General features: G+C 46.4%; 3 protein-coding genes and 1 long non-coding RNA gene across 4 annotated transcripts in view; 3 read left to right on the plus strand and 1 right to left on the minus strand.

Moving 5' to 3' along the window:
- Nucleotides 1-295, plus strand: part of btbd2a (BTB (POZ) domain containing 2a) — a 9,984-nt gene extending 9,689 nt beyond the window's left edge. Inside the window, exon 9 of the mRNA XM_084459165.1 lies at nucleotides 1-295. This exon is cut by the window's left edge and continues 71 nt beyond it. Within this exon, the coding sequence (XP_084315291.1) occupies nucleotides 1-91 (91 nt within the window). The 3' untranslated portion in view covers nucleotides 92-295.
- A 1,411-nt stretch (nucleotides 296-1,706) lies between these two features.
- On the minus strand, nucleotides 1,707-9,868 carry LOC311326274. The gene is made up of 4 exons (XR_014631045.1): nucleotides 9,796-9,868; nucleotides 8,144-8,318; nucleotides 2,906-3,096; nucleotides 1,707-2,472 (listed from the first exon to the last, which is right to left on the minus strand). It is a non-coding gene; the product is annotated as an uncharacterized lncRNA (long non-coding RNA).
- A 5,279-nt stretch (nucleotides 9,869-15,147) lies between these two features.
- On the plus strand, nucleotides 15,148-40,065 carry LOC311326285 (cyclic AMP-responsive element-binding protein 3-like protein 3-A). Its single transcript, XM_084459158.1, has 11 exons — nucleotides 15,148-15,166; nucleotides 17,585-17,637; nucleotides 18,820-18,933; nucleotides 21,426-21,669; nucleotides 23,211-23,344; nucleotides 25,603-25,713; nucleotides 28,506-28,612; nucleotides 28,976-29,044; nucleotides 29,962-30,046; nucleotides 36,175-36,271; nucleotides 39,166-40,065. Exons 2-11 carry the CDS (start codon nucleotides 17,617-17,619, stop codon nucleotides 39,489-39,491), a joined length of 1,308 nt encoding a protein of 435 aa, XP_084315284.1. The 5' UTR covers nucleotides 15,148-15,166; nucleotides 17,585-17,616; the 3' UTR covers nucleotides 39,492-40,065.
- A 24,056-nt stretch (nucleotides 40,066-64,121) lies between these two features.
- rxfp3.2b (relaxin family peptide receptor 3.2b) lies at nucleotides 64,122-66,622 on the plus strand (the record flags this gene model as incomplete). Its single annotated transcript, XM_084459090.1, has 2 exons — nucleotides 64,122-65,341; nucleotides 66,610-66,622. 2 exons carry the CDS (start codon nucleotides 64,122-64,124, stop codon nucleotides 66,620-66,622), a joined length of 1,233 nt encoding a protein of 410 aa, XP_084315216.1.
- Between the last annotated feature and the right edge of the window lie 5,467 nt (nucleotides 66,623-72,089).

Genomic DNA, 72,089 nt, shown 5'->3' on the forward strand with positions numbered 1-72,089 from the left:
GACCTGCTTCACCTTCTGCTACGCGGCCGGAAACAACAACGGCACCTCGGTGGAGGACGGGCAGATCCCAGAGGTCATCTTCTACACATAGGGCAACGACCTACGAACCCTCACCGCTGATCTGGGACAACCAATCGCAGAGGAGGGCTTGTCCGGCCTTGTCCGTATACTCTGAAAATATATACTTCCTATCCTTCTCTTATTAAGTAATCACTGATCTGACACGACTGGGTTGGTAACAGCTGCGTAGAGGAACACAGGCGTTCACCTATCCAATCGTGTTAGATCAGATGGGGGGTGGGGGGGGGCAGGCAGCATGTTGGGGATTTCCGATTGGACAGATCCTCCCCCGCCCACTATAAGAAGACATCAATGGAAAAAAAAAAAAAAGTTTCATCATCGAATAGCCATACTAGTTTACCACATCAACGTTGGGCTCGTACACGGTCACGAGAGGGAGCTCTTCTCTCGCTGAGCGGAACGGCTCCCCAAAGCTGCCTGTCAGGATGTGCTTAAGAGCGGATCCATTCCCATGCGTGTGTGTATATGAAGTGCAGAAGCAATGCAAGCCGTGCTGTCCTCCGCGGGGGGTGGGAGCCTGAATCCTGTCACCTTACTCTGTGCTAGAATCATTATGTATTTGCACTTACGCACTTTTGGAAGGACACGGGCAATCAAAACTATTGTGAGATTTGCAAAATTCTCTGTCTCTGAAAAAAAAAAACGAAAAAACGTGAACTTACTAAAATCTATGTAAAAAATGAACTTGTACTTGTCATGTTGTGACCCGGCATCGGGCTAAATTAAAATTTCTTTAATTGAATGTACAATTTCTTTCATCTATAAATGTCAGAAGGTGAATAATGGAATACCTACCTATGTGAATGAGGTCACTCATGCCAGTCTTTATGCTTCAGGAAGACAGACTGTACATAATACTGATAGAACTCAAATCCAAAGATGACTTTACACTGAGCAGCCAATGGATTGACGTCACTCAGAAAGCCATGTTGGATGTAATGGCTTGGTTGAGCGGCCCGATTGCTGAATCAGCTCACATGGTTTCAAATCTGGTCGACTAAACAGGTTTAAAAAGAAGATATAGATATTTTACTCATGGTCGCATGCTCACCTAACGGAAAGAAGACATGCACTTGAGGTAACTGCCAGGCAGCTGCCGAGGCAAAAATTGATTACCTGAGGTAGTCTGTCACTGACAGACTGACCAGTTGTCCTGAGGTAGTCTGTTACTAACAGACTGACCAGTTGTCCTGAAGTAGTGTCACCAACAGACTGACCGGTAGTCCTGAGGTACTGTCACTAACAGACTGATCACCTGTAACATGTAAAGCTGTGATATCGCAAGCTGGTCTGTGATGACATGTATTAGACAGGCAATTAATTGACTACACTAACCATCTGGCTAATGCACATTGTAAATAAAAATGTTAATTATATCACCTGGCCCCTTTGTGAGTTATATAAACTGTAAAAACAAACATTTATTACATGGTTGAACAGTACATGTGTACAGAACATTAGTGATGTTCAAAACCCCTGTATATACCTCACCCTTCAATAAACACAGCCTGCACATGCACTTGATATCCAGAATTTATTTGAATGTGGCGTAAATGCAAGTTAGCCCAGCAACCAGTTTTTAATATACATCTTTATTTTTTCAAGATGTGAGGCACCAGTGACAAGGTAAATAACAAGGAAAGAAGAAAAAGGTTACACAATATCTACAATAAAATAAAATAATGTAGAAAGCACATTGATATATTCCCCACAACAATCCATCCATACATTCAAATATCACTGGTCTTTCTATCACTGGTCTTTCTATCACTGGTCTTTCTATCACTGGTCTTTCTCTCACATTCTATCACTAATTCATCTGATACAATTAATTCACTTTGTATAGGAAATACAGGCTCATCTCAAACATTGTGGAAAGTTCATTATTTTCCATAGTTTAATTCAAAAAGAGAAACTTATTATAGATTCATTACACATGAAGCAAAATATTTCAAGGCTGAATGTCTCCATGCCACACGTCACAGTAATTTGTGCAAAAGGAGCCCCGACCAAGTATGGAAAGTAAGGTAAGTGAACAATCATTAAGATTAAATGAAAAAAGGTTTAAAATATCTCACTGTGTAATACTGTAGATATAGAATACATGAAAGTTTAACTTTTTGAATTACATTATGGAAAATAATGAACTTCAATACTCTACTGAACCACAATATTCTAATTTTTTGCAATGCACCAGTAAACTAATCCAAGAGCCGACTGATTGCTTGGAAACAGGCCCAGACCTGAGCTCCTGCCACGCTGTGACGCTGCCCTCGACCAGGGCTTCAGCTACTGGGTTTGGGGTGTGGATGGTCATTCTTCCCAGGTGAGACACGATGATGCACACCTGGAGGAGACTCCGCCCACAGTGGACATGGGGGGGCGCGCCATCTTGAGAAAGCAGAGCGGGGAACATTGTAATCGCAGTTCAGAGAGAAGAGAAAAGCAGATTGATGGGTCATCCAAGCCTCATCTGCTTTAATATGGTGAGTCCAGAACTAATCCTCTGTTAATGACATCGGCTGTAGATCAAGGAGGAAAAGACATGGTAGTCCACTGAGATAGGAAGAGAGTCTTGATGGCTAGAGAGTGTGTGTGTGTGTGTGTGTGTTTGTGTGTGAGTGTGTTGTGGGGTTAGGGGGGGTTAAATGCCGTGGACGTTGTCAGACTGAAGGCTCTCATCACTGGACAGTCAGGTCAAAGTGAAGAATGTTTAAAGTCATCATTCAGCCGCAGGCATTCTGGTCTGGAGAGACGCATGTTGGGGACACTTGGGGACGGCCTAGTCTGCTGAACAGAAGTAAACATCGACGGTCAGACTCACCAGACGCCGGCATCGACCAGCGGAATTCTTTCGGTGACGCACGGGGCGGCCATCACCGCCCAGGAGAAGCCCAGATGGCCAAGCGAACCAATCAGGTTGCTTAGAGGTCGATCAGGAACCCTGGACCCGTTGTTCACCGCCTGACGAAGGCCTGGTTGTTTTGGCTCAGCGAGTAGTACAGGGAGATGGCCCTGCGGGAGAGAGGGGTCAGGGGTCAATCCAGAAACATGCAGGGCCGTCCTCCTGACACTGGGGACATAAACATGACTGGTCACACTATTCAAACCACAATCATTAGCATTTGCTGAGAAGGCCTCAGGGTACGCGGCCAGAATCGCAGCACAGCTACTGTGTGCGTCCGCCAAGCGACTACAGTACATCTAGACGCTGGCTGTACAGAATCCAGTACAAGGTGTTGCTGTTCACCTTCAAAGCCATCCACGGACTAGCCCCCAGTTACAACCGTGACCTCATCCACCACCACACCTCCAGCCGGACCTTGAGATCGTCCGACCAGGGGCTCCTGACAGTGCCTCGGACGCGGCTAAAGACAAAGGGGGATGGGACTTTTGGAGCTGTGGCTCCTAGACTGTGGAACGCGCTCCCACAGGATCTGAGAGCTGCCGCGTCTGTGGACAGTTTTAAAGAGCAGCTAAAGACGCAGCTCTACAGACGAGCCTTCGAGCGCTCGGCCGTCTCTATCTGACGCACTCTCTCCTTTCAGCTGGCCTGTTCTCCCCTGGCACTGACCTCTTATGTCACTGTGTTTATGTGTTTTTTATCTTTAATGTATTCAGTTACACGTGTATGTAACTGATTTGACTGATGTTTTTAATGTTTCTACTGTAAAGCACTCTGCACTCGTGCTATGAAAGGAGCTATATAAATAAAATGTTACTTACTTACTGGCATGGCGATCAACGTTAGCTTACCTGGCTAACCTGACGCTTGTTGTGTTGCACTGAAAATGGTGACCCACGGTCGGCAAAATCAACCGAATGTCAAGAGCTGGACATGGTTGGATTCCTCTCAACCTACAGATTCGAACTATGTGCCTTTGAGCGGTTTGGAGTCAATTAGCATCGTTATAAGCACAGAGAATAACCGTGCATTGACAGTCATTCAGTTGGGGTGTGTGTGTGTTGGGGGTGTGTGTGTGTCTGATTGCATTAACCCCTGGAAGGAACTTGGAGCTACTAGACTGAACTAGAAACATAAGTATATTTTGGTTTCTCTACTGGCTAGTGCTAAGTCATCAGTGTTGTGGTGAAACTGCTTTGTTATTCAAGGTTATTGTGAGAGTTAGTTTCGGCCTGAGCTAGACTAATTGCCCTGTTGAGTGGGCTGTGGGAGTGGCCTGCTGAAGTGAGGATTTATAAACAGCACAGGGCCAAGTGTTCCCCAGATTGCATTAACCCCTGGTAGGAACTTGGAGCTACTAGACTGAACTAGAAACATAAGTATATTTTGGTTTCTCTACTGGCTAGTGCTAAGTCATCAGTGTTGTGGTGAAACTGCTTTGTTATTCAAGGTTATTGTGAGAGTTAGTTTCGGCCTGAGCTAGACTAATTGCCCTGTTGAGTGGGCTGTGGGAGTGGCCTACTCTCCTGGCAGACGATTAGCAATCAGCAGTGACAGGCCTTAAGCATTGACGGCTTAGACGGCGACAGCGGGAAGGAGACAGCTCCCTCCGGCGTGCGACCGAAGGCTAGGGCGGCCAAAGGCACCGGGCGACTTATTCAAGAGCGACTTTGTCAAGTAAGACTGTCAGGAAGGTAGTACATCTACATTTACCTCAGTACCTGTTTTGTTACCATTATGTGTTTGCATCCTATTCCTGTTGTGTTCCCTCTCCGGGGGTCACGCAGACACTGGGTCACCCCCAGACTCCGTAACCCCTCTAACCTCATCTATCCGACTGTCTCAACTCATAGAGAGCAAGTGGTGACAGGGGGACTTTGGAATTGCCAGTCGGCGGTGCCCAAAGCTGAGTTTATCTCAGGCTATGCATCCTTGCTCTCCCTCAGCTTCCTTGCTCTCACCGAGACATGGATCACACCAGAGAACACTGCCACACCCGCAGCCCTGTCAGATGTGTATTCTTTCTCCCACACTCCCAGAGCTGCGAGGCGAGGTGGTGGTACTGGCCTGCTCATTTCCCCAACATGGAAATACTCACTCGTCTCCATCCCACAGTTCTCCCCTCCCTCTTTTGAATTCCATGCTGTCTCTGTCATGTATCCAATCAAGCTCACCATTGCTGTTGTGTATCGCCCACCAGGTCCTCTTGGTGAATTCCTAGAGGAGCTCGATACACTAGTTTCGCACTTCCCAGATGATGGGTCCGCACTCATCCTTCTCGGGGACTTCAACATCCAGAGTGAGAAATTGGAACCTTTCCTCTCCTTCCTCTCCTCCTTCGATCTTCACCTCTCTTCTTCTCCTCCCACTCACAAAGCCGGCAACCAGCTGGATCTCATCTTCACTAGACACTGTTCCACCCCTAACCTCTCTGTCACTCCCCTCCATCTCTCTGACCACTATTTCATGTCCTACTCCCTCTCCATCCCCTCTTCCCCTGTAACTCCTCCTCCTACCCACATGGTTACCGCCCGTAGCCATCTCCGCTCGCTCTCCCCTACTGACCTTTCCTCTACTGTCACCTCCGCCCTCCCCGCCCCTGAATCCTTCTCTCTCCTACCCTCTGATACTGCCACTGATCTTCTCCTCTCTACTCTTTCCTCTTCTCTGGACAATCTCTGTCCCCTCACCTCCAGGCCTGCACGCCCAACTCCACCTGCCCCATGGTTGTCGGACTCAGTGCGTACTGATAGACGGAGCCTGAGAATAGCTGAGCGCAAATGGAGGAAAGGCAAGCTCCCAGAGGACCTTCTTAATTTCCAATCTCTTCTTTCCACATTCTCCTCCTCTCTGTCTGCTGCTAAAGCTGCTTTCTTCCGCTCTAAAATCTTAACCTCTGCTTCCAATCCTAAAAAACTCTTTGAAACCTTCTCTTCACTACTCCAGCCCCCACCTCCTACTCCCAACTCCTCCCTTCTCCCTGATGATTTCGCCAACTTCTTTGACAAGAAAGTTAACGATATCAGATCCTCTTTCCCCCCTCCCCCGGTCAACGCTCCATGCACGAAACTCACCCCCCCATCCCCACCCTCTCTCCACTCCCTGCTCCCCCCCTCCTCTCCACGCCCCACCTTATCCCACTTTTCTCCCCTCTCCCCCAACGAGGCCCTCAACCTTGTAACATCTAACCGCCCCACCACGTGCTCCCTAGACCCTGTTCCCTCGACTCTCCTTCAGTCTGTTGCACCCGAACTCCTTCCCTTCCTAACCCACCTCATCAACGCATCTCTTGTTTCAGGATGTTTTCCCTCTGCTTTCAAGACTGCCAGAGTCACCCCCTCCTAAAGAAACCATCTCTCGACCCATCTGATGTCAAAAACTACAGACCGGTTTCCCTTCTATCCTTTCTATCCAAAACACTTGAACGTGCTATCTTTAACCAACTGTCTTCGTACCTCCACCAGAACGACCTCCTAGATCCCCACCAATCCGGGTTCAAGGCTGGCCACTCGACAGAGACCGCCCTCCTTGCAGTAACAGAGTCACTCCATGCCGCTAGAGCGAACTCTCTCTCCTCTGTCCTGATACTCCTAGACCTGTCAGCAGCATTTGATACGGTAGACCACCAGATCCTCCTCTCCACCCTCGAGGAGAAAGGCATCGATGGCTCTGCACACTCCCTGTTTGCATCCTACCTGACGGGCCGCTCCTACCAGGTGACATGGAGAGGGTCGACGTCGGAATCGCGTAGTCTGACTACGGGGGTTCCACAAGGGTCTGTCCTGGGTCCTCTCCTGTTTTCCCTCTACACTACATCTCTGGGCTCTGTCATTCGCTCGCATGGCTTCTCCTATCACTGCTATGCCGATGACACCCAACTGGTTCTGTCATTTCCCCCTTCTGATACAGAAGTGGAGACACGCATAGCTGGGTGCTTGGCTGACATTTCGGAGTGGATGACGACACATCACCTCAAGCTCAATCTGGACAAGACTGAGCTGTTGTTCCTCCCGGGGAAGGGCTGTCCGCACCGGGACCTGGCCATCACCATTGAAGACACAGTGGTGACCCCGACTCGGACTGCGAGGAATCTGGGTGTGACCCTGGATGACCAACTGTCATTTTCCTCACATGTCACATCCGTCACACGTTCCTGCAGATTCATGCTCTACAACATCAGGAGGATTCGCCCTTTCCTCACTAATGAAATGGCGCAGGTACTCATCCAGGCCCTGGTCATCTCCCGCCTGGACTACTGCAACTCCCTCCTCGCGGGGGCACCGGCGTCAGCCATTAAACCTCTGGAACTTGTCCAGAAAGCTGCTGCTCGCCTGGTGTTCAACCACCCCAAGTTCTCCCACACAACTTCCCTTCTCCGTTCCCTACACTGGCTCCCTGTAGCGGCTCGCATCCAGTTTAAAACTCTGGCGCTAACCTACAGGGCAATGAAAGGAACAGCCCCCTCCTACCTCCAGGCCATGGTCAAACCCTACATCCCCTCCCGACCACTACGCTCTGCTACCTCAGGGCGACTGGTTGCCCCGTCACTCCGAGGCTCCTGCGGTCGATCGACACGGTCACGGCTCTTCTCTGTCCTGGCCCCGCAGTGGTGGAATGAGCTGCCCACTGATGTCAGGACAGCAGAGTCGCTGCCCATCTTTCGTCGCAGGCTCAAAACTCATCTCTTCAAGAAGTACTACAACAATCCTCCCACCTAAGCACTTATTATATTATATTGCACTGTACTTTAGATTGTGATTCTTGCACTTTGCTTCAGCACTAGATTATGCTCTTAGTCACTTGTTTGTTTTAGAAAGAAGATGCACTTGTGAGTTCTGGCAAGTAGTAGTACATTGGCTCTTCCTACGTTAAATGCAATTATTGTTAGTCGCTTTGGATAAAAGCGTCTGCTAAATGACTGTAATGTAATGTAATGTAATGTGTGTTGGGGGTGTGTGTGTTGGGGGTTAGAGGGGTTGAATTGCCGTGGACGTTGTCAGACTGAAGGCTCTCATCACTGGACAGTCAGGTCAAAGTGAAGAATGTTTAAAGTCATCATTCAGCCGCAGGCATTCTGGTCTGGAGAGACGCATGTTGGGGACACTTCGGGACAGCCTAGTCTGCTGAACAGAAGTAAACATCGACGGTCAGACTCACCAGACGCCGGCATCGACCACCGGAATTCTTCGTCCATCACCGCCCAGGAGACGCCCAGATGGCCAAGCGAATCGATCAGGTTGCTTAGAGGTCGATCAGGAACCCTGGACCCGTTGTTCACCGCCTGACGAAGGCCTGGTTGTTTTGGCTCAGCGAGTAGGACAGGGAGATGGCCCTGCGGGAGAGAGGGGTCAGGGGTCAGTCCAGAACCATGCAGGGCCGTCCTCCTGACACTGGGGACATAAACATGACTGGTTACACTATTCAAGTTGTGTCGAGTCGAGGAGTCGTTTAGCATCGTTATAAGCACAGAGAATAACCGCACATTGACAGTAATTCAGTTGGGGTGTGTGTGTGTGTTGGGTGTGTGTGTGTGTGTGTGTTGGGGGTAAAGGGGGTTGAATTGCCATGCACGTTGTCAGACTGAAGGCTCTCATCACTGGACAGTCAGGTCAAAGTGAAGAATGTTTAAAGTCATCATTCAGCTGCAGGCATTCTTTGTAAAGATCCAAATATCGCGATGTATTGCTTTAACGTGTATTTAATTCTGGTATCATTTTTCTGTGTCCCATGACTCCTCATACACAGTCGAGTTTAAGAGCATGACTATCTTTGCTACAATGCAGTCTACGTTTAGGCAACTGTAATGCTATAAAATAATGTAAAGTAAAGTAATATACACTCTAAAGAACTGTATAAGGTTAGCGGCAGATTTGACCACAGGACTGACCGGGTCCACGGATACACACGTTAAACCACCTACCTCAAAACCACGTGGGTCAACCACCTACCTCACAACCACGTGGGTCAACCACCTACCTCACAAAACCACGTGGGTCAACCACCTACCTCACAAAACCACGTGGGTCAACCACCTACCTCACAACCACGTGGGTCAACCACCTACCTCACAACCACGTGGGTCAACCACCTACCTCACAAAACCACGTGGGTCAACCACCTACCTCACAACCACGTGGGTCAACCACCTACCTCACAACCACGTGGGTCAACCACCTACCTCACAACCACGTGGGTCAACCACCTACCTCACAAAACCACGTGGGTCAACCACCTACCTCACAACCACGTGGGTCAACCACCTACCTCACAAAACCACGTGGGTCAACCACCTACCTCACAAAACCACGTGGGTCAACCACCTACCTCACAACCACGTGGGTCAACCACCTACCTCACAAAACCACGTGGGTCAACCACCTACCTCACAAAACCACGTGGGTCAACCACCTACCTCACAAAACCACGTGGGTCAACCACCTACCTCACAAAACCACGTGGGTCAACCACCTACCTCACAAAACCACGTGGGTCGGCTGGCAAAGCATGACTGTCCTCAAGTTTAAACCTAGCGAGCTAGATAAGGGACTAATAGGTATTCACTGACTAACTTTGACCAACTTTAACATGTCATTTCAACATGTCACAGAGTTTCTGGCAACAGTTGGATGTTAGGTTAACTATCATTAGCTAGCCAGGAGTTGAGGTCCCTCCAGCAATTTTCCGCACACACAATTTGCAAATTACAAATCTGCTGTGTTAACACGAACGGAAGGTGGACTATTCACACAGTTGGCACCATATGCATTTCTATCAATTGTAAATGACATCAGTATATTCATATTTCTCACCATGGTGACGGATGGTTCGAGATGTTCTTTGTAACGCGGTCGCAGAAAAAGAGATGAGGGTTTTTCTTCTTCTTTGGGTTTCCGGCCGGCTGCACGCAACAGCGTCATGCATCTTCTTCGTTTGGTTTCTGGCAGGCTAGACGCCGACGTGGCGTATTGCTGCCGTTCCCTGGCCAGACACGGTACTACACCCCTCCCAGACCCTCACACCCCAAGATGTAGGCCAGTAGCGAACATAAATCTTGCCACCGCCCTCCCCACCTCATACTGGTGACTCCCATGACCCAAAAGGACCCTCAGAGACACAACTGGCTCTCGTTCGGTGTTGTTTCGCCCATAGACATTATATATATATAATTATATTATATTAGTATTACTATTATATATATGGTTTCGCCGGTCTAGAGCGGAAGCGCGATGACGCATCGCATCATCATCCGGTCTGGACCGGAAGACGAACAGTTGTTGTAATGTTTTTACTGTAGGCTGCACATGGTGACGTTTCGAGTAGATAACATTCGCGATGGCATCACCAGGCATAACACCGACGAAAATTGGAAAAGAAGATGCGAGGAGAACTACCGGTTAAGGAAAAATAAAGCAAGCGGAAGTTGGAGGCGGGGTCTACAGGCTCGAGCCGGATGAGGGGGCGGGCTTAAGGCAGTGAAGTAAATAGATACCTAATAGAAAGAAAATATATATATATATATATATATATATATATATATATATATATTTATATATATAAATAGATAGGTTCTCCTCCCCGAGGAGAGACTGGTGACGCGAGGCTACTGCCCCCCACAGGCCGACGACATCAGGGTTCTTCTTCTCTTGGTTCTTCTTCTGTTGTTTAATTGGTTCTTCTTCTGTTGTTTAATGGCGACAGGGAAACAACTTATGGTGTGCATTACTGCCACCTACTGAAATGGAGTGGATCAGAACTCAGTGGGGAGTGGGGTGAACTCATGGATGTATTAATAGAACAACTAATAGGGTCAACTACACTTTCTTCTTCTTCTTCTCTCAATTTATTGGCGGATTATGCACCGACATTAAAGGTGCATACCGCCACCTACCATACCGGAGTGTGCAACATCACAGCAAATAAAACATCAGGTCATAGAAGGAAAGAGAGAAAGAGAGACACAGGTAAAAGAGAATACAGCTAAACCCGACGACCAATCCCTGTATCTGTAAGGAAAGTAAATAGAGCCCTACAGCATTCCCACAAATTCTCACCCAGCCCTAGAATCCCCTGCCTGACCCTCAACTCACAGATCTGACGACGGAGGACAACTCTCTCAGACTTGAATCTACCACACCTCGTAATCTACCACACCACCGCATGTCATAAGGACATGCTCCGATACACTGCCTCCTTAAACTCTACATCCTCTGAAATAGCCCTGTATTTTTTTTTTACGGAGAAAAGAACCCTCTATCCCACATGACCAGAATTCATACTCAACACCTCTTCGTAGGTAAACCTAATGTGTTCCCTTTCCAGCCCTCTCTTAAGCTCTTGCCTTTCCTGTGCATACCCAGGGCTCTCTATTATAACATGGCTTACTGTCTCTACCTTCAATCAATCAATCAATCAATCAATCAATCAAAGCTTTATTTGTATAGCGCATTTCATACCCAGAGAAAACACAATGCGCTTTCCAGAGAACAAGGGAGGTGGGCATACGACCCACCTCTACATATCCCCTCTCAACAAGGCGATCGAGCAAGCTCCAGGAGTATGTTTGTCTACGGTAGACTACCAGATAAGAGCATTTATAAAGCAATAAATTACATTAAATTATATTTTCAGAGTAAGAGAAGCTAAAAAACAACATAGGAGAGATATGGCAAATACTGGTGTGTGTTTGCTATGGCCCAGGCCTAAAGCCGGAAGTGGGCTGGTGTATGTCTGTGTGTACATGTGTGTGTATTAACTAAATGCTACGACATCCACAGCAGACACAGGGGTATCTATCGGACTCAGGGAGGTCTGCTGGTGACAGTGGGGCATCCACTGGACCTGGTTAGAAGATAGGAGGGAGAGAGAGAGGCAATCCACACCTTGTCCCTACAACACTCAACATTCCAGTGTCATGTTTCCCTACTAACTGCAAAGTGCCATTTGTGTGCCCAAATCTCATTCGTGAAATGATATCTTCTTCTTTCTTGCTCCTGCTAGTACTCTTCACCTCCCCTACATGCCTTTGGATGTTATAAAGATGCCTCCCTTTAGTATCCCCATCACACTGACCTTGCACTTCCCTTTAATTTCTGTCTTGGTGACACTTTTAACCTAAGCCTTGCGGTAAGTAGCCCAACTGTCACATCTACTTCTGATCTCTTAACCTTTTGCATATCTGTCTGCCAACTAATTCCCCTCCACCCCAATGTGCGCTGGAATCCAAATGAACTTCACTATTGCTCCTATGCTCTCACGGAGAAGCTCCCAGCTATGCAGGTAGACCACGACTCATTGGCCTGGATCACAGACGACCTCACAGGCAGGCCTCGGTATGTCCGTCTGCAGGGCTGCCTGTCCGGCGTTGTGATTAGCAACACAGGCTCCCCCCTAAGGAACAGTCCCGTCACCTTTCCTGTTCACCCTCTACACCTCCGACTTCAGACAACTCTGGGACGTAGTCAGGAGGTTGATTGAATGGTCTGAGGAGAACCAGCTCAGCGAGATCAAGGTGATGGACTTCAGAAAGAACAGGAGGCTTCCAGCCCTATCACCATCAAGGGGGAGGAAGTTGAAGGGGGGGGGGGGGGGCTCATACAAGTTCCTAGGAGTGCATCTGAACAACAAATTGGACTGGACTGACAACACTGAGACCCTCTACAGGAAAGGACAGAGCAGACTGTCGTCCCTCGCCCTCCCTGTGTGATGTTTTATGTTCAACAAGCTGCTATAAATCAATCGCCCCCAGTGGGACTAATAACGTTGTTTGAATTGAATTGAATTGAAACAGGTCCTTTGATGTGTGTTGTGCGTCATCCCCTCCATGACGAGCTGTGGCAGATGGGGAGCACCTTCAGCCACAGGCTCCTCCCACCCGGGTTCAATACGGAGCGGTTTAGACGTTCCTTGGTTCCAGCGGCCATCAGACTATAACAGTCTGATGAACAGCGCCTGACTGTTCTGTGTGTCATTGAGGTTTGCTGAATGTACTGTATTTATACATGTGTATTACTAGATATACCAAGACAGCCTGTAGGCCTATGTATGTATGTATGTATGTATGTATGTATGTATGTCTGTGTATGTATGTTATTTATTATTAATTGTTAATTGTTATTATTATTGTTATGCACTTATTATATTATATTGCACTGTACTTTAGATTGTGATTCTTGCACTTTGCCTTCAGCACTAGATTATGCTCTTAGTCACTTGTTTGTTTTAGAAAGAAGATGCACTTGTGAGTTCTGGCAAGTAGTAGTACATTGGCTCTTCCTACGTTAAATGCAATTATTGTTAGTCGCTTTGGATAAAAGCGTCTGCTAAATGACTGTAATGTAATGTAATGTAATGTATGTATGTATGTATGTATGTATGTACGTACATACGTATGTATATGTATACTCCTTGACTTGTATACTTGTATAGTTACTGTTTATATATTTATACAGACCGAGTGTACGCAGGTATCTTGTATACATATTGTGTACTAGACCTATATACTTGTACAGTTACAATACAATATATCCCCCAATACTTTTTGTATTTTGTATTCGCACTGTCCTGTCCTGTACCCTGTCTAATGTCATCTCTGGTGTATGCATCATGGACCTCAGCAAATTCCCAGTATGTGTAAACCATATACATGACAATAAAGCAGTCTTGAATCATGAATCTATAGCAATGCATGGTAATATGAATTAATGTTGTTGAACAGAATGTTATTTATGAACAGGGTATGATAGTGTAATTCGCGAGTCGTCCAGTAGGTGGCCTTTTCTACCATGTTCAGGCTCTACCTTGTTCAGCTCCATCTTCCATGTACATCCTGCTGCCCGACTTTGTCCCTAATCAACCCTGTCTCTATAGTGACAGAGCTGAGGGCATCTCACATGTGTAATTAATACTATAATAATAATAATAATAATAATAATAATAAGAAGAAGAAGAAGAAGAAAATAAATAAATAAATAAATAAATAAATAAATAAATAAATAAATAAATAAATAAATAAATAAATAAATAAATAAATAAATAAATAAATAAATAAATAAATAAATAAATAAATAAATAAATAATAATCGTCCTGTGAACAGATAATTGGAATCGCCACCATATTGCTTTCCCCTGTCCAATCATTTAGAATCTCTGCATCCACAACTGCATGGCAGGTTCTAGGCGTTGACTTGGTACAGGAACCGCACTGCATGGCAGGTTCTAGGGGTTGAATAGGTACAGGAACCGCACTAAGGAGAGTGCTGTTATCAGGTATTATGTAATCAGATGTCAGGATACGGTCCTGACCGGCCGAAGACATGCAGAGAGACGGGACGTTCTGTTCTGGGACCTGAAGATAGGTAGAGATAATAATAATAACAACAACAACAACAACAATAATAAAAATAATAATATTGTTTATATATCGCTCCTCATGTGCTGAGACAAATCTAAAAGTGCTTCATAAAGACTGGCACAAATAAAATACTAAGGCTTGCCAGCAAAAAGGTAGAAAGTTTTAAGATCAATGAACTAGAATGAAACCAAATAAACAAAGAGATATAATTAAAATCAATTAAGAGAGATAGATAAAATACGAAAGATACACATCAAGGGTCTTTGCTCGAAACACGGCAATGTTTGAGGTATATTTAATATACCTCCAAGTTGACCTTTCTACCACTGCTCCACTGGTTTCATTGCACTGGGATTAATTGCACTTTCCACATTTCATTGTCGTATCCCTTGCCTGTGACTGACAGGACACACTATCCCATGACAACCTAATCACAGTGGGACCAGCCTGCTTAAACCTTTCTTGATGGATATGTATCTGTCTGCCCCATTGATCAATGTGTGTTTTGAACAAACATATGACCGACAACCAGTTACATCACACGTGTATCCCAAAGCCACAGAGGCTGGACACAGTGATTGCTATATTGCTTTTTTTGGATGTTGAAACAGAGTGGAGATACAGCTGTGAGCCGAGAGTATAGTAATGACCTTTGGATCGGCTCCTGATCAGATAGAGTGGTTCTAGTGATAGGGCCCTGTCGTATGGAGAAGCTCGGGGCCAGCTGCTTATTGGATAGTGATCCACCAGTAAGCTGAAGTGACACACAGCAGACAGGCCAGTGTTGTGGCAGTACTTGGAGGGAAGAAGGTGAAGTTGTCCTCTGACAGGTAAACACTCTTTTAAAACACTCTGGAGAGAGAAAAAATAAGAAAAGGACCTTATATTTGCTTTGTAAACACCATTTTAAAGAAAGCACCCAGTTACAGAACAATACCACTGCCTACATCCAATCTGACACCTGACCGTTTTGTTTTTTAAGAATTTGAAAGGAATAATTATGTGATTATTATGATAATTGTGTCTGTAATATATATTCTGACTGTGCATGGCCACATCTGGCTGGATCATTTGTTTTTCCCATCCTTTGAAAGGGTCTTCCAGCCTTGTGGCTTTGCAAGACTTATTACTACAAAAAAGCAGAGAACTTTGAGTTTTGAAGAGGCATACACATCACAATCTCTCTGGGTACTATTGATTTCACCCTGCTTTGCGCATCTGAAGACATATTTTAAGCCCCGCGCTGAACCAGAAAGACAGCATCATGTGGATCCTTCAAAGTGAGTCTGTGAAAAACAGCAGGAACCCAGTGACTTCTCCAGACAGTGGCGGTGCGAGGCCCTATTGAAATTCGAAGGATTATTATTCTTCTTCTACCTTCTTCTTCTTCTCCCCAAACAAATGACTTTTTGGCGGCCTAAACATCGATGAAAACGGTTGAAACTTTGCAGATACGTCAGTCCCGGTGAAAAATTTGATATTTCATGGGTGATGGAAATGGGCGTGGCAAAACAGCTCAAGAGCGCCCCCTGGAAAATTTAAAATGGCGAGACCCACCTTTCAGTTTGATGTAGGCGAACGAAATTCGGTGAGCATATATAGTTCATCGAGACACACTAAAATGTCTCTTGGAGTTATATCCAACATCCAACAGGAAGTCAGCCATTTTGCTCTTAACGTGCCATTTTTTCCTTATTTTTACCATTTCCATACCTCGTACTTTAATGAACTCCTACAGATTTCATCCCATCAACTTCATATTCGGTCAGCTTCATCTTAAGACCTTTGTGATAAAAAGTTATCCAAAAAATTTAGTTTTCACCAAACACCCTTGCCGTACATACATGATCCAATTTGTCCGATATTTCTCACGCTTCATGAAGGTTCTGTCCTGAACACATCAATGTGTATTGCCTCATACTTATAGCGCCACCTATTGGTGAAACAGGAAGTCCTCATAACTCCTACATACATTACCCGATTTGTACCAAATTGCTGACGCTTCATGAAGGTCGCATTCTAAACACATCTATGCGTCGGTATTGAGTCACACTTACAGCGCCACCTACTGGTGAAACAGGAAGTACTCATAACTCCTACATACGTTATCCGATTTACTCCAAATTGCTCATGCTTGATGAGGGTCGCATCCTGAACACATCCGTGCGTCAGCATTGAGTCATACTTATAGCGCCACCTACTGCTTACAGGAAGTCCTTATTACTCCTTCATACATTATCCAATTTACCCCAAATTGCTCATGCTTGATGAAGGTCACGTCCTGAACACATCTGTAGGTCAGTATTGAGTCATACTTATAGCGCCGCCTACAGGTCAAGCAGGAAGTAATCATAACTCCTACATACATTGTCCGATTTACACATTTCTCACGCTTCATCAAGGTACCGTCCTGAACACATCTATGCATCGGTATTGAGTCACGCTTAGAGCGCCACCTACTGGTGACAAGAAGTTTCTCTCAGTATTGGACACCGAAATAGCACCCCCTTTAACGGCGCCACACCCCGACACGCGTGGGGTGCGAGGGCCCGCTCACTGCTGCTCTCAGCCCTAGTTGGTTTCTGTTTTTTCTCATGTTTTATTCTGCTTTGCCAATAGACTGATGATACCAGGGCTTGTGTGTGCACTTCTACAACTTTGTAGTTTAGGGAACTTGAACTGGTGCTTAATGTGTTTTTAAAATAGAAACTAGCGAACTCATGTTTGTTTCTCTGTATAGTTCTCACTACAGTCTGTTTCCTGTTGATTGGACCCAACAGCGCCAGTTCACCTCACCAGTCCTGACACACTTATCACAGCCATTAAAACGCAATTGTAAACACATTGAAATGCCAAAGACCCGTGGTGAGTAACCTACCCTTTGTTCTGCTTTGATCTGTTCTGAATCTGTGTCAAAGGGGATTGAGTTCTTCCTCCGTCAATAAGCTGTCAAACAAAAACAGAGAGTGAAGTGCGACCTTTGACCTTTGCTGTCCTGTCCATCCCTGAGGTCATATCTCCCTGTCTCCGGACCAACCTGCTCCCCACCCCCACCCCCAATCAAATATCCTCTATGCATGTCAGCCAATGAGAGCCCAGTTGCGAGGGTGATGACGGGGTGTGCTGCGTTGGAGTTTAAACTTTGGACCCCAGCTCCCAGAGAGCAGACGAGACGTTTAGAGAACGGCAACAGTTCTTCACAACAAAAGAAACCCATTTTTCTTCTGGATTTGTTTGTATTCTTCCAGGGGAACTATCGTCCGGCCTACGTGACAGCACCATGGATCAGTATCAAGAACAGGTAAGCGGGCCTAGAGGCCCGGGGTTCTGGGTTGAGAGTTGGCGTTGCCTGGCTGGTGTGTTCTCTGCGTGGGTTGGCAGGGTGGATACCATATGATAGTCCGGAAGAACTAAACAAAGTCCAAGTAGGCAGAATACCCTTGTAACAAACAAGAAGATGATGAGTGTGTGTGAGGGGTGAGTGTGTGTGAGGGGTGAGTGTGTGTGAGGGGTTTGTGGAGAAGACTTAGTGGTTTAGATCACAAAAGTAGGCCTATTGTAAAATAGTGTCACAGGGCGGTACAACGCAGGGCACGGTCACCGAAGACTATTATCATGAGGTCATAAACAGACTGGGTTACGATTGGTACAGGCTCTGTGCACCAGCTCCACTACTTCCTGAAAGTAACTTGGCATCTTTATTTCCTGTCCTATATGATTGGATTAAGTGATTAATCAGGTGTGCGCTGGGTCTGCCGCACACCTGAATAATCACGTAATCCAATCATATTGGACAGGAAATAAAGATGCTAAGTGACTTTCAGGAAGTAGTGGAGCTGGTGCACAGAGCCTATTACAGACCTCCTCTATAGTTCAGTTTTGTGTGTGTGTGTGTGTGTTTGTGTGTGTGTGTGTGTGCAGGATTGTGTATCAGGTTGGGCTCCGTTCCATTTCAATTCAGGAGGCGAGTTTGATTTAAAACTCTAAGACTTTTGATGTGAGCAACTTCTATCATCAATATTTTCTGAAAAGTTATTAGGCTTTTTTATTTGGATTTATGTTTCATTTGAAAAGTTTCTTTTAGATTCTAGAATGATTTATTTGGAAAAGGAATTCACTGCACCCCTGGTGTGTGTTTGTCTGTTTCTCCCTGTCTGCATGTGTGTCTGTCTCTGTGAGTGTGTGAATGTGTGGGCTTAACACACAGAACCTTTTTCTGTGTGTGTGTGTGTGTGTGTGTGTATGTGTGTTGGTTTGTGTTCATGTGTGCTTATGTTTTTCTGTGTGTGTGTGTGTGTATGTCTTTGTGTGTGTGTGTGTATGTGTGTGTCTGTGTTTGTGTGCTTATGTTTTTCTGTGTGAGTGTGTATGTGTGCGTGTGTGTGTTTGTTTTTATGTGAGTGTGTGTGCTTTTGTTGTTCAGTATGTGTGTGATCTCAGCTGTGTAAACAGGTATGTGGTGTGATGTCACCTTTCTACGCAGGGCTGTGATGAGATGGAGCTGCTGGACCTGCTATTCGACCAGGATAACGGAATCCTGCGTCACGAAGGGATGGGGCACCATGGCAACCCTGGCTGGCCAATCACAGAGCCCAGCGTGAGTGAGAGCATGTTCTCTTTGAAGTTCATCTTCCACAGATGTGGAAATGTCTTTGTGTGTTTGGCTCCGCCTCACAACCTACTTCCCTTACATCAGTCTACAGGTCCTGACACACTCTCACACACACACACACACACACACACACACACACACACACACACACACACACACACACACACACACACACACACACATTCTTTATTTAGGTCCACATTTTAAAAATACATTGCAGGGGCCCAAATATAATTCCATTGCCGTCATGTTGTTTGGTCATTTCATGCGTGTCACATTTCATAGGTACTGTACAAGCAAGCTTCTTGGATGTACACAATACTTACATGTACATACATACTGTAGGCACCCGGCAGGGCAGAGAGAGGGGGAGCACAGCAACAGAGGTCCAGCCATTTCAGGGGTGCATGCTCAGTGATGAGGTGGAACCTACGGCCCAGGAGGTCATATCGGAAGTGACACAGGGCCCATTTGATTGCCAGGGCCTCCTTCTCGATGGTGGAGTAGGCCTTCTCGTGGGACAGCAGCTTCCGGCTGGCGAAGACCACAGGGTGCTCCTCGTTGCCCCGGTCCTGGGAAAGGACAGCCCCTAGCCCCATGTCGGAGGCATCTGTGTGGCAGAGGGCCTGCTGGAGGGTCTGGAAGGGCTGAGTAGCCTCTGGCCCCAGCTTCACCTTGTCCGGGAGCCTCTTCCGGGTCAGGTCGTGCAGGGGTGCCGCCAGGGTGGCAAAGCCCGGGATGAATTTCTGGTAGTACCCTACCAGCCCCAGAAACGACCTCACCTGGTGCTTCGTCGTCTCCTCCGGCCTCCTCCAGGCCCAGCCTACATTTTCAGGCGTTGGCGGTCAGACCTGCGCGGCGGAGGGCTCGAAGGACAGCCCGGAGATGGGCCAGGTGGACCTCCCAGGCGTCGCAGTCCACCACGATGGCGTCGAGGTAGGCCACCGCGTACTCCCGATGTGGTCTGAGAACTCGGTCCATCAGCCGTTGGAAGGTCGCGGGGGCCACATGCACTCCGAACGGCAGCACGGTGTATTGGAACTGGCCATCGGGGGTCACGAACGCCATTTTCTCCTTCGCCTGGGGAGAGAGAGGCACCTGCCAATAGCCTTTGGTTAGGTCGAGGGTGGCAATAAACCAGGCCGGGCCTAGCCGCTCGATAAGCTCGTCCACCAGGGGCATGGGGTAGGTGTTGAACAGGGATATCTCGTTAAGCTTCCTGAAGTCGTTGCAAAAAATCCAGGAGCCATCGGGTTTAGGGACTAGGACTATGGGGCTGGACCAGGGACTATGGGACTCCTCGATCACGCCTAGGTCTAACATGGCCTGTACCTCCGTTTTTATGGCTTTCCTCCGGGCCTCGGGGATGCGGTAGGACCGAAGGCGAACATATTGTCCTGGTGGTGTGTGGATCTCGTGGTGGACCAGGGTGGTGTGGCCCGGCAGGTCAGAGAAGACGTCCTGATTCTGCATCACCAACTCCTTTAGGTCCTGCACCTGGTCGGGCCCCAGTTGTTCTCCCCGAGGTACCTCTAGTGGGGTCGGGGGGGTCAGGAATGTGGTCACCACGTCCCCCGCGGGCTCGTCTGGCTCCTGGTACATTTTCAACAGGTTCACATGGTAGATTTGGGTGGGTTTCCGCCTATCTGGCTGGCGGACCCGATAGTTGACCTCCGACACCCGTTCAACCACCTCGTATGGTCCCCTCCACCGGGTCAAGAACTTGCAGTCGACCATGGGCACGAGCACCAACACCTGGTCGCCTACCTGGAACTCCCTTGGCTGGGCCCCGCGGTTGTAGGTTCGAGCCTGGCTCTGCTGGACCCGCTTGAGGTGTTCCCAGGCCTGTTTCACCCCGGGCCAGTAGAACCGGGCCAGTATCCTCTCCCGGGTTTTGTCCATCCCCAGGTGGGGTCCCAGGACGTGGTTATGCGCCATGAACAGCACCGTTGTGACAAAACACTTGGGGACAACCAGTTGTTCCACCATGACATCGTTCTGTTTAACTACACGGTACAGGAGTTTGTTCTTGGTGCAAAAGTAGAGGGGAACAAGTGGACTCACTGTGTCCAGGGGTTTTCCGTCGTGCGCCTTGACGTTACCCCAGGTGTGGTGCAGGTTTTCATCCTCCATATATATTGGTGGTATAACATCCATCACAATGATGTACAGTAAGTATACAAAATACAAAGTATGGAACACATACTTTGTATGGAGGAGTTATGTGTACACACACAAACACGCAGGCAAGGCACGCACACACACACACACACACAAACAAACATGTTTATCCAGATTTTACACCATAACAATAGTAGTCCCGCAACTGTGCTTGAACCACATCTGGTAACGTGTTTCTCCCGTCCTGTCTGCTCACTCTTTACCCTGTCAATCAAAACAAGCGGAAGAGTGTCTCACCACTCCCTCCATTAAAACCCCCCCAAACAATCACCACTATTTCTCTGCAAACATGACAGATGCTGCATCCGTCCGAACATGGAGAGGACTTCCTGAACGTACTGCTGGGGGGCAGTGACTCAGTCTCGGGGTCCCCCCTTTGGTCCCCCTCCCCCAGCGACAGCGGCATCAGCGAGGACCACCCCTCAGACCAGATGGACAGCCCCCGGCACCCCGAAAACCCCCCCCCCGACGAGTTCCGCTTCCCTGATGCCCTGCAGCGCACCGCACCCACGCCGGATGCCGACTTCTCCATTGATCTCAGTAAGAGCATGGTGTCACATCGCATACCCCTCACACAGGGCCACAGACATGCTGCCCAAAGCTCAGCTCATCCATTGTTTATACAGGTAAAACCTTTTGAGACCGGGGGGGGGGGGGGGGGGGGGGGTTTAACAATAATTACTGCACCTGCAGTGATGGAGAATGCTGATCAGAATGGTGTAAGCATGCGGGTGAATGTGTTGCGTACAGTTCAGGTGCTATCTCCGCACACTCACGGACAATAAAGAATGAATGAATGAATGAATGAATGAATGATAAAGGAAGGAAGGAAGGAAGGGAAGGAAGGAGGGAGAGAGGGAAGGATGCAGAGGCGGACTGGGACATATATTCGGCCTTTGCATTTGGCCCCTTGACTGTCCCACGTTCAGCAGGTGGGGGGGGTCTTGAGTATTTTGTTAAAGCAAATATCACACTCTCATAAGATTATCAGCACCAACTTGAAAATATGGCGGCCATTGGCGTGACACTGTGAACAATACCTTGTGTCAGCCGTCCCTAACATGCTGCTAAATTAAGTGTGAACTTTTATTAACCTCTCCAAACTAAGCTGGAATCGTTTGTGCATGAATGCTTTGGAGATTTGGAATCATACATCGACAAGATTTATAATAACATGTCTACCGAAAAACAACGCGAAAACATCAGACGATGTCGAGGATTTAAAAAAAGCCATGGACTTTAATAATGCCCTTATTGAAGTTCTCAAAGAAGACAACGCCTCACTTAGAGTGGAAGTGAGCAATCTCAGAAAAATTGACAACTGAGCTGCAACAAAAGAATCACAACATGTCAAATGACATTCTCGAAATGCAATGTAGGAGCATGAGGGATAATATCATAATCCATGGGATTCACGAAATTAATAAAGAAACTTACCAATCAACGGAGCTACTGGTGAAATCTTTTATGAAAGACAACCTGAAGATAGACCAAGAGTACCTGGCCGCAGACAAAATGGCCAACCTCCGCAAGAGGCGCCTCTGCAGTTGACAGGAAATCACGTGACCTCTGCAGTTGACAGGAAATCCATTGTTTTTTGTGAGCATGCGCAAGAGGCACCTCCACAATTGACAGGAAATCACGTGACCTATGCAGTTGACAGGAAATTGGACGTTGGTCGTGAGCATGCGCAAGAGGCACCCATCTAACGTTAGCTATCTAGCTAAGGTATCGTTAGCTAACAATTGCATTACGTTAGCTAGATGGCCAAATAGAACTCCAAGTGTATCCCATTTTTTTTGTTTAACATTCGGTAAGCCTTTACTGGCTACATTTAACAAGAATAATTTTGATAGGAACTGTGGTCCTAACACCTCAGTGAGTTTCTTGTCTTTGAAATCGAGAGTTTAACATGTTTTTGAAAGATTTTTCAAGATGCCCACCCACATCCATTGTATGACCAAAACGGTGGTAGAGAAATTATCAGACTTTCTCAAAAGTGTTAGTTGCCATAACAAATGCATGTTGCCTCTGGATAGTTTGTTGTGCTGATGTGTTGGTGTGTGCGCGTATGTCTGCAGATGGCTGGGAGTCAGGCTTCCACCCAGGCAGGCCTGGGGGTCTGGAGGGGCCCTCTGAGGTCCACAAAACCCAGCTGTCCTCTGCATTCCCCCTCACAGTGAAGGATCTCCTGCTCTCTGGTATCACTGACATGGTGGGTATTTGTTTTTCTGGCGTGTTTGTGTGCGTATGTACTGTGTGTGCGTGTGTGTGTGTCCATGTGGGTGTGTATATGTCTGTGTGCGTGTGCTTTAAGCGTGACTCAATACCGACGCATAGATGTGTTCAGGACGGTACCTTGATGAAGCATGAGAAATATGTGTAAATCGGAGAATGTATGTAGGAGTTATGATGACTTCCTGCTTGACCTGTAGGCGGCGCTATAAGTATGACTCAATATTGACCTACAGACGTGTTCAGGACACGACCTTCATCAAGCGTGAGCAATTTGGGGTAAATTGGATAATGTATGTAGGAGTTATGAGGACTTCCTGTAAGCAGTAGGTGGCGCTATAAGTATGACTCAATCCTGACGCACAGATGTGTTCAGGATGCGACCTTCATCAACCCTGCGCAATTTGGAGTAAATCGGATAACGTATGTAGGAGTTATGAGGACTTCCTGTTTCAGCAGTAGGTGGCGCTGTAAGTGTGACTCAATACCGACGCATAGATGTGTTCAGAATGCGGCCTTCATGCAGCGTCGGCAATTTGGTGCACATCGGATAATGTATGGAGGAGTTATGAGGACTTCCTGTTTCGCCAATAAGTGGCTTTAAGTATGACGCAATACTGACACAGATGTGTTCAGGACAGAACCTTCATGAAGCGTGAGACATATCGGACAAATTGGTAACCCTTTACAATTCGCTTTATTGACCTCAGCTGCCATATTGGTCAGTCTGACGTAATTAGGGGTGCGGATGCGGGAGTGCCCGTTGACTTCAATGTTAAAAGTTCACTGTAAAAACACCACTTCAAGAACCAAAATAGTCAAAATAACAGGCTGAATACACTATCGGGGTTACAAACTCATCATTACCAGACTGATTGTTTTTCACTGCCGTTGTTTTCGCGTTTGGAAATACATGGGAGTGAATGCAGCTGACGGCTAACTATGGCTCATTCACCTCCATGTATTTCCAAATGCGAAAACAAAGGCAGTGAAAAACAATCAGTCTGGTAATGATGAGTTTGTAACCCCAATTCTGGGTTTTTTTCATGTTATTATTGAATTGTGTTCTTGACGCTTTGGCAATATTGTTCACCAGACATTCATGCCAATAAAGCATATTGAATTGAATTGAGAGAGAGAGAGAGAGAGAGAGAGAGAGAGAGAGAGAGAGAGAGAGAGAGAGAGAGAGAGAGGGTTGTTCATGTTTTTTTGTGTGAATCACATGGTCTTATATTTGACTGTTTTGCAACAGTGCTGCGTTTCAACAGAAAAGTGTTGGCATGTGTGTGAGTGTGTGTCAGAGGGGAGGAGCAGGACAGTGGTACGAGGGCATGGTAACTTCGTAGAGAGCGAGTGTCCAGAGATGTGCCGGGGTCAGGCTAGCTCTGTTATGGCTGCCGTCTTAACTGAGATCAATGGAGAAGTCGGTGTCCAGCGTAGCTGCCAGTGGAGGCTCGTCCATTGAGGCATCCAGTGATGGATGGGTGGATGGAAAACTTTCAACTGAATGTTCATATTGTTGTGTTAATCGTAGGCTATAGCAACATAAGAGTGGTTGCTTTGACAGCAACCCAAATTAGCTAATCCCATAGCTGTACCATTGCTAGCTAGCCATGAGCGAACTGTTGGATACTGCATTTGCTGTGCAAGGTATTCCATTGTCTAGTTGTCAAATCTATTTGCCAACAAACTGTTTGAGAGCCAGCACACCTCAGTGTACCCTAATCAAATTTTTTTTTCATATATCACCTAACCTCTCCAGCACCTCACCAATATCAATTATTTTCTCTCTTTAGAGAAGAGTAGCCTACAATCCATTACAACAACTATTGCTTACAATGTTTTATTGTTGTTTTGGAATATTTTATCATGGATATGATAAATAAATGCTGCATGTAGTTAAAGAAAGTGTTATTCCGTTTTTCATATGCTAAAATTGACTGTAAATCCACTTTAAAGCTGATATTTCAAATAACTGACTGAGGGAAAGTGCCCCCCGGCGCCCATGGGCGGTTCGCCTCTCTTCCTCCTGTCCTCCTCAGTTTTTTGAGTCACCAGCTGCCACTGGTAGCCGCGGTGCGCTGCAGGGCATCAGGGAAGCGGAGCTCGTCGGAGCGGGGTCTCTCAGGGCGCCGTAGATGAGTGTGTGTGTGTGAGAGAGAGAGAGAGACGGAGAGAGAGAGTTGGTCTAGACTAGTTATTATGTTTTACATATCAGTGTTCTTGTGCTTCTGCCAGGCCCCTCAGCAGTGCCAGCAGTCCTATCAGGAGCTGGTTCTCAATGAGGACGAGAAGAAACTCCTAGCCAAGGAGGGGGTGACCCTGCCCAGCCAGCTGCCCCTGACCAAGGTACCCTCTTAAAGTCTCCTGCTTTAAATAAACTACACTAAACTTTATTGAACTATAGCGATATCCTGTATATACACGTCAAAATCTGCATCTTACATCTTATCTTATCTTAAATCGTACATCTTATATTAAATTGTACATAACAATAAGCTACTCTTGGCCTTTCTGTCTGTCTGTTACTCTATTCCGACTTTCCTCGGACATCGTTGGCCTGACAGCATTTATATTTGGCACGGGTCTCCGCGGGGGTCCTGAACAGACCATGACAGGGCCAGATTTTTTATTAATTTAGGATATGGACAATCCTAAATGTCCAGAAAATAGTGATCTGAGCCGGCAGCCAATAGAAATATTGCTCCGAATAGAACCCCGCCCCCAGTGTTCCAGCTGCCTACAATGGACTTAATGGCCAATTAGTGACGGCTCCAACAGGTATCAGAACTAATACTGGACATTATACACACTGTACCATGGAGCTCAAGGTTTGTAACTGACACAAGATCCCTTACACATCACTGTACCCTGTATCAGTTAGCAGGATGGCCATCATTAACTAACCCACATCACTGTACCCTATATCAGTTAACAGGATGGCCATCATTAACTGTAATGATATAAATAAATAAATAAATTTTTACATATTTGTGTATACGGTGATATTGGGTCAGCTACCAACATATTGAAGGGCGTTCCAATCTGAAGGGTGCAAAAGTACTCCCTTCAAAGCGCCCTTTGTAACAGTCGCTTTCAAAGTGAACAAGCGATGGTCACTTTTGCTCCCTTTGCTCCCACAATTCTTTGCAATGTCTCAATAATTTATCAACAAATATGGTGGATGTTGAGGCGACAGTAATTTGGCAGCATAGCTTTAAGGTTTGCGGACATTGTAGCTAAATCAGTCAGTGGAAAATATATATATTTTTAGCACATATTATTGGACTGAATGAAACACTGAAGTGTTTGGTTAAATAAAGAGTTGCTATGCTGACAGCCCTAAAAAAAACACTTTAATAAAAAACTTGACTACTGGTATAGTAGTCATTTTACAAAACGTGTGTCAGCACGTCGCAATGAGGTTAGATGGCTGTATGCACCTGGTCAAAGCTAACAGTAGGCTAGCCTATTTAATCAGGCGGCTTAGGACCAGATTTGAGAAGGATGGGGACGCGCCGGACAAAAGCACCACATTTTTTCCACAGGTTCTCTATCACCATAGCTTTCACTTTTGTGGATGATCGCTGGGCACGAACAAGCCATTAAGAAGGAATGTCTACACAGAAGACATTCAAAGAGCAAGCACTAGCTCTGGTGCACACCATCAGTGAGATGGGCAATCCATTCTTAGATGATATCCCCAAGCTTCTAATGTTGGACACACAAAATATGATGGACGAGTCTATGGTTAACACAGTCCGCACTGTGGAATCAGTGGGCAGAGATCAGTAAAACAAGTACCAACAGACAGTGATCAGAGACCGCACACATTCATGAGCCCATCAAAAAGTACTCACTGCCTCTCTTCAGATGCCCAACTCCAAAGACCAAGCAGGCAGGGCAGATTGCAATAATGAAAGATGATGTGGCCCTCTTCTCCCGATTATATATAGCCACGTAACACAGAGAGGGCGACATGAGCACCTTCTTTAAGCATGAAAACCATCCATACCCTCCCTCTCTATCTGACTGAGGGAAACTACAGCTGGGAAAGGAGTCAGATCTGCTAAATGTCTCGACACAGACGACACAACCAGAACCTCCATGTACTTTTGATGCCAAAGTATTCGACAGAGCTGCTGTGGTGTGGTTGGTCAACTACCAACATAACCACTGTTGATGAGTATGCCAACTGTGTCTTTGTTCCCCACATCATGAAACACCTGGAGACTTCCAAAATAGTTTTTTCTTTTAGATATTTTTTTTAGGGTTTTTCAGCTTATTTTTAATGGGACAGGACAGTTTAGAGAGACAGGAAACGTGGGAGAGAGAGAGGGGAGGACATGCGGCACAGGACCCGAGCCGGGAATCGAACCCTGGTCCGCCACGCGAAGGTCTAGCCTTCATATGGGACGCGCCTTACCCGGTGAGCTACCGGGGCGCCCCAGACTTCCAAAAGAGTTGATGTGGTCTGGGATACTTACATCACCAGCAGCATAAAAGAGTCAACAAGAGAGAAGCGAGGCAAAAGGATACGACGGAGAGTAGTTGGTCAGAACAAGCTGCCGGGGAATTGGACAGACTTCCTGCGTGACCCTCTGAATAAGCAGGAACTCCTACCTGCTTGGTACGCACCGTGGATACAGATGTTGTTGTTGTACTAATTGGCAAGTTCCATGCCCTGCTCAACAAATATCCATCTGCAGACATCTGGGTTGCTTTTGGCACTGGCGAGAGCTATATGTATCTTCATATAAATACCATCTGCCGTGCTGTGGGCGAAGACAAGTCTACAGCGCTTCCCATCTTCCACTGTTACACAGGATGTGACACAACCAAACAAAATATAACGACAACAACAACAATGACAACAATTAGACGGCTTGCTTGCGTTTGCTGCTTTCTCTGAGTATTCGTTTGGTCTAGGCAATTGATAATGTCACAACGGTAGATTTGGGTGGAGGGACTACTGCCTCCTGTAGCTGCTGGTCAGCAACACACGGTCATAGTTACTGAGCAACCGAGAATGCGTTTCGCTGCCAGCCCCCCCACCCCCAAAAAGAGTCAGTCCCCTGGGGTTTGGGGGGGGGGGGGTCTGAGCGTGTTTGACCTGGGGGGGTTCTGTTCTGTTCCCACAGTATGAGGAGAGGATCCTGAAGAAGATCCGCAGAAAGATCCGGAACAAGCAGTCTGCCCAGGAGAGCAGGAAGAAGAAGAAGGAGTACATTGATGGGCTGGAGAGCAGGTATAGGAAGAGAGGAGGAGGAGGAGGGGAGGAGAAGGAGGAGAGGAAGAGGAGAGGAGCGGGGGTATAGAGAATGAGAGAATGGGTGGGGGAGAGGGGCTCCATATGACCACACCAGGAGAGGGGGAGAGAGAGAGAGAGAGAGAAGAGGAGAGGGGAAGGGAGGAGAAGAGGAGACCGTACGGTAGGTGGAGGAGAGGAGAGGACGGGGAGAGAGAGAGAAGAGAGAGATAGAGAGAGAGAGAGAGAGAGAGGGTTATAGAAAGAACAAAAGAGAAGGAGGGGTAGAGGAGAGAGAAACAGAAGGAGAGATAGACGGTGACGGAGATGGAGGAAGGTAATACATGTTGTCCTCTCCTGCAGGATGGCGGCCTGTAACGCCCACAACCAGGAGCTGCAGAGGAAGGTGTTCCAGCTGGAGAAGAGCAACACGTAGGGAGACCGTCCTCCTCTGCTCTCTCTCTCTCTCCTCCTCTGCCCTCTCTCTCTCCTCCTCTGCTCTCTCTCTCTCCTCCTCTGCTCTCTCTCTCTCATCACACCATCTCTCATGTCTCAATGCACCGGATGCTAGCAATTACCTGCTGACCCTATACCTGTTCCTGCCTCCTGTGTCCCCTGAACCTTACCTCCCTCCCTACCTCCTCCTCCCGCCCCCTCTCCTCCCTCCCTACCTCCTCCCGCCACCTCTCCTCCCTCCCTACCTCCTCCTCCCGCCACCTCTCCTATCTACCTCCCTCACACACTCCCCCCTCTTCCGTTCCATTTTGTTCCCACCTGTCCCTCCCTCTCCCTTCCTCCTCCCTTCTCCCTCCCCCTCTCCTCCCCCCTTTCCTCCTCCCTCCCTCTCTCCATCCTTCCTCCCCCCTCGTCCTCCCCCCTCCTCCTCCTCTCCCTGCTCCCTCTCTCCTCCTTTCCGTTCCATTTTCTTCCCACCTACCCCCCCACCTGTCTCTCCCTCTCCTTTCCTCCCTCCCTTCTCCCTCCCCCTCTCCTCCCCCCTTTCCTCCTTCCTCCCTCCCTACTGCTCCTCTCCCTCCCTGCTCCCTCTCCCTCCTTCCTCCCCCCTCGTCCTCCCCCTCTCCCTCCCTGCTCCCCCTCTCCCTCCCTCCTCCTCCCCCCTCCTCCTCCTTCTCTCCCTCCCTGCTCCCTCTCTCCCTCCCTCCTCCTCCTTCTCTCCCTCCCTGCTCCCTCTCCCTCCCTGCTCCCTCTCTCCTCCCTCCTCATCCCACCCCCTCCTCCTCCTCTCCCTCCCTGCTCCCTCTCTCCCTCCCTCCTCCTCCCCCCTCCTCCTCCTTCTCTCCCTCCCTGCTCCCTCTCCCTCCCTGCTCCCTCTCTCCTCCCTCCTGCAGGTCTCTCTTGGAGCAGCTGCGCAGACTGCAGTCCCTGGTGATGGGAGGCTCCAATAAACCGGCCCAGACCGGAACCTGCGTCCTGGTAAGACCTCTCTGACAGACAGGGGGACAGACAGGGGGACAGACAGGGGGACAGACAGGGGGACAGACAGGGGGACAGGCATGGGGACAGACCGCGGGACAGGAAGACAGGGGGACAGGAAGACAGGCAGGCATGCAGACAGACAGGGGGACAGGAAGACAGGGGGACAGCAAGACAGGCAGGCAGACAGACAGACGGACAGGAAGACAGGGGGACAGGAAGACAGGCAGGCATGCAGACAGACAGGGGGACAGGAAGACAGGGGGACAGCAAGACAGGCAGGCAGACAGACAGACGGACAGGAAGACAGGGGGACAGGAAGACAGGCAGGCATGCAGACAGACAGGGGGACAGGAAGACAGGGGGACAGCAAGACAGGCAGGCAGACAGACAGACGGACAGGAAGACAGGGGGACAGGAAGACAGGCAGGCATGCAGACAGGGGGACAGACAGGGGGACAGGAAGATGGGCAGGCAGCAAGACAGGGGGACAGGAAGACAGGCAGGCAGCAAGACAGGGGGACAGGAAGACAGGCAGACAGACAGACAGGGGGACAGGAAGACAGGCAGGCAGACAGGGGGACAGGAAGACAGGCAGGCAGCAAGACAGGGGGACAGATAGATCCAAAAAGATGATTAATTGGCAGAATATCTCTACTGTCAGAGATAGAAAGCAGAGACAGATCCGAACCAAGTACAGGCTCAGTGACCACAAAATCAAAAAAGAACTACACAAAAAATAGAAATGAAAACAGAACACACACACACACACACACATAAAGCCAGTTAATTGAATTGAACTGGAAATTGGCAGAGTAGACAGAAAGATGGGTGGGTAGACAGACAGACAAGCAGGCAGACAGACAGACACAGGTAGATTTACAATGGGAGAGTCGTGCTTTATTGCCAAAGTATCTATATTATAATAACAGAATAGTAATAAGTCATCACCAAAATCGCAAAATCTGTAAATATCCACTGTCACTTCAAAATCAACAACAAACTAGGGCTGTGAGCAGCAGTGAGCCACCAAAAAGGCATTTGTTTGGGGAGAAGAAGGAGAATAATAATCCTTACAATGTCAATAGGGCCTCGCACCGCCAGTGCTCGGGCCCTAAAAATACTAGAATTGAACAAAAACCTATTTAGAACAACAAACAAACCAAACAGCAAATAAACAGACAAACAAACAAACAAACAAACCGACAAACAGGTAAGCAAATAAGCAAATAGACAAGTGCAAATAATCATAATAATCAAAGTGAAATGAAAAGAAAATGAAACGTGGAACAGTTAATCAGTGAGTATTACGTTTCCCACATTTATGCCAGACAGTCTCTGTACCCCTAATCAGAGTCAGGGGGATGAGACAGAACCAGACGACTGCTCCTCTGTACAACCTGCACACACACAACAACAGCACCTCCACCAACCATGTCTACATGCTGAACATAAGAATGAGGACCCCAATACATAAATAAAGATCATGTTTGTCTAGTGAAAGAAAGAGAGAAATAGAACACACACACACACACACACACACAGTCACTCACACACTCACTCACACACACACACAGTCACTCACACACACACACACACACACACACACACACACACACACACACACACACACACACACCAATACACCATGTCAGAGGGGTTGTTCATGATGTTGCACTGCTTACCTGTTTTATTTAAATTTTATTATATTTCTTGTTATATTCTATGCCCTTTTTGTCTTTTATCACGCAAAGTTGAGTCGGCTCTGCGCCAATGATTTTCATAAATGATAATGAAGTTGCATTGTTATTGAGTATATGACACTAAACTTGAAACTTGAAACATGAAAAACACCACCAACAACAAATATACAGCGATACCGGGAGCTCGGCGTCAAGCGTAACGAGTTCATCAAAGGCAACACATGAGAATGTCAAGGAAAATACAATAGGCTCTGTGCACCAGCTCCACTACTTCCTGAAAGTCACTTGGCATCTTTATTTCCTGTCCAATATGATTGGATTAAGTGATTAATCAGGTGTGCACTGGGTCTGCCGCACACCTGATTAATCACTTAATCCAATCATATAGGACAGGAAATAAAGATGCCAAGTGACTTTCAGGAAGTAGTGGAGCTGGTGAACAGAGCCTATTAGTAAAAGGAAAGAAGATTCTGCGCACTGCTGATAGCTTGCAAAAAAAAGACAGTGTTTCCATTCATTAGTGTTTTCATCCGTTAGGATCTTCCTTAGGTCGAAACATCGTCGCTTAGGACCCTTTCACACCTACGTTGTTTAGTCCGGACTTTCAGACTTTACAGTTTGATCCGAACCAAATTGTCAGGTGTGAACCCTCCTGGACCACGGTGCGCGGGTCAAAGACTGTCTTTGGTCCGACCTCAAGAGGCGGTTTCGGCTCGAACCAAGGTTCGCTGCTGCCTAATGTGAAATCAAAGGTTTGCACTTTCGGATCAAACAGACGCGCGTGCATCCACAAACCAATCAGTGTCAAGTATAGGGAGACGCACCCCCATGCAAGCGATGACGACATAATGTAGGTCTGCCACCAAAAATCCTTTGGTCCGCTGGTGTGAAAGCGAAAGTTATGGAACTAATCAATAAAAAATAACAAATGTGAAAGCGGCGAACGGGATTCTGGTTCGGACCTTGGTCTAGACCTTTAGGTGTGAAAGCGCCATTAGTCAAGTAAGTTCTATTTTGCAAGCTGTCAGCAGTGTCCAGGACCTTCTCTCCTTTTACTCAGTCACTGCTCTCCTATGCATCTGCTACCCAAGGCAATTGGCCCAAGAGTGCAGAAGGTATTTTTCATATTTTCAAGGAAACGTTTTACTAGTAAATGAGTTATGAAACACCTCACCTACCCAGTCTTGCTGAAGTTCGTCTGCCTCTTAACCCTCCATGTGTGTCTCCTGAATCAAGGCTTTATCTGCATTGTTACATTTTAAATAGCTCAACCACTTCCAAACATTCATGCTGTTTGTTAACTGCACGTTTGCACTTTCTAGCATTTCGCATTTTGGACACATTTACCTTGTCCACATTTTCCAGCATTTGTTCTTCAACATTTGTTCTTCAAGTTCCTCCTCAAAGGAATATTGCACCTCTGGTAAAGACCGAAATATTTAGTGAGGTGTCCTGGAAAAGGAAGATGATAAACTCAATTGAGAATGCGAAGTGACCGCTCTGGCAGCCAAGTCAAGAGTTACACTTCATTTCAAATTCAATGACAATTTCCATTCATTTCCAATATCCATGAATACACTCCAATAGTAGATTACCTTCCTTATTCAGGTTCTTTGAGTTTGCATATTGGTTAGAGCACTAGCACTACAATCTTACATACATACCACTTCCAATGCGTTTTCTCTTTAGTTTGCTCCCTCCAGTGAGCATGGCATGGCTTGGCTGAATCTGTATTCCAATGCTTTCCAAGAGTTCACTTTCCAATGCTATTAGTTCTCCAAAGATCCAAAGCCAGTCCAATCCAAAGCTAGTCTTTTGACTTAATGTGGTGGCTATTTTCAAAGTTCATTTTGAAGTTCAGGTACAAAGTCATAGCCACTGTGGAGGCCGAATGGGGGATTTGTCCTGACGCACAAAAAGAAAAAAGAGTCCAATGTGCAGAGGAGTAGTTTCAAAGTAAATTGATGGTTTATTCCAGTCTCAAGGTTTTACATATAATATAGGAAAATAAAATAGTCAAAGCTTAAATAAAAGGCTTGCAAACAAAGGCTCTTTGTGTGTGTGGTCAAAAGACTGCATGCTCCCATTACAGCCACGCCTAGATGACTCCATCTCTGGCTTAATAGGGTCCTCCAGCCTACACAGGGGGCAAAAGCTCACAAAACAATTAGTGCACACACATGAATCATAAATGTAAAGAAGCACAAATTGACATTGACATTGAAACCTTTATTTATACTCATGTGAGCTCTGAGGTGAGGCCACCTCATTTGCTGAGCATCATAACTCATACATACAACATAAATCATAGTTTTGGCTCCTACAGTATGCATGAGGTAGAAGGAGGAACAAATACATGAGTCTGTCAGCACAACTGCCTGGAGCATGAATTAAAACTTTAAAAGCACAATGGGTATGCAATATTTTTTTAAATTCTGCATCACCCTGGGGAAGTTACACCAAGGACAAGTCTAAATAGTTTCCACAAAATGTTAAAGGCACCACGAGGGGAAAACAAAATAAAACCAAAGACTAAACAATAAAACTCAAGTGGAGAACAAACGACTTATGCCGCGTTCCAGATAGGATTTTGAGCCCGTAAGTTACGACTTCAAGTCACGACTCACGACTTCATAGCGTTCCAGGCAAACTGTCTGAATGCGTGGCATTCTGAAAAATGTAAACAAGCCGATATGATAAAAGCTTGAGATTTGGCACATTGTCAGAGCTGGCAAGCTAAACATTGTATGCCTAATTTCGCTTTGCTAAGAAATCGTACGTTACATTTTATTTATTGACATCAAATGCAGCACCACAAGTCACATGAAAAGGCTCAGTGCTGTCATTGATCAATATCTTTCTGGGGCTGGGTGCAAGAGCGTCGCGAAAAACATTTTGGGTCAAACGTGGCGTACACAAGGTAGTTGCGTCGGTCTGAGGTCGCGCGCTTTCACACCATAACTGGTGCGCACAAGAATTCGGTTTAAGCCGCTCCGAGACCACCCCTTCTGGAGGGTCTCGGTGCGGCTGTTTTGGTGCGCACCTGAGTGCGATTGCTGTGTTCACACAGGCCTAAACGAAGCGCTCTCGGGCCCAAAGCTCATTTGGTGCACACTAACTAGTGTCTTTGTGAATACACCCTAAGTAGTAATTCTGAGAAGTTTGATAAATACGGCCCCTGGACTGGAGCTACATGTAAGCTGTGTTCGGAATCGCTCCCTATTCACTATATAGTGCACTATATAGGGCATCAGCCATTTTGTTTGTAGTGTCCGAATTCTCCATGGAATTTTCGTTCCCTATATAGTCCACTATTTATTACCCACAATTCACCTTGATTTGCAGGGAACAGTGCATGTGCCCTACATTTTCTCCGTTCCCTAGGTAGTTCACTACATGGTGAACCCTATATAGGGAATAGGGAGTGAGGGAACGAGGGAGCGATTCCGAACACAGCTAACAAGACTAACAAGACAGGTGGAAACCAATCAAACAATCAGTGGCACAGGTGTCCTCTCAATCAGTCAATTAAGCCAGTTGTAGTCCTAGGATCCGCTATTGGGGAGGCGTTGCCAACAACAACATCTCTGATTGGTGGAGACATTGCTGTTGCACTATAGGATTGTGGGTAGTGTATTTTTCCTGTATGATCAGCAGTAGTTTGAGGGGACAAAATGAGGACAGACTTCAAAACACTGTCAAAAATTCAGTTTTTTAGATAAAATTTACATTCAGTGGTGGTTGCAAAGTGGTAGTACTGTATGAGTAAGGCTGATTTGATATGATTATTTAAAGCTTTAAACTTTAGACTGTTGCTGTAGCGCCACCATCAGGACTATTGGCCCACAATGCCAGTTCAGGACTTTTGGCATAGGACTGGATGTATGTGGAAAGTCTGGTGATTTTTCATGCATGGGAAGTTAGACTTCCTAGGGAAATATATATATATATATATATATATATATATATATATATATATTGGGAAATACAAGAGGGACTGGCAGCTGAGGCCCCTAATAAATCTACCAATAACTATAGGGGACCTCGCACTTCATGTTTGGCCCCCTTAATAACAAATTACATAACCCTAGGGTGCAATTACATAACATAACGTTCAGTGCTTGGTCCCCTAATAACACACACTGTCTACAAGCTGATAATGAGAGTGAGGACTCAAATACAAATTGATAAATCAAGATTCTAATGACTAGAGAGAGAAAGAGAGATGAGAGAGAGAGACAGGCCTTTTCCTCTGGGAAGCACTCAGAATAAACTCACCTGAACATCCTCCTGAATCACACACACACACCCACACACACACACACACACACACACCGTGGAGCGGAGGGGGTTCCCCCAGGGTCTACCTGCCGTGTCTGGTAGTCGGTGTGAAGGAGGCTATTATCACCTCTCCCTCTCTGCCAGGTGCTGCTGCTGTCCTTCTCGCTGCTGCTCTTCCCCAGCCTCAGGCCCTTCTCTGACAGCAAGGTCAGCCAGGGGGAGGACTACAGCCCGGTCAGGGGTGAGTCTGTCTGTCTGTCTGCCACCCCTCCCTCGTCCTCCCAGTACTCCTTATAGTTCTCTACCCCCCCTCCCACCGCCTTCAACTTCCACACCCACGGCTCTCCCTCTCTCCTCCCCCTCCTATCCCCCCCATCCCCCCCATCCCCTCACCTCGAGGTCTCTCCCTCTCCTCCCCACCCCCCTCTCCTCCTCACCCAGCGCTCTCTCCCTCTCCTCCCCCTCCTATCCCCCCCATCCCCTCACCTCGAGGTCTCTCCCTCTCCTCCCCCTCCCCCTCTCCTCCTCACCCAGCGCTCTCTCCCTCTCTCCTCCCCCTCCTATCCCCCCCATCCCCTCACCTCGAGGTCTCTCCTTCTCCTCCCCACCCAGAGCTCTCTCCCTCTCTCCTCCCCCTCCTACCCGCCCTCCCACCGCCTCACCTTCCACACCCACGGCTCTCCCTCTCTCCTCCCCCTCCTATCCCCCCCATCCCCTCACCTCGAGGTCTCTCCCTCTCCTCCCTCTCCTCCCCACCCCCCTCTCCTCCTCACCCAGCGCTCTCTCCCTCTCCTCCCCCTCCCCGCCACACACACACCTACACATCAAACACCACACGCACACACACATACACACACACATCAAACACACACAAACACCACACACACATACACACACACATCAAACACACACAAACACCACACACTCGGCCTAGAAACACCTCGCCTGCAGAGCGAGCATCTTCACAGCATGGTCGGGTTCTATTCTCTTCACAGATCAAACCTGGCAACCTCGGCTTGTGTTAGGAACCTGGGGCCTCATTTATAAACACAGAGCAAACCTGGCAACCTCGGCTTGTGTTAGGAACCTGGGGCCTCATTTATAAACACAGAGCAAACCTGGCAACCTCGGCTTGTGTTAGGAACCTGGGGCCTCATTTATAAACACAGAGCAAACCTGGCAACCTCGGCTTGTGTTAGGAACCTGCGGCCTCATTTATAAACGTTGCGTAAGTACAAAAGCGTGCGTAACCCATGCTGAGCAACTTTCTACGCAACTTTCGGTATTTATAAAAAACGAGCTTAACGATAAGGTGGCGGAAGGTGTGCGTAACTCTACGCCCACTCCGACCCTCCTGTAACTACGATAAGCATGTTTCTGGAGAAAGGGGAAAACGCGACTCCGATGGCAGAGGGATGAAACTCGGGAAAGTCTGCGAAACGCATGACATATTGAATAATAAACACTATAAGCATGATTATCAGTTTGGATATCAGCAGCCAACTAATAAGGCCTACCGCACTAAACGAATGCCAATATAGCCTGCATGATAATTATATATAATCTAATTGGGACCACTCAGTCGTGCACATATGAAATCATCGTTCCGAAAAGAACCTTTTGGCGCGTCTCATTGACCAATACCTCCACCTCACACTCAGTAAAATTTCTCTTTCTCTTTCTGCCTTTTGCACTCAGCTGCATTCTCGTTGCATATGTTTTAGGGGCGTATCACTGACCATTTATAGGCAATTGTGGGCGTGATCAGAACGCGCGCGTGAGCCAAGTTAAGTGTTGATTGTGATTTATAAAGGGCAGCTGGCGTTGGCGTGGCCTAAGTGAACATGGGTTGTGATACGCAGCGTTTTATAAATCGGAGATTTTTTCTGCGTATATTTTCGTACTTACTTAGCTAAGCAAACTTAGTTACGTGGATTCTACGCAACGTTTATAAATGCGGCCCCTGTTCATTAAAACCTACAAATCACACCAGCCTTCCGAAATGTCAAGCAGGTGTTTCAAGCAGGGGGGGGGGGCGTAATATATGATCATAATCTGTCTGACAGCTGCTCGAGTGCGATCGACTAAGGATACGACGCCAGATAATGAAGGATAATGATAACGATGGCGCATGAACAACCAGTTCCTGATTGTCAGCAGCCAGAGACCACGTTGGACATCTGCTGACAACTCAAAGTTTCTTCTATAACACACACACACACACACAAACACACATACACACACACACACACACACACACACACACAAGGACACAGCTCTGGTCTTGAACCAGAACTGTCATCTGGTTCCAGACCTGTCAAGCCCAGTGTCACTCATGCGTGGTTGAGTCTGGTAAACACGGCGCTGTTCTTCTCACATCTGCTGTCGCCTCATTCTGTCCACCACTCTACCTCTACTCCTGTCTCCTCCCTTCTTCCTCTCCTCCTCCTCTCAACCACTCTCTCTCTCCTCCTGTTGTGGCTGCAGCTGCTGTTTCTTTGTTACTCTAGTTGTACTGGGTTATCGTTGAAGGATGTCCTTGACAATGTTTTTAATCTATTATGTCATCATCTATGGTTTCTCTATGGTCAAATAAACTAAACAAAAAAATCATGTCCCCTCCTCCCCTTTACCCTTCTACTTCTCCTCCCGTACCCTCCTCTCTCCTCCCGCCCCCTCCTCTCCCCTCCCGTCCCCTCCTCCTCTCCCCTCTCCTCCCATCCTCTCCCCTCTCCTCCCATCCCCTCCTTCTCTCCTCCCACCCCCTCCTCTCCACCCTCCTCTCCCCTTTCCTCCCATCCCCTCCTCCTCTCCTCCCATCCCCTCCTCCTCCCTCCTCTCCCCTCTCCTCCCATCCCCTCCTCCTCTCCTCTCCCGTCTCCTCCCATCCCCTCCTCCCTCCTCTGCCCTCTCCTCCTATTCCCTCCTCCCCTCCTCTCCCCTCCTCTCCCCTCCTCTCCTCCCACCCCCTCCTCTCCACCCTCCTCTCCCCTCTCCTCCCATCCCCTCCTCCCTCCTCTCCTCTCCTCCCATCCCCTCCTCCTCTCCTCCCTTCTCTGCCCTCCTCCCTCCTCTCCCCTCCTCCTCTCCTCTCCTCCCTCCTCTCCTCCTATTCCCTCCTCCTCCTCCCCTCAGTTCAGTCCCGTTCCCTCCACAACCTGCAGGCCTCCAGAGTGCTCCGTGTCATCGACAGCCCTTACATCGCCCCTGACGATGAGTCAGACGCCTTCCTCCGCCGTTTCCCAGGTGACAGGGGTGTGGACGAGATGACCGCTCTGCTGGGAAAGATGGGCGTGGCAGGGGGGCGGAGCCTGGCCGACATGGAGCCCCTCCCTCTGAACGGCAGCCAGGAGCACGAGCAAGGGCATTATCATGGCGACCCCATCACTGGTCACATAGCAACCGTCACCTTGGATCCCCGCCGTAGGCCAGCCCTGCGTCCGCATGCCGATGACATGTGAGGGAGGGGCAAGAGAAGAGAGGGAGGGAGGAGAGGAGGAGGAGGAAAGAGGGGCAGGGAGGGAGGAGGAGGAGATAGGGAGGGAGAAGGAGGAGGAGGTGAAGCATCTCTGCTTCAGAGGAAGCAAAGATGGCTCCTGTCTAAGAGAGAACGGAGGACAGAAAACAGGTTTTCATCGTATTAGACTGTGTGTGTGTGTGTGTGTATTTTCATTATATTAGACATATGTGCCTTGTTTCATTCTTTGTATGTTTTATACTGTTTCACTGACTTGATCATGCATTCATTTTGAACTATAAGATTACTGAAATCTAAAGTCTAAATCTTTGGCATTGTTTACGATATTGTCAATGACCCCCCCACCCCTTCTTACATGGATCAAGCAGCCGCCTGTCTTAAGTGTGCATGTATACGGTAGACTTGTATATCCAAGACTGCTAAGTATGGGGTATGAAGGTGTGCACAATTATGAAGTTTATACATACTATAGGGCAACTGAAACTTGAATGTGTCTTCCTAATGCCCTGGAGTAGATGTTCTAGAAATTAACAATCTAGGTTCACTGCCTGAAATAAACTGGATGTCAAAATAGTGTGTGTGTGTGTGTGTGTGTGGGCACATTTGATCAACATTCTTTTTATGCAACACATTAATATTTCAAATAAGAGAGAGAGAGACAGAGAGAGAAAGAAGGAGAGAAAACTATTTCCCCTGAGAGTAGCCGAGAGCAGCTCGAGATCCTGACAGCCTCCAAATGTGCAGCTGTCCCTCGTCTCCCCAGAGGTGATGTCACTGCGGACAGCTGGTGTCCTCAGAGACCCGCTCCACCAATAGATAACCTTCACTTCATGGTAGAGAGGATTCAGCTCTCATGAGTCCTCCCCCCCTCCCCAACCCTCCACCTCTCCCCTCCCCAATCCTCCACCTCCCCAACCCTCCGCCTCTCCTCTCCTCAACCCTCCACCTCTCCCCTCCTCTCCCCAACCCTCCACCTCTCCCCTCCCCAATCCTCCACCTCTCCCCTCCCCAACCCTCCGTCTCTCTCCTCCCCAACCCTCCACCTCTCCCCTCCCCAATCCTCCACCTCCCCAACCCTCCGCCTCTCCTCTCCTCAACCCTCCACCTCTCCCCTCCTCTCCCCAACCCTCCACCTCTCCCCTCCCCAATCCTCCACCTCTCCCCTCCCCAACCCTCCGTCTCTCTCCTCCCCAACCCTCCACCTCTCCCCTCCCCAACCCTCCACCTCTCCCCTCCCCAACCCTCCGTCTCTCCCCAACCCTCCACCTCTCCCCTCCCCAATCCTCCACCTCCCCAACCCTCCGCCTCTCCTCTCCTCAACCCTCCACCTCTCCCCTCCTCTCCCCAACCCTCCACCTCTCCCCTCCTCTCCCCAACCCTCCACCTCTCCCCTCCCCAACCCTCCGCCTCTCCTCTCCCCAACCCTCCACCTCTCCCCTCCCCAACCCTCCGCCTCCCCAACCCTCCGCCTCTCCTCTCCTCAACCCTCCGCCTCCCCCCTCCGCCTCTCCTCAACCCTCCACCTCTCCCCTCTCCAACCCTCCACCTCTCCCCTCCCCAACCCTCCGTCTCTCCCCTCTCCAACCCTCCACCTCTCCCCTCCCCTCCTCCGCCTCTTCCCTCCCCAACCCTCCACCTCTCCCCTCCCCAACCCTCCACCTCTCCCCTCCCCAACCCTCCACCTCTCCCAACCCTCCGTCTCTCCCCTCCCCAACCCTCGCCTCTCCCCTCCACCTCTCCCCTCCCCAACCCTCGCCTCTTCCCTCCCCAACCCTCCGTCTCTCCCCTCCCCAACCCTCGCCTCTCCCCTCCCCTCCACCTCTCCCCAACCCTCCGCTTCTCCCCTCCCCCCTCCCCAACCCTCCGCCTCTCCCCTCCCCAACCCTCCGCCTCTCCCCTCCCCAACCCTCTGCCTCCCCAACCCTCCGCCTCTCCCCTCCCCAACATCCTTCCGCCATCCTTGTGTGTGTTTACAAGAGAGGGGTGACCTGACCCGTTAAGCCCCTCCCCCCTGGTGCATCGGTCCAGGTCAGCCCGGCTCAGACACACCCTGCCTGGACGCTGTTCTGCTATGCTCTCTCACGTTGACATTATTTTTCACAGAAACCTGCAGGGTTCAAAACTGTGACAAAATAGGTCGTATTTCGGACGTATGCATGACCTGTTTTGGGGTAATGCGACATAAAATTTGAATGCGTCTCACTGGTGCCAGTAGGCCTAAAAAAAGTCTACAATTCTATTATAAAAATAGATGACAACGAATTTCATCATCGATTCACTGGGTCTATGTTGATGTTGTATTTGAAAAGGTTTCAATACTAATTTTCCGCACTATCGCTGCTCTCTCTTGTTCTCCCCCGACGTGTCTCTCCAACAGACAGGCCAGTTGACACACACACACACACACACACACACACCGCTGAAGTGGCCACTTAAGCCTGCCTGCCTCTCTCTCACTCACTCTGATCTCGTCACTCATCTCATACAGCACTTCAATTTAGACTGAATAGTGTAGCATTTCATAACGGTTGCAGTTCCAGACAGTGAGTGTTGTGTACTTCTATAAGCAGACTGACTAGATGACCTAGCAAAACCTAGCGTAGCCAGCTAGCTGGTTGCTAATGTTACAGTAAGTGGCATTAGTGCTATGCTCTTCATAGCCGTGGCTTTCAACTTAAGCTCAGTAGCTTACTAGATGTTGCTATTGTAGCAGCTTGCTATGCATTTCCAATTGTTGTGTATTTACAGTATCGGATTATATGGTTATCTTAGCATATTGTTTTACATTAATTGCCAATTTTGTCAGCCAGTTAGGTAGTGCTACCTTAGTTGATGATGGTAGACAGCAGGCAACACTGGTTTAAACTGCATCGGCAATATCATCCACACCTCCCTCTCTGTGATAAACCTAGTTTGCTTCACTCTAGCCTAGAGTCTAGTTCATTCCTCACTATGCTGAAAAGGTTATGTGATGTCCCAGTGCCATAGAGTAGGACTACTCACATTTATATATATCACAAATTGTATAGCTGTAGATTGTTACACATTCCTGTGAGGAGGGAACGGAAATGTCACAGACTTAGGTCGGAGTGTGAGACACTAGGCTACTGTATACGGACTGAGTGAGCTAGGAGAAATTGCATTGTTTGGAGCATAGATTTCAGGCTATATAGCTGTATATTTTTATCAAATCAAATCAAATGTATTTCTTAAGCACATTTAAAAACAACTCACATTGACCCAAGTGTTGTACAAGTCAAAGCAGGCAGTAAAAATACAAAAAAGGCAGAAATATAGCTGCAAGCAGCAATAACGGGGCCAAGCGCAATAAACACATCAAAGCCAACAAGCGAAACATGACATAGCCACATTTCAGGTATGCATGTGAGTGTCTGTGTCGCCTGACACTAAATCAGGTTAAATTCATGCAACAGCATCATCAACAGCTAGCAAATGTTATCTAGTGAGCAAGCATGAGGCTGAGGTTATGGTGCTTTCGTTTATAACTGGGAGGTGGCAAATTGCGACTTGCTACAAGGAATGATTAAATAAAACGCTGCATAAACTCGCACTTCCTCGTCTCAAAACGACTTCACAACAACACTCCTCACTGAGTGGGGAGGGATACGACCGATCTACTGGGACAAGAGCTGTCGAGTTTTCACCATGCACACAAAATGTCTTAATGCTTTTGATTAACAATCTGTGCGGGTAACATTAATCTTAGATATAGTTTGAGCCTCACATGGGGCACTAAAATATGTAGCGTGTTCTAGGGTTAGAATGGTGACTATGACCGGTATAATGTATGATTATACCACGGTTATCACAAATATGAAGGAAAATGGATTTAATATCTTAAATCAACTTGTCACACAGCGAAAACCTTAAGTCACACAGCTTAGATACTTACATTGTACGAATCAGCACAGTTGTGTGAACATTTCGATATATAATATGTGTATGAGCTGTTAACACTGAAGGCATAGCGACAAGTTAGAAAAAGGGTAAAAATGCAAAATTAACAGCTCAAAAGTTAGAGTGCGGTGCCATACATTTCAATGGGGAACACAGTTGCCGAACAAATCGTCATACCGTGAAAACTATAAGTCGCACAGCTTAGATACTTATTGTACGAATCAGCACAGTTGTCTGAATGTTTTGATATATAATATGTGTGAGCTTTCAAAACTGTAGGAGTGCCAGCAGTTAACAAAATGTGTGAATATTTTCAAAGCAACAGCTGCCAGCACTCTAAAAACATAATGATACTGAACATTCCACCAGCAGTTTCAATGGCACAAAAATTACTATTAAAAGTTAAATTACTAAAAAACTATTTACAAAAATATCAAAAATCTGAATACATCCGGGAAACAGCTATAGACGATGAACATTTTAAAGTTTGAATGAAGTTTCTAGCACAAAGTATGAAGAAGTAGTTGAGGGCCAAAAGACTGAGGAGAATAAGAAATAAAGAAAGAAAAAAAGAAATAGTGGGAATATCACAAGTTGGGCTAGCTTCTACAATTGTGTTATAATATTAAAAAGGACATCAAAGATGCATGGTAGCACTCACCAATAAAAGATACATGGACAGTGTATCTTTTATTGGTGAGTGCTACCATGCATCTTTGATGTCCTTTTTAATATTATAACACAATTCAATAATAGATGGAAAAACACATGTGGCAATATGAAGACAGCAGGAATGAAAAGAATGATGTCATGGATGTCATCACAGCCTATCCTAAATCTTCTAAGCTTAAACAACACTTTGGCATCTCACACCACAATCAATGGAGACTGTTGGATACAACCTTAGTAGCGGTGTTTGAAAGCATGGTGTCTGGAGCTGTTGGCCGGTCGGCTTGAAGAATGGAGGAGGCACGTGATCTGACTGTCGCTCGGTTCGATGAAGGGGGCAGCGCGCCTGCGCTCCCGCTGGAACAGTGATAGTAGCGTTGCAGTGCGAACGATGATGTTCAAAGTTCAGTTTCAGAGTTCACAAGTTGCAAATATCTCATTCAAAACCTCTGCTCTCGCCAGAGGTGGATCTTCCGTGAAGCGGAGGTTTGACCGAGGACTGTCATTATATATTGAGCAACTGCATACTTATAGCCCACAAACATTCTGGAATGAAATTAATAAACTGGGCCCTAATAAGAAGAAAGAGATCCCTATGGATGTAACATTGGAGAATGGAGAGTGCTGTTCACACATAGGGGTAGTATTACAAAAGTGGGAGAAAGATTTTGCAGATTTGTTTTCCGGATGTAACCATTCTTCATTTGATGATGGCTTTTTGGAAGAAATTAGTAGCCTAAAGAAGGCAATGGAGGATGAGATGCATGCAGAAAACTATAATTGTAATTTTTATTTAAATGTCAATTTAACCATTGAGGAGGTGAAGAAAGTGGTTGAAAAAGCCAAATTAAGAAAAGCTGTCGGAATGGATGGAATTTCAAATGAAGTTTTGAAATCACCTGAGGTACTTCAAAGTTTATATCAATTGTTTCAATTATGTTTTGATAGTGGCATTGTTCCTTCTATGTGGTACAAAAGTATTATAAAGCCTATTCCAAAGTCATCCAAAAGTGACACAAAACTACCACTTAGCTATAGAGGCATAAGTCTCATTAGCAATGTAGGTAAACTGTGTTCTTCACTTTTAATTAACAGACTTGTAAACCATCTTGAAAGGTCTGGCCTACTCGTTGATGAACAGAATGGCTTTCGTAAAGCAAGATCTTGTATTGACCATATCTATTCAGTCACGTGCAAGAGCATAAGAGCAAGACTCCAAGGAAATTAATCAACATATGCATGTTTTATAGATTTTCAGAAAGCATTCGACTGGGTAAACAGGGAGCTCCTTGAATATAGATTATTAACATCTGGTGTGAATGGGAAACTTTACGCTGCTATTAAGGCTCTTTATTTGGCACCTGTTGCTTGTGTCCAGGTGAACGACTTTAAAACAGGATGGTTTCCGACAAATTTTGGTGTGAAGCAAGGTGATGTGTTGTCAACAAAGTTGTTCTCCATATATGTAAATGACTTTAAGATCAGAAACGCCAGGTTGGGAATTAAAGTTGATGATATGATTGTAGGTATACTTTTGTATGCTGATGATATAATTTTACTAGCTGAATGTGAACAAGATTTGCAAAATATGCTTAATATTGTAACTGATTGGTGTTGGAAGTGGAGACTTGTTGTAGACAAAGATAAAACACAAATTGTTCATTTTAGGAAACCTTTAAGTTTGGGACAATAGATCTGCTATATACTGAACAATATAAATATCTTGGCCTGACTTTAGACGAACATTTGACCTTCAAGGAAGGCATACGAGTTTTAACTGATTCTGCTGGTAGAGCCTTGGGGTCAGTAGGATACCACACTTACACTCAATTATATCAATCTTGTGTATGTCCTGTTTGTGGGGGTTCCATAAAAATGTAGGATCTGACGTTATTCAAAATAGAGCAATTCGATCATTTCTCGGAGTCCATAAACTCACTCCGATCCTGGCTATTAACGGAGATATTGGATGTATCCCTCCTAATATTAGACATAGATGTGAGGTCTTGCGACTTTGGAATAGACTTATAAACCACAGGATCACTAAAATAATATTTAATTGGGACATGGCCAATGGTTTCCCTTGGATCAGCGAAGTAAAATCTTTATTCTTTACAAATAATTCAGCATTTATTTATTTAAATAGATTACGATGTAATATTTCAGATATGCAGAATCCGATGTTTCTTAAATATAAAGAAAGCTGGTCTGTTGATATATGGTACAAACCTAAACTAAGAACTTTTTGTCTTATTAAAAATAATTACAGTCCAGAACCTTATGTTACACACAACTTATCAAAAGACCAAAGATCTTTCTGTGCACAGCTCCATTCTGGAACATTGCCTCTGCCCATAGAAACTGGTCGATTTGTCGGTACTCCTGAAGCTGAAAGATTATGTTTATTATGTGATTTGAAGGAAATCGAAAATGAAATCCACTTTCTTTTCTATGCTGAAATACGAGATGTATTTTTTCATAAAATGTCATCTATTTGTGATGATTTTTTCTGGCTAGAGGATTATAAAAGACTTGATATATGCTTTAGGAAAGGTACTTTCCGCTTGGCGGAGTTCATTTGTAAAGCATGGGAAAAAAGACAGACTACTTTGTATGTATGAACTGAGTTTGAGAAAATGGATTCTTTATTTTGTTACGTTTTTATTCTATGGATTTATAGTACATGTAATTTACTGTATTAATGTGTCTTGTAAGCCCATGTGGACTGGGCACCTTTTGGTGCATGACACAGGAAATAAACCAATATCATATCATCATAGTGCAAATAAGGCTAGGTACAGTATTAGATTGACGTAATCGATCTCCTCTCTTCTCCTCTCTGTTGAGGTTGTTCACTGTGGCTTTAATCATGAGGAGAGTGTCTAAGCACTCTGACGTCTCTGCAGACTCCTCTTTGATTGCAGTCGTCCATCTGTCCCCCCTTTATCTTCTCTTCACACCGTCATCTCCAGAGAGGCGGAGGTGGTGAGGTGAAGCAGAGTGACACAAAAGCACCACATGGCGACCCTCGTTCAGCTGCGGTTTAATCTGCAAAAGGAGCCCCGCCAGGCGCCGCCAAACTAACCCAGATAAGCTTATTTGTGTCTCCATGGAAAATGTCTCTTAGAAGCTATTTTAAGCCGATTTGTTGTTTCAAATGGGAGTCAGGGACAGAGACAAATGAAACCAACCTTTGTTTCAGTTTGCTGTCACCTCGCGTCACCTGTTTCAGAGCCGACAAGTTTCACTTGAACACACCATGGGGCAGATGTACTAACGTTTGCGAGCAGCATGAATAGCGCCTTGGGCAGTCTGCAGAAAGCATGTGTGGTGCGCCTTCAGTTTGTTAGTTGGGTCATCTGTGGCACTTCCGTGACCGTGGATGCAAAGGTCCGTTTCTCAATGGATTTGTCATCTAGGAGGGTTAATAAACAAATGTAGCCGGGGTGACCTTCAAATGCCATCTAGCATTTGAAGGTCAAAAATAGGTCAAATCATTATATAAACACCAGATATGTAGTACACCGGATATGTATTTGCGGCTGGGAGCTGTGGCCTGAGGGCCATAGGTACCTCAAGGGGCGGTAACTCTCGGACTCTGTGGTGGACAGCGGTGGTCAGGGAAGCCGTCCGACTGAAGAAGGAGGCCTTCCGGGATATGTTAGCCCGGGGGACTCCAGAAGCAGTTGCAGGATATCGACTGGGCCGGAGGGCTGCGGATTCGGCCGTGACTAAGGCAAAGCAGGAAGGGACACTGCTGACCTCACCTGAGGAGGTTGTTGAGGGTTGGAAGGAGCACTTTGAGGAACTCCTGAACCCGACTAATCCACCCTCTACAATCGAGGCAGAGCCAGAAGATGATGGGGGGTCATCGTCAATTTCCCTGCAGGAGGTCACTGAGGTAGTCAAACAACTCCACAGTGGCAAAGCCCCAGGGACTGATGAGATCCGTCCAGAAATGCTGAAGGCGCTTGGTGTTGAGGGGCTGTCTTGGTTGACATGCCTCTTTTACATTGCGTGGAAGTCCAGGTCAGTGCCAAAGGAGTGGCAGACTGGGGTGGTGGTCCCAATATTAAAAAAAGGGGACCATAGGGTGTGTGCCAATTATAGAGGCATCACATTACTCAGCCTCCCAGGGAAAGTGTACTCCAAGGTGCTGGAAAGGAGGGTCCGGCCGATAGTCGAACCTCAGATCGAAGAGGAACAATGCGGATTTCGTCCTGGTCATGGAACCACCGACCAGCTCTTCACTCTTGCAAGGATCTTGGAGGGGGCTTGGGAGTTTGCCCAACCTGTCTACATGTGTTTTGTGGACTTGGAGAAGGCTTAGGACCGGGTCCCTCGAGAGGTCTTGTGGAGGGTTATGCGGGAGTATGGGGTGAAGGGGTCCCTACTTAGGGCCATCCAATCCCTGTATTCCACAGATTTTACACATTTGTAATGATTATTTTGAAAGATTTTGTGCTATTTTCCTCCCTCAACGGTAGCCATATTTAATATCACAGTGTCTCAATTTGTTTGCTTTCGTCACTTCCGTGATTTCTGTAAGCCGGTCAGAGTGATCTCTCTTTTCCTGATGTGCCCACTCACTCAGATGCCGATTAGACATGCTCAGATGTCCTGACTCATCCCCAAAATTCTCCAATGTAGCCAACGAGCGCAACACGCCGCACCAATTTGAGCCACCGACACTCACGAGGCTCATGGACATTCACGACGCTCACGGACGTTCGGTGTTCACAATCAATGGTATCATTCCGAGCTGATGGCTTTACTTTCTTTTATAAAGTAATGACCTACAAGCCATGTTTCAGATTCAAAGTATCTCATGAATTATTCTATAGTAATACAAATTTGCATTACCCTACTAAACAATTAACCTAGACCCGGTGTTTTGCTAGCTAAGTGGCTGTTAGCGTAGCCTACGTGCTTGATTCGCTAGCTAATGTGGTACTCAGTGGTCCTCCTCCTTTCCTAAACTTGACGAAAACTTTGTAAGCAATTGTTGTCCAGAATTCTTTTTTCTCTCTGTTTTTTCATTTCTGGGAACCAGAGCTGAGTTTCCCAGAGGCATCGTAGCGCTACGTTCATCGTAAGCTATGGCGTTCATCATAGCGCTACGATGAACGTAGCGCTACGATGCCTCTGGGAAACTCAGCCCAGTGACCAGTGTTGCTTTGGGGTGGTGGGGCCATGCTGGCGATTGCTAGACTTTCAGCTGAGCTTCATGATGGCTCTTTGGTGTATGTGAATGTGGAGTAAACTATTTCTTATGGGGGGGAGGGGGGGTTAATGGAGTAAAAGTAGTTTCATGGATGTACATTGTATTTCTGTTCACAGATTCTATTGATTTTAGTGTTCTTAATTAAATTAAAATTACAGTGATTTGGACCATGCGTGGCATATCCACATCCACACGCACAGGCATATCCACACACATTACGTTTATGTATGTGTGCTTATGGCGCCTTCTCTTTGAGGAGTGTAACGTGACCAATAGGAGAGCTAGAAAGGATCTTATGATATATTTAATAATGATAAAGGAGAGACAGATGTGTGTTCATCCTGGTGTATCGAGGCGGGAGACGGCGTGCGTTATACATAATCCCTCAATTAATGTCACATTCTGCGCTGCTGTCGCCGCTTCGCATGCTGGGTTAATAACGTCCTCTGGCTGTTGGCATGTGTGTATTCAAACTTTCATTCCCTATGATGCAAAACCCTCTAGCAGCCTAGCATACGCACATGCACACTGTGAAAATACTAATTTCTGTCACTCCTTCTGCCTCTGCCCCTTGCTAGCCTTGTTCTGTTCCCTGTCTGTGACTGCATTGGGACTGCGTGGGGGTTGTGGAGGCTGTGTGGGGGTTGTAGAGGTTATGGAGGTGGGGGGGGTTGTGGGGGTTTTGGAGGTTGTGTGGAGGTTGTAGAGGTGCGTAGGCTGTGAGGGTTGTGGAGGCTGTGTGGGGGTTGTGGAGGCTGTTTGGGGGTTGTGGAGGTTGTGTGGGGGTTGTGGAGGCTGTGTGGGGGTTGTGGAGGCTGTGTGGGGGTTGTGGAGGCTGTGAGGGTTGAGGAGGCTTTGTGGGGGTTGTGGAGGCTGTATGGGGGTTGTGGAGGCTGTGTGGGGGTTGAGGAGGCTGTGTGGGGGTTGTGGAGGCTGTGTGAGGGTTATGGAGGCTGTGTGGGGGCTGTGGATGCTGTATGGGGGTTGTGGAGGCTGTGTGGGGGTTGTGGAGGCTGTGTGGGGGTTGTGGAGGCTGTGTGGGGGCTGTGGATGCTGTATGGGGGTTGTGGAGGCTGTGTGGGGGTTGTGGAGGCTGTGTGGGGGTTGAGGAGGCTGTGTGGGGGTTGTGGAGGCTGTGTGAGGGTTATGGAGGCTGTGTGGGGGCTGTGGAGGCTGTGTGGGGGTTGTGGAGGTTGGGTTAGGCCTGGTGCGCTCCTCCTCATCGCCACACGTGCTCCTCATCTCCTGTGAAGAACCCAGTCTACACTCTCCTCGTCTCGTCTCAGTTCTTGCCATAAGCTGTGGTAAAATATAGACAAACTAGCACCAGTGCTTTTCATATCGCCTCTCTTTTGTGATTTTCAAGTCACTTCACGCCCGTTTTCCCCTCTCCGGTGGCTGCTGCTTGCCTTCAAACTTTTCCCCCCAGCTCTCTCCCTGCCTCTTGAGTCGAGCAGTTCGAGCCCCGTGAAATTATCTGGCTAAACCGCCTTCCGCACTGTTCAACGATTTAGGAAGCTGTTGCCTCTCAGTCCAGCGACCTTGGGTAGCCGCCTCGCTGGCCCGAGACCACCCACCCGCCGAGTGTGCGTTTTAAAACCTTGTTTTCACGTTTTGTTTTTTTTACATGAAAAGTAAAACCTTTGTTGAAGCATCATCTGTTGTCGTGGGGTTCTACTGTTGGGTTCCCTGAGCTCAGAACCGTAACAGTTTTCCTGTCGGGTCACAGAGACACAGTTCTGCAGGTCTCCCCCGTTCTCAAGTCAAACGTCAGGCATCCATTATAGAACAGTGGCTGCACTTCCTAGAGAGACAGCTGGACTGATCTCTCCAAGGAATCAGCCAGCACTGACATTCTGAGAGAGAGGAGGAGAGAGAGAGAGAGGGGAGCAGAGAGAGAGGAGGGTAGAGAAAGAAAGGAGGGGACAGAGGGAAAGAGAGGAGTAGGGGCAGGGAGAAAGAGGAGGAGGGGGCAGAGAGAGAGAAAGGGGGAGAACGCAGAGAGAGGAGGGCAGAGAGAGAGAGAGGAGAGAGAGAGGAGGAGGAGAGAGAGGAGGGGGCAAAGAGACAGAGATAGAGGAGGCAGAGAGTTGAGTCGGATGTTAATTAATAACGTGATTAATGTCTCAGACAAAAACATTGTGAATCTATGGGACGCCGTTTAGGGCAGGCGCATTGAAACCTGGACACATACCACTGAACCCCTTCACCTACACCACTGAGAATCTCTGCTCCCTCCCCTGAAAATCATCCCCCCTCCACACTTTGTCTCTGCTCCCTCCCCTGAAAATCATCCCCCCTCCACACTTTGTCTCTGCTCCATCCCCTGATGTCCATTTATTTGTGAATTCTTTCAATTACATTACATTTTCTATTTACATTACATTTTCATTTCAGTACATTTGCATTTTCTAGTTACTTTACATATATTTAAAAAATAAATTTGTACTTTGAGATTAGGTGGAATTCACAATCACGTGTAAGTAAATCAAGGGGCAAAAGATCAGCTGCATCTTTAAGTTGTATAATTTCAAATTAATTTGTCTTTTCAACTACGTACGTGCCATAAAAATAAAAAACATTCAGAATTCTTAAAAATAATAACACCTCGTTCTCTGTCCAAATCACATTTTAAAGGAAGAACAGAACCAGGTCTGTAGGAGTGACCATGTACAGAAACACAATTGGCCACAGTAACTGTACTGAAAATGCTCAAAACATGTCCATGTGCTGCAATTTTCTAAAATATCAATAAACACATCACAGTTCACCAGACTACCAACTTGAGTAGTAGTTGTCAGTCAAATGTTTTTTAAGTGGGTCACCCAATTTCCATGTGTACATGCTTGAGACTTGATCTTTATAAGCCAAAATCTCAGTCTTTGAGATATTTATAAAGTTGCATACAAGTTGAGCTTGCCTTTTTAAAGGGCCATGCTTTCCCTCAAATCACATACACCATAATCTGACCAGAGGGCCGGCTTGGATCATCAGTCACCAATAGTGTATCATGAAGTGATGCTTCGGTATCAGGTTTCTTTCTATGGAGGTAGATTTATATCATAAATACACACGTACGAAAGTATAATACGCAACCGTGTTTTGCTATCCATCCGCACACATCTCTCAAGTCGTGTGTCGTAAAAAGAATTCATGCGTGCGTGAACAGATCCACGCGCAAAACCCCCTTGTCATACGTGCATAAACAGATCCACACGCAAGCGTGTTTTGCTATCGACCCGCAAATATCTCTCCATTCGTGAACCGTGTTTTGCTATACACCCGCAAACATCTTTCGATTCGTGCTCAACACCCCTCTTCGTACATATGCAAAGAGAATCCGCACGCAAACACCCCAAACGCTTTGCTTGCAAACTGGCAAGACACGCTTGCTCTGCTTGGATTTAGGTATGTATTTTTGAGAGAAACATTTCCCTGTTTGGCCGTCTCGATTCGTAACTCGTAATATTCATTAGCTGATTATAAGGCGCTATCTGATTGGCCGGTGACTGCCAATCATTCTAGGCTGGAAGTGGAGGTTGTTTGAAAAGTTATCAAGGGTACGCCGGTCTGCTGAATAACTTTTGCTAGCCGCTATCTGGTGTGAATGACATTACGTTTGCCATTTTAACATCAACCAGATGATCGGTAGCCTACTGTAACTGGGAAAGACTTGTATTGATTTGTGAGTAACGATGTGTTGTGAGCTGGTTCTCTCTATCTTTACGTTAGGCTAACTAACGTCAGCTAAACCTGTTTACCAGAGCTGTCGGCATTGAATAGGATCATGACGTTGAACTAGCTTTGGGAGTATTTAGAATGGGCAATAGCATGTTAACGTTAGCATATCAGCTGACTAGAAAGTCAGCATTACATTCCAGATAATAGTTGATCTTTAAGCTTGATTAGCAATCAGCACCCCCCTGTGTTACGGGGGGCTCACACGCTTGCGTTTGATGCGTCAACTTTGACGGATGCCATTCACTTTCGCTGCCGCACGCAACAACAACCAATCACATTGTCCAAAACTGCGCTCGCAACAGCCGAGTATATTCTCTGAACCTGCTAGCGCGCACTATTTTGAAAACCCACCCGGCTTTTCGTTTAGTGCTGTCATGGATGCTAATCTGGTCGAACGTGTGGCGATCGTTTATGCATTGTGGTTGAGGCAACGTAAACGTGGTGCCCGCAGGTATTGGGTACATCCTATCCTGAAAACAAACAATTCAAACAGCGATTGTCCTCCATCTTGGTATCGAAAAATGTGAAAATCCCGCCTTGCGATGACGTCTTTCTCCGTCAAGGCATCTGATTGGTCGGCAGCTCCGGCAACGCATCTGAAAGTTGAAAATGTTTTAACTTTCGACGCTAGCAACTCAGGCAACGCACTGGGACAACAACGGAACCAGAATGCCATTCGGCTGCAGCCATTGAAAGTGAATGGCATCCGTCAAAGTTGACGCATCAAACGCAAGCGTGTGAGCCCCCCGTTAGGGTACATTGTGCTAACGCGGTGCCCTCTCCAGTTCCGACTGCTGTCTGTTGAGATAAAGCTGCCGACAAATTTCAACCCGGTCTGTCCATTGATAAGGGGTTGTTTTTCTCTGTCTCTTTCGCCTGGAAATATAATTAAAGAAATCTTCACTCAATGACTGTTTGCTTTTTAATTGTTAGTAGTTATAAATCTACCTCCATATCTTTCTGGGTAAAGAATCTTAAATAAATGATGATGATCAATGGTAAGCTGTTTTAAATAAAGGGCCATTCCTTTGGTTATTACCGGGGCAAAAGCAATGTCACATATGTTTCTAAGCAGAAGGAACAATTGCCAGTGTTGACTTTCTTCGCTCACAAAATCTCCAATAAGTAAAGGCAAAAATAGAATTAGGCACCACATTTGACTGTGTTTGTTTTACAGGGTTTTCTCCTGTTCTCAAGTTAAGTATGATGCTAGGTTTGCTCTTACCATTAGTGTAACCATAGTCAAAGCTTGTAATCTGATCATTTAATTGCTCCAAAGTGAAGAGCTTTTCCACATATGTGAAATGTTGCATTAACATTAGCTTAACTTCAAGTGGAGCTACGCCTTCCAGTATGTCTTGCATCACATCAACACAAACATGTTCAGTGATGTGGAAATACTTGAGAGAATTAAGGCATGAATCCCCCTTAACACCAGTGGCAGAGGGATTTTCTAGAGCAAAATGCAGCTGGTAATTTTCTTTGTTACGTAACTCAATTTTAGCATAATCAAACTCTTTTTGTGCCATCTGTTTATCAACCATGCAAAAATGACATTTGTTTGCAGAAAAGCTTTCAACAAAGCCCCCGAGTGAATGGCAGCCAAGATTGTCCGCAGTCAAAACGCATATTGTTATATATATCTCATGGCCTCCAATGCTAACCTGAACTCCCATGGTCTCTAGTAATTTCAAATCATCTAGTAACGGTGCAAATATTTTTTTGAAGCCATATGTCTCTTTATCGATCAAATTGAACAGAAGACAGAGTTAAATTTGGCAGGTAAGTTTCTAATACAAAAATAAACAGCCCCCATCCTGTGTATTTTGGTCTTTGACCCTAATGGATTTGTTGTTTCCAAATCATCAAAGTATAACTGAATTTGTAAGGCGCTAGGATGGTTCTTGTAACGTTCATGGCCGTGTCCGAAATGCCTGCTACCTGCTATATAGCAGGCGATAAGTAGCATGCTATATTGTACCTACTACTCCAGAAAACGATATAGCAGGCGAGAAAAATGTAGCATGCTACTTGAGTCAGGTGACGGGAATGTGTGGATTACGTCGTTACGCTGAGGCGAAAAGGCGCTCAGTTACCCAGACCTCGAACCTGTGGTTAGTTTATATTCTGGTTATATTCTGTCAAATATATCGTACCTGAACTTGTGAACAAAATAAATACCACATACGAGCAAATATGACCTGCTTCGCTATAATGAAACCGTTAAAACTAAGATGCCTGGATAAAGAAATAATTTTTCGAAACGATATATTTCACAGAATCGTGATTTGATGGAAGGTACTTAACAATGCTAATGCACTGCTCACTGGCGTCGGCCATGACAGCTGTCCTGAAAATTTTGCTGAACAGTGACGTAGCATCCGGAATAGCATGCTCTGGACTTTGCTACGTTTTTCGCCGTCTTTTCCGACAATATAGCAGGCGAGGTAGAAGGCGAGAATAGCAGGCGAGAGGTAGCAGGCACATTTTTGAAGTAGCATGCTACTTCTCGCCTGCTATATAGCAGGTAGCAGGCATTTCGGACACGGGCCATGTGTTGTGAAATGTAACCCGTCAGAATAATCATACACTTTACCATCCTGACTATCAAAAGACTGCCTGTAAAATGCCTGCATATGCTCATTCCTGAAAAGAAACTTAACTGTTTCGGAAATTGGGATGAACTCACTAGTGTCTGCAGAAAGTACTTGTGACGACCTTCCGTGCTTTCTGGCTGTGTCCCCTCTATAACCTAAGAATATTTTTCTTGTAAACAATCCAATGTTTTCTCAAGTAACTCTTTGGTGCAGGTAATACATTTCTGAACATCGGTAAACGTCGAATTAGACGCAGAATATGTTTTGGCAACAAAAGTTGCCGCACAGTCTTTTTAATCTTGGAAATCCGAACACAAACTAGTGTTTACATCAGTAGTACAGTCATAACTACAGTCCATGTCCGTCTCTGAAGCACTTGACAGTGAAGGCGTGTATTTTTAAAGTTCAAGTCCATGATTATGCACCATTGTACATATGTCTGTAATTGTTTTAGTATATCTTCAACTTTTTTTTTATTTTTTTTTTAAACTATTTTTATATTAATTTTATTCATTTAGTTACTGTTTTTGTATACCTTCCCGTGTCTCTGTCCTTTTGTTGTTGTGGTCGTTGTTTATGTTTTGTTCCCTCGTCGTCACTGTAAATGAGGGCAACCTCAGTGCCTCTCGAGCATAAATAAAGGTTTAAAATGAAATGAAAAAGGTTGCAAACCCAGTAAAGCTTAAAAGGTTTGTCCAGACCACAGGTGAGGCCCTCGTCCTGAAGTGGAATTACAACTGCATCCTTCGGTGCCACGATGACATACTGTGCTGTGGTGGTGGGATGTCCTATGCACACCAGGCGAGGTTGCATCACTGCAGGGGCGGTCAGCGGTTTGTAGCAGGTCGTTGAAGCTCGTTCCTGGCTGAAGCAAACAAAGTGCATGCAACATGTTACTATGTATACGTCATGCAAGAGATTTATAACGTATCTTGCTATTGTTATATCCCAATCAGCGATGCCAACTTAGCGACTTTGTCGCTAGATTTAGCGACTTTCCAGACCCCCCTGGCGACTTCTTTCATGAAAAGCGACTCGCATCCCATTTGCGAAGAAAGAGATCTGCCTTCTCCGGAAACATCTTGTCAAACACCAACAGGGCAATACAAGGGTGATTAGATAAATGCACACGTCAGTCAGGGTATATACAAATCCATTCAATGTTAGTGATTAAATTTACTGACTGACGAGGATAGTTCCCCATGATCTCTGCCAGAGTGGGTGACTGATTAGAGGGAAATTATAATACTAGTGTGTGAAAGATGGCGATCTATCTATCTACAAACATCCATTACATCCTTTATTATTAGTTATGTTATTAAATAACTTAAGTGCTTTAACATTATTGTACAAGCACAACATTAAATAGCAGTACTTTAAGTGCTTTAATATTATTGTACACATACAAAAGATGCGTACAATTTCACTTCGTCTACAGTACTTCTAGCTAAGCACCGCAGGCCACAGTCAGACCTTGGTTCAAATATCTGGGAACAATAAAATCACCTATCAAACAAAACAAAAACAAAAAAAAGGAACAATGATCCAGTGCATGCCAAGCAACAGAGACTAGTAGCCTAGTTTAGGCCCAATTAACAGAACAAAATAGTCTAATTTAAGGCTGACAGTGGCACAAAGTCAGATAAGTCACAATCTGCTGTTATCCTGAATTAACATTTAGGCCGGGGGAGAACACACACCCACATCCACACACTCAAACATAACCATTGCTAAAAAGCTTTTCCAAACCCTTGGGTGTTGCCTAGTGCAAACACCATGGCTTCTTTAAATGAGTTATAAATAGCATGCAAAGGCAACCGGAGGCAGTTTATGCATGTGTTTGCGATGGGAAATTTGCCACCACCATGAAGAAACTCCAGGGACGGCCGAGGGGAAAACCCGATCACGCAGCTCAGGATCGGCAATGTGATCCAGCACCGGGTTGGCCACTTCAGGTCCCTCTGAAACACTCGTAAACAACGTCTTGGAGAATAAGGGCGGGGTTGGGCCTCCATAGACCAGGCTCACAGCCACGGCTCGCCCGTCGATGAAATAACGATCATCACGTACAGCTATAGGAAGAAAGAACCAGTTGGTGTCACTTGGAATGGTGCAAACAATTCTACAACATTTAGATGACATAAGTACACAAACCTGTTGAGTCCAGTGGCCAAGTTTAGATGGCCTTCTTGCCCCTCGAACATTGGTGATCTGGCTATTTCTTCCAAGAGCAGACGGAGGAACTCCCTTCTGGGCCCTCCAAGATCGATCGCCTCCTCACTGGCTCCCTTGTCGTCTGAAAACGTAATAACCATGGCGTTGTTTGGGTCATAGGTCAGTCGTCGGAAGCCCCGGATAGCGCCGTCAAGCACGCTACTGCGGTTCACATTGAACTTGGAACTTCTGTTGCTGATCTTCTGTGCCAGTTCCTTTAGTATGTGACTGATAGGCACTTCTTCTTTTGGCTGTCTGTAAATATTATTATATTATATTATTATCATATAAGTTTTATACAAGTAATTATAAGTACAAATTCATTCAGAATGTGTCGTGTTACAATAAACACACTGAAATCTATTCTTATTTCAGTAAAAAAAAAAAAAAAAGTGAATGTTACATGACTTCTATCTATAGGCAAAGACAGATACATAACGTACGCATAATACTCACGTATGCTCTTCCAAGCTGGCGATTATGGCGTTTGTCAAGTCTGCTTTCTCTGTTTCGAAGAATGAGTCCTGAATTAGGTTGATGTATGTATGTGCCATAGTTTTGGCTGGTAGACAGCTTGTGGGACTGTGGGACTGACGTCTGGACTGTGGGCGTCCACTGTGGCTGGAGGCTGGTGGACAGCTGGACTGAGGTGGGCGTCTCGTCCGGCTGCATCTAGTCCTCACTGCTTTCACTGCTCATGGACTAAGGGGGGGTGACATTTATCTGGTTTGCGTGATAAACATTACATGATTCACTACACAGTGCAAGATGGTTAAAGGAAACATTGTACCATAGAACAACATCGGGATGAACAACTAGACCTTCGTTAAAACATGTAAATTAGTCTGGTTTTCTATACTATACTAGCTCAGTTTAAACAAACCATGTTTACAAAATATTCACTTCCTGAACTTTGCAGCATCACCAAGGTTCAGGAAAAGAACCTACGGAAACTACAAACAGTTGAAGGGGGGGGGGGGGGGGGGCTTTGGATTGATTGACAGCTTGCAGTCAATCAATTGATTGACCACTTTGCAATAACAGGAGAGGAGAGCAAGAGGAGGCTGCAGCCTCTCTTCGCTGTAATATTTCCTCTGTAAGTTCAGGCTCCAACAAATATATAATTTGCCACTACTTGTGATGTCCTAACACTACTTCACTCCTGGGGACTAAACAGCAATCAATGACCACAGCAAACCTGGGATATGATTTATTCATAACCATCATAGATAATTCAACTGAATATTTCCGACAAACCTTTTCCAGCATTACACGCAGCTCAGAATCGGCAACGTCATCCAGCACCGGGTTGGCCATTTCGGGTCCCTCTGAAACGCACGTAAACAACGTCTTGGAGAAGAAGGGCGGGGGTTGGGCCTCCATGGACCAGGCTCAGAGCTACGGCTCGCCCGGCGATGAAATAACGATCATCACGTACGGCTATAGGAAGAAAGAAACCGGTTGGTTGGAGTCACTTGGAATGGTGTAAACAATTCTACAACATTTAGATGACATAAGTACACAAACCTGTTGAGTCCAGGGCCAAGTTTAGATGGCCTTCTTGCCCCTCGAACATTGGTGATCTGGCTATTTCTTCCAAGAGCAGACGGAGGAACTCCCTTCTGGGCCCTCCAAGATCGATCGCCTCCTCACTTGCTCCCTTGTCGTCTGAAAACGTAATAACCATGGTGTTGTTTGGGTCATAGGTCAGTCGTCGGAAGCCCCGGATAGCGCCGTCAAGCACGCTACTGCGGTTCACATTGAACTTGGAACTTCTGTTGCTGATCTTCTGTGCCAGTTCCTTTAGTATGTGACTGATAGGCACTTCTTCTTTTGGCTGTCTGTAAATATTATTATATTATTATATTATTATCATATAAGTTTGATACAAGTAATTATAAGTACAAATTCATTCAGAATGTGTTGTGTTACAATAAACACACTGAAATCTATTCTTATTTCAGTAAAAAAAAAAAGTGTGAATGTTACATGACTTCTATCTATAGGCAAAGACAGATACATAACGTACGCATAATACTCACGTATGCTCTTCCAAGCTGGCGATTATGGCGTTTGTCAAGTCTGCTTTCTCTGAGTCAAAGGATGAGTCCCGAATTATGTTGATGTATGTGCCATAGTTTTGGCTGGTAGACAGCTTGTGGGACTGTGGGACTGAACTGTGGGCGTCCACTGTGTCTGGAGGCTGGTGGACAGCTGGACTGAGGTGGGCGTCTCGTCCGGCTGCATCTCGTCCTGACTGCTTTCACTGCTCATGGACTAAGGGGGGGGGGACATTTATCTGGTTTGCATGATAAACATTACATGATTCACTACACAGTGCAAGATGGTTAAAGGAAACGTACCATAGAACAACATCGGGATGAACAACTAGACCTTCGTTAATGTCGATGTCATCGTCCATTGCGATGTTTGGATGGCCACTATGGATGTCATTATGGCTAAACATCACTTAAGCCTACGGTAGGTCTACAGATTTCACAAAGCAGAGGTGTCTTCGGAATGCTGAAAGATAACAGGAATCCGGGTACCAAATTGAGGATTTAACAGACTAAAAACGCTAAGTGAATTTGGTGCGCAAGTGATATAGTGTCGGAATAGTGTCTTATAGCGTAGAAGTCATTTTTAATCAATAATGCAAATGATTATGGATTCTTATCCTATTTATGATTTCAGTCTTTGTTACATTTGCATAGGCTTACTCACAACACATTTTAAGGGTTCAATATTCCTAATTAAAATAAGACAGTGCCATGTCAATTGTAGGCTGTAGCCCATAGCTATATCATTTATTTCTGTGAATACCCAACTAGCACTTCTTGGCACTTCTGGTTAGATCCCAAAAATAATTTAATTTAGCCTATAGGCCTATACCAGGTGCGTTTTGCACTGCAGTAAATCCAATCCAAACATCCATATAGGCTGAAAGGAGGAGGCTTTAAAACGATGCCATTGTGGTGGATACACATTTGCATAGTATTGAGACATTCACCAGAGAGTTAGGAATTCAGAACGAGAACTAACAGCTAGTTCAAATGTAGATAAATGTCAGATGTGGATACTTTCTGGGTTGCTAGGCTACGAGAGAGGAGACGTTGTTTATACTCGCTACTTTGTTGTTACCTCGACTGCGCTGTAACTTTAGTTGTTTTTTATGCGAGAGTAAATAGCTAGACTCGACTCGCCTTACGTCTACCGTCTCCCCGTTATTGTACTCCCACACCATGACAATTTAATGTTCTTGTAGCAATTAATGACATTCTATAGTTTTATAGCCTAGACCAATAGCATTGGAACAGGTCATTTGCTTAAAATATCTGGGAACAATGAAATCACCTTTCAAACCAAGGCTAATACATTTTTTACTTTTCTTATTCAAAAGAACGACTCTCGGACTCAACGAACAGTAGGCTTACAATAAAAAATAAAAAATTGGGACAGTCATCCAGTGCATGCAAAGCATCAGAGGCTAGTATCTTATAGGCCCAAATAAAACAGAGCAAAAATAAGATGTAGGCCTATAGCTGTAAGGCCCAAAGTCAGGGAACACAGGGACAACCGCTGCATGGTTTTTGGTCTAATCACTCCACAACCACTGCCTTATTAAAACTTACAAATGATAAATTCACCTTAACCAATGACTAAGCAAATTAACAGGTGCAATTTTCATTGATTTGACTAAGGCCTTTGACCTAGTTGACCACTACTACTTGCTACTTGATAAACTTCACTCTGTTGGTCTGTCACGTTCCGCTCTACGTTGGTTCAGTTCCTATCTACATAACAGGAAACAGTGTGTTGTTATTCAAGGAAACAAATCAGATATGTTGGTACAACATCTTTAGTAACGATATCCCCTCAATCTGGTCAAGGTTAAGGTCAACTTTATTTATAAAGCACGTTTAAAATCAACCGAAGTTGCACCAAAGTGCTGTACAATATATAACATAAACTAAAACAAAAAACAGAATAAAGTGCACATAATCACAGAACAATAAAAGGACAGGACACAAAACAGGACAAGTGATGTAGGTCTGAGTGTGTTCCTCTTTATGCAGACGATAGTGTTATATACATCCAAAACCAAATTAACACACATTCAATCAGCGTTACAATCGGTTTTTAACATTTTACAACACTGGCTGGTAGTTAATAAATTATTACTTAATAAAATGAAATCTCACATTATGATTTTTGGTACATGCCAAATGTTAAAATTCAAATCTATTGCTTCCACATTTATTATTTCCTGCCTTGATGGCACACCACTACATAAAGCTGATCAAACCAAACATCTGGGCGTATGGTTGGACTCTGAACTGTCATTCAGATATCATATTATGCATACTGTACATAAAATAAACCTCAGTATCGGAGTCCTCCACCGATCCAGAAACTGCTTTTCATTTACAGTCAGAAAGAAACTTTTATTTCAATAAATTTTACCAATAATGGAAGTGGGGTTCCTCTCTCTTGGGGTGAACTTCAGATCAGAGATCTAAGTCTTCCTTTTTCTTGTTGGTCATTCATTCATTCATTTACTGGCTCACATGCATACACTCACTCATTCAGACACTCACTCATTCAACCACCCACCCTCTTACTCATTAATCCATGCATACTACAGTAGGCCTACGTTCATTGCATGATTTCACTGGTTAGGATGCGTGTCCACCACTTTTAATTGTTTTATTCTCCTACTGTAGTTTACTATATAACATCAGCCACAATTAAGACACTTTTTGCACACAAAGTTTTGAGAACGATTTGCTGTCTCTGCGGTGACCCCATAGCCTGGAAGCCCCCCCAAAAATCTATCTTTATATATATAAATATTTTCTACTTTTGGTATCAAATGAGCAGCCTGGGGAGTCAGGTTAGTGACCTCATTCCTCGCCTTCAGAAGACAGAGATGCGGGAGACAGTCTGTCGGGGGAAAACGCGCTGCTCGTGAATATAATATGACAGCTTGATCACATTCACACTTCTCAGAAGCATGGATCGCACTCCTTTCTCCGGGGACTTGATGGAAAAACGGCTAATGGGAACAGGCAGATGGAATTGTCTTCTCTGCCCATTTGAAAATAGATCACATGTCACCCTGTGCTCCGGTGACACGTTTTAGTTACTGTCGCTCTGTGAGCGTCTCTCCTCGTTCTCCTCTCCGCTGAGCTCGATGTCAGGGGGGAGCGGAACACACGGTTCAGCAGTACTGTGAATGAGACAACACCTGCTCTTCTTTCTCTGACAGCCCATTGTCGATTTCTCCACAGGAAAGCGGTTCTTTAATGGGGTGACTGCCTTTAACAACCGCAATAATGAACTCGAAAACCATAAAACTCCCCCCTTACAAATTAGCCACGTAACTAGCGGAGCAGAGTGCAATCAATTTAACAGTTTTGTATCTCTCCATGGTGCCTTTTACGCGCGCGCTCTCGGAGAATGTGAAGTAGACGCCTACACACACCAGCTGCAAACAAGATTAGCATTCACCGTCAGAATGTATTAAATGTCCTTTACCAATGAGCGCCGATATTTCCCCACACTATCTCGGGATAGGCTCCCCGGCCGCTCCACACACAGCCAGCGGAGGAATAGGGAGGGGGGAGGTGGGGGGGGGGGTTGCGAGCCTGAGCTTTGCGCGTGCACGGCAGGCGCGTATAAAGCAATGTGTTGCGCGTCCGAGCCCCAGTGAGGAGATAGCGTGTGTGTGAAGATACGCTTGGTGGAGGAGGCAAGGCGTCTGTATATACCCAGGAGAAACACTTTTTGAAGATAGAAAAGCTCTCTGGTGCCGCTTAAGAGCTTGGGACTGTTTAGTGTGCGTGGGGACATTTTAGACATCACCCCGCACACGAAGAAGTGACTCTAATGAGGAACCATCACAACTCACCTCAAGAAGCCATGGGACTGAATAAGTGAGTGAGTGAGTGAGTGAAAGAGAGAGAGAAAGAGAGTGAGTGAGTGAGTGAGTGAAAGAGAGAGAGAAAGAGAGAGTGAGTGAGAGAGTGAGTGAAAGAGAGAGAGTGAGCAAGAGAGTGAGTGAGTGAAAGAGAGAGAGAGAAAGAGAGAGTGAGCAAGTGAGTGAGTGAGAGAGTGAGTGAAAGAGAGAGTGAGCAAGAGAGTGAGTTAGCCGGCGAGCGAGCGAGTGAGTGAGCGAGCTAGCGAGTGAGTGAGTGAAAGTGAGCGCGCAAGTGAAGGGTGGTTGACCGAGCGTGCCGGTCAGCGAGAGATGGAGTCCATCACACAGCAGTTGAACGCCAGCGGCCTCCGGACACCGTCCCCCGAGTCGTGTGATGGCGGCGGCGAAGACATCCTGGACGACGGCTGGGGACTGGCCAACTGCTGCGGCGGTCACCACGCCAACCTCTCCCTGCGCTGCTGGCTGCACCTGCTCAGCCGCGAGTCCATCATGGAGCTACAGGGCGACGCCTCCAGCCTGACAGTGCGTGTCCTGATGGCGCTGGTCTACAGCGTGGTGTGCGCCCTGGGGCTTGTGGGAAACTCCCTGGCGCTCTACCTGCTCCACTCCCGGCACCGGCAGAAACAGTCCTCTATAAACTGCTTTGTCATGGGCCTGGCCGTCACCGACCTCCAGTTTGTCCTGACGCTGCCCTTCTGGGCCGTGGACACGGCGCTCGACTTCCGCTGGCCGTTCGGCCGGGTGATGTGCAAAATCGTCAGCTCGGTGACCACCATGAACATGTACGCCAGCGTGTTCTTCCTCACCGCCATGAGCGTGGCGCGCTACTACTCCGTGTCGCACGCCCTCAAGATGCGCAGCCGGCGCGCGGCGGCCGCCAGGGCCAAGTGGGTGAGCCTGGGCGTGTGGGGCGTGTCGCTGCTCGCCACGCTGCCGCACGCCGTCTACTCCACCAGCGTCCAGGTGTCGGACGAGGAGCTGTGCCTGGTGCGCTTCCCCGAATCGGGCAGCTGGGACCCGCAGCTTCTCCTCGGCCTGTACCAGCTGCAGAAGGTGCTCCTCGGCTTCCTGCTCCCGCTGGCCGTGATCACGCTCTGCTACCTGCTGCTGCTGCGCTTCGTCCTGAGCCGCCGGGTCAGCGGCGCGGCCGAGGGCGAGTTAGGACGCCACAAGCGCAGGTCGAAGGTCACCAAGTCGGTGGCCATCGTGGTGCTGTCCTTCTTCCTGTGCTGGCTGCCCAACCAGGCGCTGACGCTGTGGGGTGTGCTCATCAAGTTCGACCTGGTGCCGTTCAGCAAGGCGTTCTACAACGCGCAGGCCTACGCCTTCCCCCTGACGGTGTGCCTGGCTCACACCAACAGCTGCCTCAACCCTGTCCTCTACTGCCTGATCCGGAGGGAGTTCCGGGCCGGCCTCAAGGAGCTCCTTCTGGGTGCCACGCCCTCCTTCAGACGCCTGGCTCACTTACTGCCCCGCAAGGCCAAGGTAGCCGAGGCGCCGCCCGTCTTGGTCCTGGTCCAGATGGACATGTGAGTTGAAACCAAAGCGGACCGGACCTGGGGGTCGAGCATCTGGGCTCGATTGATCTAGTCTGGCAAAGATCCTGGGTCAGACGTGTCTGGGCTCAATTGATCAAGCCCGGCAAAGATCCTGGGTCAGACACATCTGGGCTCGATTGATCTAGCAAGGCAAAGACCTGGGTCAGACACATCTGGGCTCGATTGATCTAGCCCGGTAAAGATCCTGGGTAAGACACATCTGGGCTCGATTGATCTAGCCCGGTAAAGATCCTGGGTCAGATACATCTGGGCTCGATTGATCTAGCCCGGTAAAGATCCTGGGTCAGACACATCTGGGCTCGATTGATCTAGCCCGGTAAAGATCCTGGGTCTGACACATCTGGGCTCGATTGATCTAGCCCAGCAAAGATCCTGGGTCAGACGCGTCTGGGCTCAATTGATCTTGCCTAGAATGGAAACAAACCAAACAAACAGTCCGCAGAAATGCAAAGCCCTGCCCACCTGGCCTTCGGGACTGACTAAAGCAGACTCCCTGTTTGAGACGGTGGCTATTTCTTAAGTTAGTGTTCGACGCAGGTGTGGGGGGTGAACCTGATGGGGGGGGAGAGATCGCTGATGGAGGGGGGGCAGTGAATTACCAGGGGTGTAACTTCACATCCCAAAAACACCGTTTTCATTGAAATTTTTGTTTTTGATTGATGGGAACAAGTGGTTCATGAGGGACGCCTCTAAGGATGCGCCCCAGTTTCTCTTTCTCCCTTTCTCTCTCTCTCTTTCGCTCTTTCCCTTTCTCTCTCACTCTTTCCCTTTCTCTTTCTCTCTTGCTCTCTCCCTTTCTCTCTCTCTTTATCTCTCGCTCTCCCTTTGTCTCCCTCTCTCTCTCTCATTTGTCCTTTTTCTCTCTCTCGCTCTCTCCCTTTCTCTCTTTCTCTTTCCCTCTCTCCCTTTCTCTCTCTCGCTCTCTCCCTTTCTCTCTCTCTCTTTCTACCTTTTTCTCTTTATCTCTCCCTCCCTCTGATTCTCTTTTCAGATGAAGATTTTGTGTAATCCCCTAATATCTCTCTAGTGACACACGTTGTCTGCTGTCCTTGGTCATATGTTATGAATATGTAACAGCTGTGTCATGTCAAGGAGGTGACACCTCCTCCACCTGGACCCTCCTGAGGGAGTCAACAACCGTCCTCCAGGGTGTATCCACCTGTTTCTCTCTTCTACAACCACCTGTTACCGGAGTAAAGTGTGTATATCTGTGTCTTTGTGTCCGTGTGTGTGAGCAGATGTGCTTCATAGGAGCGAGAGGTGCGCTGAGAGCATGCCAGGTCATCGGCGACGGTGTGAGCAGCATTTGAACACCCTGCTTGCGGCTTTGCTATTCCAGTCCGTCTTACAGTGTTTGTCCAGCTCGCTGAGTGTGCCGTCTCCTAAACAAGCATGCCTGGGAGGTCTGCCCAATGTCATTAGCTGCATATCTTTCCACTGGAAAAGCAGGTCTGCTGCCCGGTCACACATTGTTCAGAAAGACAGGCGGCGTGCTGGTGTGTGTGTGTGTGTGTGTGTGTGTGTATCAGCGGGAGATTGCACAGCGTATCGATGTGTTTTCTAACGAGGTGTTAAAGTCTGTTTTTTCCCTCTCCCCCCACTGAGGTGTACAGAATGGGAGGGCTGACAATGGCGTTGGGGAATGTGTTTGTGTTGTAAAGGACTCTTCTGAGTTCCGAAGGGTAGAGACCCCGTTCCCGTCTCAACCAGGACGCCGGCGGATAAATAAATAAAGAAAGAACAGATCCTCAAACTCGCCTCCACCTCCACCACTGGTGCTCTGAAGTAAAAGGCTACGCAAGGTCACACACTAGGGTTTCAGGAGAGAAGATTCACTTTCCTCTCCATCTCTCTCTTTCATTCTCTCAAATACACTCTGTACAGACAGACACGCGCAAACACACAGGTCGCACATTATTCATCCTCGGCTACAGCTGCTGCTTTCTTGCACATCTACAAAGTGAATATTTCATATTTAATGATAATGATTAATATTAATAATATTGAATACCTCCCCCCCGTGTCCACTTTTATTCATGTATTTCTATTTGTTGTGGTGAGTTTAGAAGAAAGGGATTCACAACAGTTGATATGTATCCTTCAGAGGACTGGCGGAGTCGGATCAGGCCATGCAAACGCTTGCCGATAAAGATGCTCTGATACTGCAAAAACCATGGCTAGCTGTGATCGTTCTGTACCTCCTTATGATTGTAACAATAAACGGTATTTTACACAACCATGTTAAAGGTGTTACTGGCTTTTATCCTAAATGCTTTTTTGGGGGAGGGGATGGGGGGGGGGGGGGGGGTTGCCGAAAGGTGAAAAAAAAGACTTTCCTCATGTCCAGTGTTATTATCAAAAAGTGTTATCTGGGTGAAAACATTCTCAGCTCTGTGCAACAGCTGGAGCTTATCTGGATCCCACGGGCCCATGAAGCGATGGATGTGGCGGTTTCCTGCCTCAGACCGACCGCCGACAGTCTGATAGACGAGGGAGTTTATAATAGTTAAACCAGGCCAATGAATTGAGATCCCCACACTGTCCTCGCCTGACCTAAGTCTCTCTCTCTAGTCTGTCTCATTCACTTGACCAGATCATCTAATTCACAAAGTCGGGGATAATTTGAAATTACTATGTGCCCTCCTCCATCTGTCGTCACTGCACTTGTGTGTTTGTCTGTGTGGTAATGTGATTAAAAGTCAGCGCTCAGCTCCCAGACATGAATTTCAACAGTCACATTAAGAAATATCTATCACCTGAATAATATATCAAGGATTAAAGGATTTATGTCTCAGCAGGATCTGGAAAAACTTGTCCATGTGTTTATCTTCAGTAGACTCGACTACTGTAACGGTGTGTTTATAGGTCTCTCTAAAAAATCGATTCAGAACGCTGCTGCTCGAGTCCTCACTAAGACCAAGAAAGTGGATCACATCACTCCAGTTCTGAGGTCCTTACACTGGCTTCCTGTCTGTCAAAGAATTTACTTTAAAATACTGCTGTTGCTTTATAAAGCACTGAATGGTTTAGGGCCAAAATATAATTTCTGATCTGCTGCTATGTTATGAACCATCGAGACCTCTCAGGTCATCTGGCACAGGTCTGCTTTCTGTCCCCAGACTTAAAACAAAACATGGAGAAGCAGCGATCAGTTTTTATGCTCCACATATCTGGAATAAACTTCCAGAAAACTGCAGGTCTGCTGCAACTCTCAGTTCTTTTAAATCAAGACTGAAGACTTTTCCTTTTGCCGCTGCTTTTTATTAAATCAAATAATTGTTATTATATAACACACACCATTATAATCAACAAAATCATTACATCTTTTTCATTTTAATTTGCTCTCAAACTTAAGCTTTCTGCTAGATTTCATCTTCAACGGAAAGTAGTTCCTTAGCGACTCTACGAGCATTCTCTCCCTGGCAACATGCTTGGGATTGCGTTCCTTACTATGGGCCTAGTTAGTTTCCGGTGTGCTGCCGGTTATAACATAACTTAATTCATCAAACTGCACGTCTAGTTAAGTCTTTATCCACCTAAGGTAGCCAAGAGAAAAACAATAGCCTATGTTTCCACCACTTGTTAGTCTACTACCACCGAAACATTTGAATATGGGTTGTGAAATAGCTTGCATCAACGTCTTATCGAAACAGCTGTTGCGAGTTGTAAACATCAAGCGCTGCGGTGTAAATGTTGCCATGGAAATCACAGACTTGATGTGGTCCCTTGCTCAGAAAAGATGTTTGAGGCACTTGTGAAAAGCCAGCGAGCAACTATACAGAAGGACATTGTACATAAGTGAGTGGAGAGAGAGAAGGTTTCAGTATGTGATAAAGAAAAGAGTGTCCTTTTTTGCATTTCGTTTTATATGACCTTTTATGTGTTGCACTTCTTACAGCTGTGCAAGCTAACCTAGTACTTGGTGCATGATTGTCTACTCGGGATAAAACACATTGAATATTGTGAACCAATTTTGGACCGGCTATTTCAGAAAAAAATCAGTGTAACATTGAATAGAACAAGGCGAGAGAAATTATTAGGTTTATGATTCTCATTAACCTCTAGTGTTAATCTGTTTAGAATAATCTCTTCAATCCATGTATAGGAGTTACCTAGTCTATCTAATACCACATGAAAATGACAAGCAGATGATTGCCCAGGAGTGGAGAAAATATGCTTAGCTAAACCTTGCAAGTCATAATGTGACCATTCTGCTTGGGTTAAAGGAATTGGGTAAAATATGGGTGCAGAGGTACTAAGAGGTATATTTTGACAAATCCAACCTTTAGAGTAGTTAATTTTAGATGCAAAATCTCTGACTATACTAATAGCTTAATTAGGATTTGTCTTTTCATGTGCAATTGACTTAGCTGATTTGGTTAGGTGCATAGAGCAGTTAACCACGGTACCCTGAGGATAGTCTGGAACAGATCTACAAATGTCAACCCCATAATTCTGAGTTCTTGATACCCGCATAACATCTTTAGTTAAAACACACCAATATGGAGATTCTTTCTCTAAACCAACTTCAGTCACAGTTACAACAGTCGAACCTGGAAATCGTTTGTTGCTTTCGAATCTTACATATGCAGAATGTCGTATCGTCCATCCATCTTCGTCTACCGTATAGATCCAACAGTCAATCCCTGCAATAGTTTGCCGTTCCCAGCAGAGACATCATTTGTTTTTTGGTTGTATGCATGGGCAGAGCAAGGATAGCCTCCACACGCCTGTTACCTAAAGATTTCCCTTGTTTAGAAATAATGTGACCTAGGTATGTAACCTGTTCACGCACCAGCTGAATTTTGTGTTTGGAAACCTTGTGGCCATTCTCTGCTAATAAAACAACAATTGTTAGAGCCATTTTTCCTTTCATCCGTATGATTATTAATTGATTAATTTGCTTTATTATTGACATATCTGCCTATTTATTATTCACTTTGCCTGAACCAGCCAATGTTGAGCACTTCCTGTTGAGCACTTTCCCTGCTCTTTCATATGCATTGTATAGAACAGGAAATGACTTCATGAAGGGGTGTTGGCATAAAGGGGTTAATGAGGACAGGTGTGTGAGAGATTGTTTGTTTTGAGAAGATGGGAGCTGTAGTCTTTTGACCGCTAGCTTTTTGTTAATATTATTTGGACATTCATCACAGATTTTTGTAAGTTGTCTTCCTGTATTTTGAATCACCAAAATAAATGAAGGTAAAGCAAAGTCCTTTAATCTCTATGATTGCTTTGATTGGATGGAAGCAAAGAGCCAGTGTGTCCAAAACCACATACCCAATACAAAGGCAAGTGGCTATCATTTTGAAAGTAGTAAGAAGCCATGACAACAATGCTTTTGTGTCTTTGATGCACGATTCCTTGTCTGAGCTGGCAACAAGCAAATCATCCATATACTGGACAATGGTGCTATTCTGTGGTGGAATAAACCCTTCTAGGCTGCATGCGAGCTCTGCATTGTAGATAGAAGGACTATCAACAAGTTGTATTGGGTGGCAGACACTGGACTTGAAGGGAATTGCGATCCATGCGAAGCACGAGGAAAGCCAGGTGAAAGAGAGCTAGAAGGGGGAGAGGAAGGCTCGGATGATGATGATGAAAAACTTTGAAGCCAGACAGGAGAGGAAGGATGACCGTGGGGGAGGAGATAGGAGCCAAGGGCAAATGGACTGGGGTCAGAAAGGAGAAGAACATCACAGAACTCTCCCTGTGTGATCTGTAAGCAGCTGGGTCACTGGAAGAGAGACTGTCCTCAAAATCCAGACCGGGACATCAGTTAAGATCACCAGAACCGGCAAAGGGGGGGGGCACGGACACAGCGACTCCAGGGGAGGGCGAGACGGAGCATACCAGACCTCAGATTGATGCCAGGTGCCAGAGATCACAAGGGAGGAGAGACATGAAGGGGTATCTACGAAGGCAGGTAAGACCATTCCATTTTCCCCGGAAGTGTAGGCCGCAGTGCAGAATAGAATCACTGATTTAGAAGCATCGCTTACACAAACATCAGGCATATACACACAATACACACAGGAACAGTGCCAATATTTACCCAGTTTGAGTTTGTTTATTAATGGTGATTCTCTAGTCCCTTTTCTTGTAGATACAGGAGCTGCGCATTCTCTTATCCGTGAGACAGACATGCAGAGGAGGCCTCTATTGTCTGGTAAATATCAGTCGAGTCAGGGAGCATCAGGGGCTGTGATAGTTGAACCATTAACAAAACCACTGAGAGCAGAGCTGATGGGAAGTAATGGGGAGGTTCTAGTTTCATTAATGGTGCGTTCGTTTATAACTGGGAGGTGGCAAATTGCGACTCGCTACTAGGAATTATTAAATAAAACGCCGCATGAACTCGCACTTCCTCGTCGCAAATTCGGATATGTTTCTCAGCCCCCAGTTGCCGGCTGACGTCAATATCATATATCATCATCATATCATTCGCTATAGCTCGAATGCACACAGGTCGGAGGTAGGTATTTTGCCACTTGCGACTTGCCACCTCCGACCACAAACGAATGCACCATTAGACACAGTTTTGTGTTGTCGAGAGCACGCCCAGTTAACCTACTTGGCCGTGATCTAATCATTGCCTTTATGTCTCCACATTAACCCCACAGAAGATGGTCTCAAGGTCACCCGGTTTAATGAGACTACAGTTGAGGATGTCTTTCAGCCTCTGAGTGAGGGCGATGACACTAGAGTAGAGAGT

Source organism: Borostomias antarcticus (assembly GCF_949987555.1).
Source record: "Borostomias antarcticus genome assembly, chromosome: 26".
Lineage (NCBI taxonomy): Eukaryota > Metazoa > Chordata > Actinopteri > Stomiiformes > Stomiidae > Borostomias > Borostomias antarcticus.

Excerpts from the sequence above, each read along its gene's own strand:
- LOC311326285 (XM_084459158.1), top strand. The coding sequence starts at position 17,617 with ATGGATCAGTATCAAGAACAG. Across the intron at positions 18,934-21,425 it reads GGCCAATCACAGAGCCCAGC|ATGCTGCATCCGTCCGAACA; the intron begins GTGAGTGAGAGC and ends CAAACATGACAG. Across the intron at positions 30,047-36,174 it reads AGACCGGAACCTGCGTCCTG|GTGCTGCTGCTGTCCTTCTC; the intron begins GTAAGACCTCTC and ends CCTCTCTGCCAG.